This window comes from Neopelma chrysocephalum, unplaced genomic scaffold (genome assembly GCF_003984885.1).
Source record: "Neopelma chrysocephalum unplaced genomic scaffold, ASM398488v2 Primary Assembly neopelma1_147, whole genome shotgun sequence".
In the NCBI taxonomy this organism is placed as follows: Eukaryota; Metazoa; Chordata; class Aves; order Passeriformes; family Pipridae; genus Neopelma; species Neopelma chrysocephalum.
The window spans coordinates 7,244,342-7,316,430 of NW_020897809.1; the positions used below are offsets into that span (position 1 = coordinate 7,244,342).

Below are 72,089 nucleotides of genomic sequence, written 5' to 3' on the forward strand. Positions count from 1 at the left end.
AGTGTGGTTTAAGTTTTGGCTAAGGACTTCTGAGTTCTGTACACAGATCCTATTCCTCCTCCATATGCCCTGGGTGACCTTGAGCAAATTCATCAAATTTTCAAAACATCTTGAATGCCACTGACTTTCAGCAGGACTCCTCAGTTGGGGCACTGGGCTCCTAAATGCAGATGGCTGGTTTGGAAGACTTTACCTTTTATCTCTCTGTGCTTTCACCTCTATCCCTGGACTGTGTAAGTATGCTCTGGGTGCTTTTCCCATTGAATGCCTGTAAGGTGCATAAGGCTTTCCATTAGGACCAGCAAGCTTCACTGTATACACAGAAGTAGGACATACAGAAACCTCAAGTGTTTCATAGCTGGAAACAAAAATAAATATTTCCTCAACCTGCTAGTGGTTTCCAGTGCCTCTGCTTATGAGTGCCCAATCTGAGAAAAGCTAAGGTGACTTGATTTAGGGAGAGTAGATTTTCAGTACTTCTGGTAAAGCTGAATGCCAAAAAAATTGCTACTGGTGAATTAAAATGTAAGCCAAAGCTTTTTACTTGCAAATCTCCAGTTCAATTCTGGCTCAGGCAAGCAGGCACTGGGAGTTGTTCCTGTCTGACAGTTGCATCAGTGGCATCTGGAAAATGAGCTTCTAAGTTTCAGTTTAATTTCTAGTGAATACATTACTAAAAACCCATTCAGTGCATACATCCTGGTACCTACCAACTGCAATTGCCTATGAATCATCAGGGATGCGTTTGTACAAACGATGCTACCACAAAAACAAATGGTAGTGATTGCATCATTCTTGCCTCAGCACAGAAATCAGACACTAAATCATAAAACCCATTTTGTTTCTTGAGGCCAAGAGCACAGAAGGAGAGGAAACAAGCCCAGATTTTGGAATCCAGAGCTAGATAGGTATATCTAGTCTATGAGCTTTTCCTGAAATATTGCTGAGAGATGCTTTGTGGACTGACAGAGACAATGGCCTCAAGGGAAGGCAATGAGAGAAAATTAATTATAATGTCAAAGTTAAACTGGTACAAAAGCAAGTGGAGGCAGAGCCAACTTGAGCCAATGAACCTCTCCATTGTAGAAATTTTGCATCAATTAATAGGACTGTACCCTGATAAAGGTTACCTTGTCACTGCTAACAGTATATGATTTTTCCCCTATACCCATATCTATATCGTTAGTCAGGAATGAACTTTAGTAAAATTATGCTGTCAGAACTTATCACCAGAGTGACCACACACATGGTACAGTAGGTGCAGTGCAAAGATCTGCTTTGATTTTCTCCTCTGAGGTGCCAAACTCGTTTCAAACCTGCATTAGAGCCACTGGCACCAAGACAAGTCACGCAACGCCGCGGTGGAACCATCCTCAGGAGCCTTCATTCAGAACAGGAAGGAGAGGTGCAAAGACAGGCTGGTAAGAGGTGAGATACACAGACTCTGGTCCCAGCTCTGCTAACAGCTTTTGATAAATGTGTCAGGCTGTCTGGGTCATGATTTTTCCAATTGTGCAGTTTCATGTGTGAAAATGCCCACACAACTGGATTCTGAACTTGGCCAAAAATTGCAGTAGTGGAGCACAGTGAGGTGGGGGATCCCTACCAAGCCTACACCTGCAATGGGGTTGCAATTTAGCTAAAAAATTACACCTATACATTTAGAGTCATAAATGGTCACATGCAAGAATGAAACTTGTGCCTTTTATCCCCCTGTGTCTTCATGTCCTTTTCCATCCCCCTCTCCCTACACCACATTTAGAAAATGGACAGGATTTTTAGCTACCTCACCAGATTACCTCTGAAAATGAATTAATGCTTGTAAAGAGCTCTGTGATTCTTGGATGGAAGGCACAGAGATTATAATTAAACTGCTAAACAGTGCAGCTGGATTTACTCAGAGTGCTGCCAACAACTGTTTGCTGTCCTTTCAAGCAGAGCAACACACACACTTCCAACCAAAGGGACAGACATGGTCCACATTTGTGCCCTCAAGGCTGTTTGGGAAAAGAGCAATCAGCAAACTTCATCAGGCTTAGAAGGCTGTTCAGGGAAACAGAAGACTCCTCTGTAATTCTTTGGGGCAATGAGACCACTGAAAGCCACCTCCCATGACCCATCACAACAACATTAGTGGCTACAAATATTGTTGTTTTATTCAGCATAAAGGGCCGAACCAAGTCCTTACTTCTGATCTGTAATGCAAGAGCTCAGTGAGGCCATTTTATCTTGTATGGGACTCTTGATAGGCTGGCTCTGTTCTACCTCCCAGCCACGATTTTTCATGAGGACCCTCTTTCCTGTGGTCTCCTCTAGCAGGCTGTGGGAGACATGCCACTTGCAAGTCTTCAGAATTGCATCCTGTATCAGCCATACAAAATAATTTTGGCTGCTATGGAAAGGTGTAGTCACAAATGTTTGTAGCCCTCATCTACCACCCCCAAATAAGATGAAGACTATGTATGAGGTTAAGTGGCCACCACAGCATGAAGCAAATCATCTTCCTGGTATTCTTTGTACAGTCAGTTACCCAGGATGTTGAGCACATCATTATGACCTGCACTATTTGGATCTATGGAGAAGTAAAGCCTGAAAATACTTTAGTGTGAGCACTTTTACTGGAGGAAAAGGGCATTACAGACCAGCCTGCTACAGTCCAAGGTGAAAAGAGTAACACAAATAGCCACAGTGGCAGTCATGGCATTGGCATGACAAACCTGCTCTGATGCTCACTCCTTCTTCTCTACTCTAGCCAGACTCCTAGGAAGTATTCCCAGCTTCTCCAGGTACTCCTAGAAAGAGGGGAGGACCAGTGTTGTGTGCTCAGCACTTACTAGCACTTAGGCTTTATGGGAGTCAGGGATACAGAAACAATAGGAGCCTCCAAAGGATTCATGCATTGCAGTGGTAATACTGGGTAGAGGAAGTGATATTATCTGGCAGACATGTGTTTATTAACCATTTTATAATCACAATAGATGCAATTACAGTTTGACAAGACACTGCCAATGTGAACAACATCTGGAAGCATATTGGGTTCTTCAGAATGAGTACAGTTTCCTTTCCATTATTTGCTTCTGCTGAGAGTGGCAGTAAACTGTAGTTAATAAAGGAGAGCCAGCTTTTATGGGCTAGGAAGACAGTAAATATATGCAAAATGGTTTGTTGAATCTAGCAGTGGGGTGCCATAAGAGGCTTCATAAAGCAGGGATAGAGTTTAGCATCATTCTTCTAGGGCTGGGAGTGATGCAGAATAAATCTCTCTTGAGTCTACTTACTGACTGCCCCAGTTCAGATGGTGTATACACAGTCAGTGCTTCTTTCTCAGCAGAGTTCTGTTAATCACTGTTAATGCCAGTCATCAGATCACTAATCATTTGAAACAAGAAACTGCAGATATTAAGACAGAGATTCAGAGCAAGATAAATAGCACTGATCTCTCCAGGGGCAGGAACAAGGTCTAATGCTGCCTGGTACAGCATGATGCTGTTTGCCTTCCTAATCTTTATTAGGATAGAAGCTACTCTACCCTGGCACAGAGAAGGAAGCAGGAAGCTTGAGAAACCTTCATGTGGACACATGGATACAGGGATGGATGTGGCCAGACCCTGGCAATGTCCCTCTGCAGCAGAGGGGAAGGGCACAATAAACCCACCTCATGGCTATGCCCTACGAGACTCAAAGGTCTATGTGTTTTGTAGCAGTTTGACTATTGAGATGCAAGTGCCCATAGCCATACTTGGAATCACTTGAGCAGCCTTGATGGGAAGGCAAGATTTCTCAAGACCCACATCACTCTTCTAGCCCAACCTGATTCCTTCTGTTGACTACACAAACCTGAGAGCTGAAGCAACACCATTTTCTCTTGCCGTTAGGGAGGTTATAAGAGTAGGTCCACAGGCAGAAACTGTGGTTCTCCTGATGGCCACTTGTGTCTCAGTTTATCATTTGTGGTCCTGGAAACACATCCTGAGTTGTCTGAAACAATTCATTTTTCAGCTCAGAGCAAAGGCAATGAAAAGGTTATGCCACTGCGGTGCAAATTTTCCTTGTAAATCAGATCCAGAAGTCAAAGCCTGGCAGCTACCTCCTCTGACATAGTTGAGATCCTGAACCAAGGGCATGTGCCTGCAGATGTCAGAGTGTGGATTTACATGGCAGCTTGGGATGTGGGTCGCTGGCTTAATTTGCATGTACTACCAACGTCAGCTTCATTTCATCCGATGATGGCACTCAGTGTCCTTGGCATAAGACATTTCATGACACAGGATCTGCCATTTTAACACAGGCTCACCTCGGAGGTGTTGGAATTGGGTAGAGAGCAGTACAAATGCAGTACCCAGTGACTCTTAAAGGCAGGACTTGACAATATAACAAGCAACAAAACTGGATGTGCAAGGGAGGAGGAGGGGAGGAGGGAGAATAGACTTGTGGCTTGATCTTGCCCGGGGCTGATTTCAACAGACTCCATGGGAAGTCAGGACTATTCCTTACTTAACAGTGGGAGTTCAGGTAATTGTGAGATTGAATCTTACAGGAGACCATGACTCGCCAAAGGGGAAGTCAAATAACATCAAAGGAATTCTTCAGGAATTACTGAGTTAAATTCTCTGGCTCAAACAGGACCTTAGGCTAGAGTAATTACAATTGGTGCATGTAGATCTAAAATCTGCAAATATCACAAGTTATGTCCATTTCTATTTTGTTCTTGCTTGCAAGATTTTACCTTGAAATCCTGATCTGACTGAAGTAAAATGGGGAATAAAGCACGGAGGAGGAGCAGTACCATGTGATCTCTTTAGAAGAAGGCCTCTCTAGAGACCAGGTGTGTTAATACCTTTGGACCAGATGTGTGAGGCCAAAGTCCTGCTTTCCTTCAGTGAATAAATGGAGACAGAGCCAAGCAGGCTGGTGAGATGGCCCATGAAGCCTAGATGTAAACAAGCCTAGAGATACTGCTTGAAGAGATTCTGTCTGGCTAAATTCCTTAGCACAGCTCAGAGATCCAACACAACCACCAGTGGGACTGGTTCCAGATCAGCCTCTGCTGTACACCAGAGTACAGGCCAACATCACAACCATGATCTCACCAGTCATGGAACAACTGCATGTCCCCAGGTCTCCTCACCAGATTACATCCCAAGCAGGCTGTTGTGAAATCCTGCAGCTCCACAAACACTCGTTTTACTAGTGATGAAGGACAAGGTGTGCACACCACCACTCCTCAGGAAAAAACACAACTCAGATCTTGCCTTCAAGACCACTTTTCAGAATGGCTCTGAACTTTTCAAGTCCTATCAGTGCTGAGGAATCTCCACTGTTTTTCTAAAGATCTCTTTGGGCTGTGCTGGTAAATGCTTCATCGGATTGGCAGTGATTCAATGAATTGTTTAATCTTTCTCAATCGATTCGTGGAGAAAAGAATGAGACAGTCCATTTTTTTTTTTAATCTTCTTTTTCTCTAAGCTTCTTTTTAGAGTGAGTTCCTTTCTCTTTTCCCTCTTCCAGTACTCAGATGCACTGACATGGACACGCTCACACTGGACATCAATGCCAGCTTCCACTGGTACAGACCAGGTGCTGTGTCACTGCTGGTGGATAATATCTCTGAACAAAAATATCTGGGAGATGGTGACCCTTTCTAGACCAAAAAAGTGATTTATTTTGGGTAAAGTGCAGGCTGATGAGCTGCTATGTTAACTTTAGGAACTAGAGTTTCTTCATATCTTCCCAAACTGCCTACCAAAAAAAACCCCAAAAAACTTGCAAAGCATTTGCATAATATAAAGGTTGCTTCTCCAGATGGTTAAAGCAGTCTTGACTGTTTCTTTTTTAAATTCCCAACTGTTGCTGTCCATTTCCTAACTCCACACTACAGAACAGCATGTAAACCCCAGCCTCTGTGGAGATAAAGTTTAGCTGTGTGTTGCATTTAGTTTATGCACACTTGCATCATCCTGATGCAGGTAATATCCACAGCTTGTTTGTCTGCAGCTTATTTTGAACATTTTTTCAACTAAATCCTTATGCAGGCAAATAAGAAATTCTGCCTTCATTTCAAAGCAAGCCCTCAAAAGCCTTGCTTAGGAGCCTTATGAAGTGGTCTGACTTCCAGGAGGGGCTGAGGACCTGGTATGTCTGTTGTAATATCAAGGGATGGAAATCACACAATTCTGATGAAGTATGGTTTGTATTAGACCTACAGAGAGGTCACTTCAGCCTGTCAGCACTATGGTGAAGCCAAGCTTGTATTCCAAGACAGTGTGTAAATCTCCCATCTGACAAAATTCAGTAATATTGGATCCAGAGTTTAGGTTTAGCTTTTTTCCAGAATATACACGCAAATGTAACATCAGTAGGTAAACAAAACAGCCTAATGGGAAAATACTCATCATAATTTACCCTTCTAGGGCAGTAAAGAAAGAATTTTCCTTCACTCTGAGGTATTAGCAAATTGGCTTAATGAAACTGCTAATTAAGCTAGTCTTCTTTCTCTGAATCATCAACTACATTGTAATTTCTACGAGACAAAAGGGTCCCACGGTTAATCTGGTAAGGCCAGAGAAAGGATATTGCAAATTATTGTTGTTATTTTATGCCAACCTCTATCCTCCATTCTGTTTGATACCCCATTGTATAGTCTCCCTGATTCCCTCCTGCCTTCCTAAGTTGGACTTATGGCTTTAGAGGGTGGGTCTTGCATTAAAGCTGTTTTCTAAATGGGAAATATATATGATATAAGTAAAATAAGACACCAAAAAACTAGGAACTATTTTTATTAGAAGTACTAGATCATAATTATAGGTGTTATTCCAGTTTACTTCACTATATATGTTCTCATAATAATCTCCCTCTGGTAAAACTAGCAATGATTCCTTAAGTCCCCCTCCTAGAGACATGTAGGATATTTATGATGAATGAGCTTCCAAAAGCTCAGATATTTAATTTGCAGCTACTGCGGGTAGTGATGATTAAGATCCTCTTGTTTTTACAGTGTTTCTTAAATAAAGTGTAAACACGGCCTGCCCAATTCCGTTAAACAGTGAGACACATGGGAATGCTAATGGAATTGCTAAAAAAGATACTGAGACTGGCCAGGCACAGAATAAATACACATGATCACACATATATACCCATCTGCATGTAGCTATGTTTGTGCACGTGAAAATAATGCATGCTCACACAGATAGAGATATATAAGCAGTTATATGTACTCCTTTCATCAGACTGCAAGTAGTCTTAATGTCTAGGGATTTCCACTAAGATACCAGCTTGATTTCCCACCAGGAAACACAGGGAAATTAAAACAACCTGTCTGGTACTTGGTGAATATAGTTCCCTATTCACAATAGATGAATCAAACAGATAGGCCTAATACTTGCAGAGAAGTCACTTGAGAGAAGGAAGAGGAACAGAATAATAGGCAAGAAGAAAGTCCAGTTCACGAACAGCTCCTTCCCACCATAACCCCCCTGAAGGGCCAGCTAGGTTTGCTCCTCCTGTAACTGCACCACACAGAAGTTCACTGAGCCACATGGGTGCTTGAAGGAAGCCTATTGCACTGCAGATTGAAGCAGAAGAAGATTTCACATCTATACCTGGGAATTCAGATGCTCTCCCCATCAGCTACTCCTTCTAGCTCCTTCCCCCAGCTTCCACTCCTCAGGAGAAGCAGCCTATGGGATCCCATAACCGTGCCTATCTGAAATCCCAGAAGTTTATTAAAACCTCTGCTTTTCCTCATTCATTGGCTCATGACTTCTGTTCTCTGTCTGCAAGCTACAGATCACATGAAGATTCCCCAGGCTTTTCACAATGCAATTTTATATTCTATATTTTCTTGACTGTACAATATAGCTGACTTTAGCAGAAATTGCCCCAAAATGTTGCAGACCATGAAATGTGAATTCTCCCTGTGAAGTGACTTTCTATTCAATCTCCTCACTTCTCACCAGATATCAAGGCAATACTTTTATCCTTCTTGTTTTCTGCTTCTCAAGTGCTCTCCAGATGCAGCTGATCTTTTCTTCTAGGCTTCAGTCCACCAGACAAACATATATATATATATTTACACACATCCATACATCTATATACAACTGTAAGAATTAGTAAATAACTAAATAAACAAACAGAAAAACCTGTTACACGCTACAACTGCTTCATGAATTTATAACATATGGTGGCAAAGCACTATAAAAACAGGAAACTATAAAGAGGGTTACACAGCTCCATTCATTTATCATGTTACAATGAGTAATTTGTGCACTAGGCAGGAAAGAGAAAACCCACACAGTTGGAGAGTGCATATGTATTTCTGAGGCTCACACTAGAGAGCCTTTTATAAAACACACACATGATTTGAATTCCAAAGTGAAAGCACTGAGAGGCAATGCATGGGCTAATATTGTTATAATGGTGTATGCAGAGCTTAGGAGGAATGGGCACTGGCTGACCTCCTTTACATTTAAACAGTCAGGGTTTCTGTACAGTTCAGTGTCTGTCCATTTAGAAGCTGAGCTCCAGTCTACAGCTATAAAACTTCTCCTTAGTGCTGTTACAGAAATGGCAAGATAGTGCTTAAAGAAGAAACCATAGCTGGGTTCTCCTTCTGCTGATTTTGATCATGTTTCACTCTTTTTTGCCTCCCTTCACATGTCTGGTGGGGTTTATGTTGAACCACATTCCCAGGTGAGTCCATGTACTCATAGTCCAAGCTCTGTTTCATCCCCAAATCCACATATTATGTACAGACAAACCAAGAACAGTGAAGTTAAGTGCTGTATTTCCCTACAGGGTTTCTGACCAGTGCTGTGTCTCACACAGAGCCCCTAGATTCTCCAGATAGCACAGAGCCCCATAACTCACATTTACCTGTTCCTGATTTGACATTTCGTATTTTTTATTTCCAGATGGCAAAGAGCTTTTATGAAACATATAACACATGCCACATGCTCTGCCCTGGAAATGGACTAGTTTTCCCGTGGGGAAAGTGAATGATGTAGGCTGTGTCCCAGTTGTCATGTCCCAGTGCAAATGGTTAAGATCTTCTTTTTGTCTCAGCAAATGCCCCATGGAAGCTTGAGCTGGGTTTGGGCCCTTGGGTCATTGCTAAGCAGTTTCTCTTTCATCCTTTTCGACACCAGCAGACGCAGCTTGAAACATGTATACAAGATGCCGCTTTACAGCATCCCTTATTCACTGATACCTTGGAGACTCCAGTTCATTGAAAGTAATAAAACCAGATCATCAAAAAGAATTCTTTTGAACAGGCTTTGGGCTCTGCTGTGCTACTTGGTTACGGATATTCATCTTCCTGGAAACTGTGCTGTTTGATACAGCATAGGCATGAAACCATCAGCTGCCTCCCTGGTGCATTAACCCCTCGAGTGTTGAAATCGTGATCCTTGAATAGCAAAATAGTTATCACTTATAATTGCTTGAGGGGAGAAGTAGATTTTATTCTCCCAGATGCACAGAGGCTGCACACTGGGGTCAGAGGGTTCCCCTATCCTCATCCTACTCCAGTGATGCAATGGGCTGTGCACAAAAGGGAAGAGGGAGCAAAAAGAAGCAGCCTCTGGTGGTTACAGCTACAGGCAGGCTGTAAGGTGACTCCTGTATCAAAGGGTGCCATAGCACTTAATCCAAACTGAAAACACAGATGTGCTGAAAACACAGGCATTCTGATGCTTGGGGCTTTAACTTTCGTTAACCTTACATATCTTGTGATCCTATGTATCTTACAGAGCCCTGACGCCAAGGCTTTAACCGAAACCCCTTTGATTTGGCAGGGAAAGAGTTGACACTTGTCAGAGTTGCCAGAGTTCTGGTGCTTTTTGATTGCATACAAACCCTCTCTTCTTTCATCTTTCTCAGCTAGAAAGAAGAGAGGGTAAACACTGGCACCTTGAGCATAGGTGTACAATCTCTGAGTTACATTTCTCCAAATGCAGAAGGAACAAGGATGGTGCAGCTGGGCTAATTCCTCCTGAGCTTTCTGGCATAGTTTTCTTGAGCAACTGGCATAGTTCACTGCAGACTATTTGCATCTGTGTTTGCAGCTCCAGGAGGATCACAGTCTGAACTGCTGCTCTGGCTCCTCTAAGGCTGCTGTGTGCCTCTGCCCTGAGACCTCTTTGTTGTGTTCTAGCTTCACCCTGGGGCAGCAAACCCAGATTGTCTGCAAAATTCCTTCAGTAGCACATATGTTAGGCTTCAAGATTGTCCCTTGAACTGCTCTTGTCAGCTGCTGGGAGGGAACAGCAGAAGAGGCCACGCTATCCATTTACCTCTTTCTTATTTTCTTTTGCCAGGCTCCACCATCCTCCTCCATTACTGGAAAATACCAGGGGTCTGGGTTAGATGGTTATTTGATATGAGCTGGTACAGCCACTCTTGTGCACTATTTCTCACACTGCACTGGTGTAACTCCTGTGCTCAAGATGAGTGAAGAGAGCTTTACCTTCCTAACTCTGTATTTCATACCACTTCCCTTGTGAGCCCTGATGTCAGGAAAACATATGGTGCCTTTTTATCATGGCTTGAAAGAGATGCAAAAAGAGAAGAACAGTTAAATGCCCCCTTTGAGCTTCCCTCTCATCTCCCTGCCTGAACCTGAGCCGTGTCTGCCCTGCTGCTCCCATGGCACTGGAGAGGCTGTCTCAGGCTTCAGATCCAGATCACATACCAGTGGTTGCACTTGCAGCATCCTTCTCCCAGAACAGGCCAGGGACAAGGCTGGAAGGAAAATGGCTGAAGTTTCAGATCAGCTGAGAATAAAACAATGCAGGATCCCCGGGAGGTCATTTTTACACAATCGCTCTGCACTAGAACAGCAAGTGGAGGAGCAAGAGAGTAGAAACTGGCATTGATCACACCTGATTACTTATTAAAGTTTGTAAGGAAAGATGCTGGGGAAGAAAAAGAGCAGGAGCACTTTTTATGACTAGACTAGAAGGGCTTGGGGGAAAAGGGTGGGGAAAATGCATCAAAATGGACTCCTACAATGTTCTCTTATGTTATGGCCCCACATTTTTTCTCTAGATTTCATCACTAGTTCATGTATTCTCAGGCTAAGGTTAAACTGTCACTTGTGAGGCATCTAAGTAGAGCCAGAATGCAGGCAATAATATGTGCACAACAATTACACGAACAAACATTACAAAAAGATGCCTCTTAACTGAAGTGCATGCATGACTTTGTTTCTGCACATCTCTGTACAGACCTTCCTCTGTGCATGTGAACAGGCAGTTCTTCCTCTGTATCTACGCGCATGTGTTTGCACATACACATAAATTTCACATAGGAAGATAAAGATTTTTTTCCATGTGACAGTGTCAGTACAGGAACTGCAGGTATGTGCAGGGATGCATTTATCCATAGGGAGCACATCTCCACCCATGCACATGTCTGAACACAGGCCCCCCAAAAGCACTGGTTTGTATGCAGAGAGCCTAAAGCAAATGTGTCCTCTGCAGAGCAGCTCATGAGCTACTGCGGTGCTAGTTAAGAAAGTAACATCTCTTCATAAAACCTAAAATAAGCCCTACATCAAAAACAGTACAAAACAACTCTAAACCCTCAGGCTACTGCAGGATTATACAGTTGTGAAATACATTATCCAGCCTTTAAAGTCATCTTTGACTATCTGCCTGGGGTCATCCAGACAGCCCAGACTCTCAGCTACATAATGCCAAAGAAAAAGTTGAGCTTGCAGGTGTTCCCAGGAAGGCAATACATTGTGGTCCAAGTCCTTCCTGCAGGGAGAGGCCAATGGGATTATATTTGAATTTCTTGTTTGCCATAATAACGGCTCAACAGAGAATTAGCTCCAACACAAACTGCTATTAGAGGGAGATCTACTATGTTTGGTGGCAGGAAGAGAAAAAACTAAGAGTTACTGGACTCCTGTGAATGAGTCATTGCATCAAAGGCTTGGAAGCAGATAGGCTATTCCTTAGCAATAAAGAATCAAGACACAGTAATTTCCAAAAGCAGTCTTTAGATGGATTTGCAGGTAGAGTTTTCTATTTTATCCACAGCAGGCACACCAGCTTCATCTTCCAGTTGCTGTTTCTGGTTAGCCAGCCAAGCTTCTAATTGGATCTCCTGTTGGACATTATCTCTGAGACACACCGGGGCTGGGAGCAGGGGCCAGGCTGCTGCCTTGCCAATACAGCCAAGCCATCAGCACTGTCCTGCAGTGAGATCCAGGCAGAGAGAGGGCTTTGTGCAAAAATTCAGCCAATGCATCACGTAGTCATCAGTCCACAGTGAGCTTCTTATCCTTCTATCCCAGAGCAACAACTGACCCAGCCAGTCTTGCATGACCCTCCCATATTGGCCAGTCCATGTTGTTTTTACACATGGACAGTCTTGACTGTCCACCCCCAGCCCAACCTCTTTTATACTTCCAAACAAGCCCAGGAGAGTGCTGGGATCTCCAGGGAAAATGAAGCAGTGTGAATTAGCTTGTCAGCAGCTTAACTAAAGGACAAGCCAAACCAGTGCTATCAGCACACCTAAATCCAGCTTCACTTCAACAGACAGTTGGGTACTTTAGGAGCAAGAAAATAAGTGTCCTGGGAAGCTCTGCAACAGTTCTTTTCTTGACATTAGAAATTCTTAGACCAGGATGTCCATAAGTTGTGGGAAAAAAAGGCTTGACATGCTACCATCCAGGGGATATATTTTATGAGAAACCTCAGTTTCAGGGAATGAAGGTATTGAGCTGTCCCCAGCATCCAGTCAGGATCTTCCAGGCAGCAAGAAGAAGTATGAGATGAAAAAAAGATGTTTTTCTATGGACAGCAATAAGTCTAGAGGATTTTTTTACTCATTCCAACGACTTAGATGGCAGATTTTTTCTATTGGTTGCAACGCACATTTGCCCACTCCTTTCCTTGCTTACCAGCTGCTGTAGTGGTGCATTTCGTAATTCCTGCTGGGGAAAATTGGCACAATTTCTATGTGTGTTCTACAGAAGAGCAACAAACACTGAAAGGAGCTCAAAATCAAATTTCCATGAAAGCAAAGGCCACCTCAGGATCAGACAGGTGGCTTCACTCCTGTGTAAATAGCCAGTGCCAGAACGCCTTACCCAGTCAGTCCTGACAGCAGTTTCCCAGCAATCTCTTCATGGCCTGGCATCACTACTAACATGAAGACCAGTTTCCTTAGTGTGGGAACTAAGGAGAGCAACTACTGCTTCTTAAGAAGTGATGAAGTCCCTGGCCATGTACAACATGTCACTGTTGTTCTTTACAGGGCACAGCTGTGAAAGTGCTTGTGCTCAATTTATCCTTCTGTTCCTGGAGATTTACAGGAAAAGAGGTAGTCTGTGCTTACTGAGGAGCAGTGGAGATAGTCCTGTGAGCTGTGTGTTTCTAGAGCTGGAGACACTTGTATTCCCACGACTATGCCTGCGTGTGCAGCTGACCTCTACAGAGTCCCTATTCTTGTGACCTTGGGTTCAGTGAGCCAGCTAATAAGTTTGTGTTAACATAAGCAGAGGCAGTGGGAGTCAGAAAAGACATCAGAAATGAAACCTGAGGAAAGGAATTAGGGGAAAAGAATTCATTAATTTCCTCTTTGCAATGACACATGCTTTCCACTCACTTTTTTAAAATGACATTTTACCTGCTATTAGTTTACTGTGAGTGTCTCTGGCGCTGCTTTCCCTCCCCACAGCCAGTTCCCTCAAGAACAAAATTAAATTTAAGCTACTAAAGTTGGACCTTTCTGAAGTAAAAAGAATCTTTAAAAATGGATTTTTTTAAAGGTCATTTTGAACTTTATCTGAGCACACACGGAAATGCAGGCCATTCAGCTAAATAATGCCACCTGACCACCTCCTGTCACCATTACTAGGATAAGAACATCATTTATGTGATGGAGAGAGAGGAAGGCTTTCTGCTCATTCTTTTTATTCCTCTTCTAATTTTTGGAGGTTTTAATGCAGTTCATTTTTATAGCAAGTTCTCCACTTCCAACTTTCCTTAATAACATGTAGGAAAGGTCATGAATTTAACACTGAAATAGGACATCCTGATTTTGACCCAAAACAAGACAGACTGCACTCTCTGCTCCCATGAGATCAAGCCTCATTCTCTAGGGCTCTATCTGCATGTCCTGCCACATTGGCAGTCTCTTCACAGGATGGTGTCAGAGCAGTCCATCCTTCTCCTTGGTCTTTTTCCCTCTTCCAGAAATCCAGGTTCATGAATTAAATATAATATAACCTATTACTATGTATCTAAGCACTTGCTTAACTTCAAGCACAAGAACAACCTAGTTGACCTCATGAGCCTCTTTTGTGAGTTTGTGCTTCACTTTGAATGGGTATAGTCTCTGGGACCAAAGCCTTGCTCCAGAGGAAGCTCGTGGAAGTACAGTATTTATCACAGCAGTGTCCCCATCTGCCAGAGAAACCCTCACCACTGACTTGAAGCATCTAGAAATAATTAACATTATCTTCAACATTTTCTTGACAGCAAAGGATGGCATGGGGAGATGGCTTTGTACTGCCAGGCTCCAGTCTGAACAAACACAGCCTCTTTTAAACCATGGATTTAATTTCCAGGCATGTCAGATCCACCTCCCTACTGTCAGCCAAAGGTGAGGGGGGTTGCACAGAACTTGCTGTAGGATGAGCCCTGCGGCAATGCTCAGTGCTGTGAAAACACTGCATGTTATTTACTGTATCCAGTTCTCTCCAATCATGACTTAAACAGGGCCATATTTATTGAAGAGACACTTAAAAATGTCCCATGACATGCTTTGTGAGAATGGGGACGTCCCTCAAATGGAATTTCAGCCCTGCACCTCTTGCTGCAATGGCATCCGTGTCCCACTTCACAGCTGCCCGGTCTCTTTGAACAAGCTTCCCTTTAACAATGTTCAAATATTTAATTTGCCAAGTGCTGTGGGAATCCCAAAGGTTTGGAAGAACTATCTATTATAAATGACAAAACATGACATTATTATAGGTAGCCTGCCTACTCGATGTCATCTCTGTTCTATGCTGCTCCTTTAATGAGGCTGTCTTTCAAATCCTGTACGTAATAGAAGAAGATCCTGATGCTAGCATTTCCCAGGTACTCTAAAAATTAAAACAGGCAAGTCCTTAAATATAAAAAAGTCTGCTTTCTAAACCCTAACCCCCTCTTGTTCAGAAGAAGTGCTTTTAATATTCTGTTATTTAGTTGTACAGGCGTTCAGGAGGAGGCTGCTCCCAGACACCCAGTGCAATTCAGTAAGTCTTCCCCTGAAACCTAACCACACAGTGCCCTCTGCTGCAGTTTTCTCTGACATATTAAAAGGAGAAAAAAAGAATGAAACAAAAAAGCCCCTAACCTAGCCATGCTTTACAGCCTATCTCCTGGCTTAAATTGAGATAAGCAGATGGTTTGTTAGTACTTATCAATGGCTGAGTAACATCCAAGGTACTACATAAAACACTTTAGCCAGAGAAAAGTCAAAATAACAAAATGGATTCCATACAAGGGAGAGCAAAAGCAATTGAAAAATCAGGTGGGGAGTGCAGAAGAACTAGCAGCTCCCCACCTTAGCCTGCCTGTCCCTACTCTCCAAGCAGAGCTCCAAACCCAGTTATTTAAGCTAAATAACTAGTTGCTATAGTCTTGTTGCTTTGTTCTTCCCACCACGTCCACCACATCCTCAAAACACTTATAAGAACTATGTGAACAAACCAAGGACATGCAAGATTGGCAAGACCAAAGACCAGGCTACCTGCACAGTCCTGATGCCGGGTAATCCACAGCGGATGGAGCTGGCTGCAAGCAGCACCCCCCCAGAAGAGAAGGATGGGCTGGGGAGAAGTAATTTCTGTCATCCTACCCTTGACTTCAAAAGCAGTGCTAGCAGTTGACATTCCAGGGGACAGGGATCTTTGTGGATTACTGAAGAAGAGGACAAACACAAGGCAGCCTTGGGAAACCTCAAGGCCAACGACAGCACTTCAGCAATTCTTGAGCTACTATCACTTTGGGCTCAGTTAATTAAAATCAATAACTGCATTTGTTTTGATTTGGATTTTAGGCCTTCACTGAATGGTACTAAGGCTTTCTTTCACAGATTCAGTAATTATAAAGTCAATAATTTAAAATTAGCTAGACATACTGTGAATATTGTCTTGGCAATGTAAGCCACAGGGACTCCAGGGAGTACACAGGCATTAGGATTTTAAAGCAGCACCTTGCTAGTGCTGTGGATGAAGAATAAAACCATTTAAGGTGTTCCAAAAGACTATATTCAGACCCAAACCCCAGTATTTGGGAACATTTCCTTCTCGTTTCTGGCTTAACCTGATAGAAAAATAGGGTCCACCTGAAAACTGTATCAAGAGTTGACAATATCAATGAGACGACAATTTCTAAAGAACTGACTTGCCACCAAAGCCTGCAAAAATCAGCTGGCTCTAAAACTACACCATTAAGAAATATTGAGTTTGTTGCACAGTCAGCCTGATATTTGAGATTGTCAGACTCATGTTTCCAAACCATTGTTTGCAACAGAAGCTTAAAAAATGGTAGTTTCTTTCCCAATCACTGTTTTTAGCAAAACACAAAAATTGAGGGACTTGTTTTAAAATCATGATATTTGACAGCAGTCTGGGTTTGTGTCTGAGTTATGCTGCTATTTAGCAAGGCCATGCAATCTATTTAAGCACAAATACAGGTTTATTTGAACCGTCCCTGAAATTTGAGCTTCAGCCTTCTCTAAACTTTTAGAAAATGCCAGTCTGTTAAGTCTTCACCTTTCCCCAATACCTTCTCTTGTGCATTCCTGCATCTGCCTGGGTTCCAGCCAGACCTGGAAGCATCAGATAACCACAAGGAAGATTCCTCCCTGAGATCACCACCCAGGAGCAGGAAATATTGTGAGCTCCTTGGGCGGGCCTGTTTATACTGAAGGAGCCACCCTACTTGGCAGATGTGAAACATTAAATAGATCCAGAAATTCAGCCAACAGCTTATCCTTGTCAGCATCAGCTACTACTTAAAATCAACTAATTCCACTGAAGCAGCGGAAATCCTAAAAGGACGGCTTCTTTTGACACAATCAGTCAGCAACACTACTCTGATCAGCAGAGAGCACAGTATGGGTGAACCAAAAGGCACAAAGGGAAGAGTTCTCAACTCCAAGGATTCAAAGATGTCCAGCCTGCTTGTCCTCAGAATGGAATATAAAACTGAGAGGGAGACTACAAGCTGAGTGGGACTCTGGATGCACAGAAAGATCTCTCTCTGATGCAGCTACCCCAAGGGTGAAAAATTGGGAGAATCCCTGTTCAGCACAGTATTTAATTACCTAAAGGGAAAACCATGTAAATAGACTTTAAGAGACACACTTGATAATAAATCTGTTACAAAAGGCAATGTAGAAATCTGTACTTTTGAATTTATTATCTGACCTCCCTGCTGAGCATTCCCCTGCAGCTGCAGGATAAAATAAATTGGTGTAGCTAAAGAAACTGTAGGAAACATTTGAATATTCTCTGTTCTGAAATATTAACCTGTGATACTTCTGACCATCTTTCTCAAATTGAGAATGGCACAGTCATGGTGGACAGATCAAGACATCAAGAATTTCACTGGAAGAGAGGATTGCAAAGGGGAGTAGACCCTGGCCAAGACCCCTACATTGGAAGTGCAAAAGAGTGGTCTTGCTAAAACTAGCTAGAATAAAAAAAAAAAAGGAACAACCCAACCTTCATTAAAACACTCTCCTGGGAAATGTGCCGCATATGACTACTTAAAGGAACTGGTTTTGCTTAGAAATGCAGCCAAGTTCCCATATTTCTGAAAGATTAAGGACTTTTTTATCCTTTATGTCTGCATTTTTTTTCTTTTCCTTTCTTTTTTCTTTTAAAAAGCCTTCATAAGAAACCTAGCATGGAGAGGTGACTTCAGTGCACGGCAGATGGACACCACACCGTTCATTAAAGCAGACAAATAAAGGGTTCATCCTGTAAAGCAGCTGAGCACCAGCACTTTTTCTGTTAGCTCTAGAAAAGCTTCTGGCTTGCAGCACTTAACACAACTGAACCGTGGAGGCCATTATTCCTAAGGTTTAAATCCAGCCTGAGTCTCTCTCACTTCATTAATGCTTTGTCTGGGCAAAGGAAGACCTGGTTTGCACAAATCCTTGGAACCTGACAGCCTCTTTGCTTTCCTTTGCACTGCAGCACCTGAAGAAGAAGCCCCAGCACTCTCTATACTATTATTTATTGTAAAATACGTGTAACATTATCAATAAACCCTGTGCCTTACACCCATGGGAGGAGACGTTCCCTAAGCCTAAATGCTGGCAATCTAATTATGGTGTGTTGAGAAAATCTCATGCTCACCTGAGAACTTTACAATAACGACACTAATAAAAATTAAAACACTGTTCAAGTGACAATACCCATACATTTTAGACTGAAAGTGTGACAGGTAAGATTTGATGAGACACATTCAGCAGCGTACCAGAGCCAAGTTCTGAAACAGAGGACTATCAACATCATGTCTGCAGAAAAGCAGATATACAGTCATCTCTCACTTGCAGACACAAACTAGCAGATGGTTTGCAAAACCAGGAAAGTGAACTTCAAGCACCCATTCTGTCTTTTACAACTTCACAGACGTGAGTTTTGCATGCAAAAAATGCATGCGTACATCATTAACAGATGCAGGTCCTAACTCTTCCACTTTGATTATTTCATTTTAACTCCCTTGTTTCTGATGCCTTTCAAAAAGGAGCACAACGACTTCTCACTGTTTATTCAAGATCTTGAAGGAAAATTATTCCTGGTGGGTCTTGAGCTCCCCCCATTGACTTCTCACTATCAGCTAACATCCAGGTCTCATTCTAATACTCCACCACTGTCCAGACAAGCTATTCTGGATGGGATATTGAATCTTTACAGCAACGAAGATATGATTGCCCTCTTCTGTGTGTATGCTCGCTGTATTTTAGTTATATCACTGCTAACAGAAGTTATTGCTTTGCCCAGCCCGTCCTGGAGAGTGCTGCCACTCAGCTGAAGAGTTTATTTACCTCTTTCTTTAGGTTTCTCCCTGAGCTCTTCTCCTTCACTCCCTGGCCAAAGTCTCGTGTGACCTGAAAGGCTCTCCCTCTCTGAGAAGTGGAGCCCAGGGTTATTACACACTCTGTATTATGAGCACCATCCACACTCCAACCAGCTGACAGTAATATACTTAATGGTGCCAAAATTTGTGAATGTGCCAGAAGACTTTGTTATCATTTGCCATGAACACTAATCCATGAACTCTGAGCTGCAGGCCATCCACATGTCACCCGAATGACTGGCTAACAAATCAGCCTCCAGCATGGCTCAGGCTCCACTGACTCTCCATTGTCAGTGTTGACAAAAGGCGTAACCATGCTCATGGCTAAGGATTTTGGCTGTCTCCTGGCTTATGACCAATTTCTACGGTAATTCAAGAAGAGCAGGTTGTTATTTTTTTTTCTGAAGAAATAACCAGCATCTCTTTTCTTCCTTTTACCATGAAATACTTGTGGCTTTGGGGAGATCTGGAGCTCCTTCTCCAAAACAAGAAATGCAGTTTGAAAATGCAGTACCTTTATTCCCCTCCTGGTGCAGATAGATTAAGTTCCCAGAAAAATCAGTGAAGGCACTGGAATAAGGTGAGAAAGATTGAGGCCACGGTTTAGGCCTTTTGTCACCTTCTTGATCTTTAAGACATATTCTCTACTCTTTCTTAGCTGTGTTATGCATTCTAGATATACAAAAGAAGCAGCAACCTTAGAGAATACCCTTCATAGATCCTCAATGGAATATAAAAATGGAGATAGGTCATGCTCTTTCTTTTCCTGTCCTGTGACATGAAGACTGTGTCAGGGAACAAAGGGATATGGCTGGAGGGAACTCTCTGATTATCCTTCACTGTTACATTGACTCCCTTCAGCAGCATCAGGGCTCGTGGCTATTTGAATGCACCTGAGGAATGGGAGCAAGCCCAAGTGACAAATTAATTTGATTTTAGGCAAAAGGATGGCTAAAGATTTTCACACTGTTATGCTTAAAACACTTCCCTGGTTCTTTTCTACCAGCCATTTGTTCTTTCCTCCAAATATCTTCTGGCAAAAAACTTCTTTTAGAAATGCTTCCAATATCTGCTTTCTGCATCAACTTATCTTTTGAAGCCTTTTTTTTTATTGAGAGATTGTCTTACTCCATGTTTCTCAGAACAGTGTGTAGCTTTAAAGTATGGGATCAGACCTTTACAATGCCAAGAGCCCTCTAGTCCTGTGTTACAGCTGAGGAAATGTTGCATATTCTATTTTATTCTATTCTATTCTATTCTATTCTATTCTATTCTATTCATAAACCTCCCCTACCCATTTCTACCTCAATGCTTTCCCATAGCACACTATGCTACATCATTAAGAATTATTTTATGTGGCTTGGTTTCTACTAATCCTCAGACTGAGCTGAGTAATGCCTAGGAGAGGACTGTCTTAATGAGAGAGTTTATATTAGAGAAAGCAGACCAAGACCTTTTATGTGGAAGGTGGGGAAGCTTTGTACAGCTGCTGACTGGCCTGCAGCGAGCCACAGTTCAAGCAAGCATGCTTAAACCTTTATTAAACAAGTCTTTCACAGTTCTGTGCTTGAAACAATTTCCTGTTTCTTTCCACATGCCACTTGCCCCTTCCTCAAAATCTCTTCTTGCAAACCACTTCATTTGTAAATGTTTGTAGCATTTCTGCTGTTTCAAGTATTTTGACATAGTCTCCTAGTGAGTGGAATGGTTGCCCAAACAGCTCTAGTCAACCCCTTATATCGATTCCCAGCACACTTGAAGAGTAAGATCCTGAGAGCTGAGTATGATCTGGTATTCTATGGGAGAAAAACACTCACAGAACAGAAGACAGATTCAGGGCCTAGTCTGTCAACAATAATCAGGGCCATTATAAGCTCTTGGGGTGCACAGGCAGGACACTAATGTGGCAGTCCCTTCATCTCTAGAACCAAGCAGTCATTTTCTCTCTTCTTTCTCCAGAGTTCAATCCTTTCCTTTTCTCTCAACCATCTACAGTGACTGAAAACAAAGCTAAGCAATATACTGCCATCACAGTGCTTCCATTATCACCCATCTGGGTTGCAAGTCGATATTATCCCCCCATCCATTCTTCATAGAATCATATATCTACAGAATGGTTTGGGTTGGAAGGGACCCTTAAAGCTCATCTACTCCACCCCCCCTGCAATGAGCAGGAACATCTTTAACTAGATAAGGTTGATCAGAGGCCGAACCAGTCTGAGCTGGAATGTTTCCAGGGATGGGGCATTTACCACTTCTCTGGGCAACCTGTTCCAGTGTTTCACCACCCTCATTGTAAAAAATTTCTTCCTTATATCTAGCCTGAATCTACCCTCCTTTAGTTTAAAACCATTACCCCATTCTTGCTCTAAGGTAACAGTGATGATAATAACCAACAGCAGGGAGCGCACAGAGGGAATATAAACCCTCAAGTGGCATAATTTGCCTTGGATATTTATTCTTCATGGAACTTGGCACATTGCCATCAGTGTTGAGTGTGCCAAAAGAAAAAGATATTTTGAATATTTATTCCTTTCTCTGACCTTTCTGGAGCTGATGGATGTTTATATTGGAGAAAACAGACCAAGCTGAATATGAAAACCTACCAACCTTCAGACAGTGGTACAAACCTTTGAGTTTGTGATATTAATTCCTGTAAGAATACTAGGAGTAGTCATGTTTCTCACACAGAGTCTGAGAAAGAGAGAGAACAATTAACCAAAGCTAGGAACCAAAGAAGCAGTTTTGGCTGGACTATGAACAAAGTACAGTGAGTAGGTCAGGCCCCTACATGTTATGTCAAATCTTAGTAGCTGCAGGTACTGTATCCACTTTCCTACATGCTGATACTGAAATAAAAGGCTGGAAAACTTGAGCTTATTTTTCTTTGTGAGGAGTGTAGAAACACTCTGAGTCTAGAACTCTTTCATGGCCAACATTCAAATAAATGCAATATACAATTTTTCAAGCTCATTGGGCAGTGAACACCATACATACACATGATCAAAAATGAATTAAGCAATTTAATTGTCACCCACCAGGCCCATTTTTATCACTGGTGGCATTACAGCTTTTATATGTGGTTATTTTTAGCATTAGTAAATAGCAGTAGAACTGGTCTGTGGCAGGCGTGGGAGAGCGCACTGGACTTCATTACGTGCTTTGTTCTACTGAACCTTATGAAATCACTTGTCTCTGTGATTTCCTCACCTATGGAAAATAATTCCTGTCACGCAGAAGGTTGCAAGGTTTGATTTAGTACCATGAGTGAAGTTCTTAGATGTTGCACCAGGACAACCCCTTACGATCGCTCACAGAAAGCTGTTGCAGCAATCGGCAAACACGGGGTTGCTCTCCGGGGAGATGACCGAGTTCTTGGGATCTCGGCACCCTGCCCAGCACTCCCCAGCCAAAACCCTGCTGAAGCAGGGCAGTAACCAGACAGGATTCCTCCTGTGCCCCGATATAGGATCTTTCCATTGTTCTGGCCAGGAAACATCCCCTTCCAGCTTTCGGTCCTGACAATTACTAGGATTCTTGGGAAGAGAACAGTCTGCAATAAGCAGTACCAGATGCTTCAGCATCCCCTTCCTTTAACCTCGGAGTGTGTAAGAAAAGGGAACTGCTTTCTATTGACTTGTGTTCTCAAGCCATAATCCATTTTATTTCTTAATACATTTTATTATCTGTCCCCGTTGTCCTCCCTGTGTAATGGACACCCAAGGGGCAGGTGAAGGCAGAGGAGGGAGGCTCCTCCCCCCTTCCAGAAAGTAGCTTTTATCTCCCAGACTTCGCCCTAACTCAGAGGGCACTGAGGGAGGACAAGTCCGAGGGCCCCGGGGCCATCGCCGATTGTTCCAGGCCGGGGCATGGGGCGATCCGGGCAGGACGGTCCGTGAGGGGGGAAAGAACGACACCTGCGCCAGCCCCAGCTCCCGGCTGTCCCTTCCAGCCGCTCCCCGCTGGCACTGTCCCTTCTCCACAGCCCCGGAGATACACTAAGATGCCCAAACCCGTGGCCACCCCGCCCGGCACCGCCCCAGGCCCGGCCCAGCGTTGCCCTCAGGCCGCCGGGGCCGCGCGCCCGCCCCGCTCATGCGCGCTCCCGCCCCCCTCCAGCTGGCTCATTCCATTTATTGCAGGGGGGATGGTGGGTTAAACAGCGCAAGTTTATCGCTCTCTAGAACGCCTTTAGGCGAGTAGTAACGCTTCTCCTTCTGACAAAAAAGTACTTTTATTACTTTGCAATGACTCATAGAGAATGTGGCTGAAATGCAGGGCGGAAAGCCCTTCTAGGCGTGTTGCTGTCCCCCGCTCCCTGTGAGTGGGCCGGCCCGGCTCGTCCCCCCGCCCGGCGCGGAAGGGGCGGGGCGCGGCCGAGGGTCAACGCGGCCGCCGCGGGGAAGGCGCCGGTGCCCGCCCGCCTCAGCCGGCCCCGCCATGGCACCGCCGCCGGGGCAGACCCCACTCCCCGACTGGGACGGGCTGAAGCTCCGCGTGCGGACCCTCATCGCCTCCCACCGCGTCATGATCTTCAGCAAGAGCTACTGCCCGTACTGCAACAAGGTGAGGCGGCGGCGGGAGCGGGCTCGGCGCGGTCCCCCCGCGGGCCCTTCTTCCTTCGGGGGTACATGGGGACACGTCTGCTCCGGGAGCGCCCCGGGCAGGGAAGGGCGCAGGGGAGCGGGGCTGAGCTCAGGCGGTGTGGGGATGGGGTTTGGAGCGTGCAGAGGTAGCGCTGTGCCCGTTCCTCTGGAGCACCACGTGCCAGCCCTTGGAAACCACTTACCAGGCGTGAAACGAGGCAAAGATCCGAACTGGCGTCCTTGGTAGTTCTTTTCCCTTTGCCACGCGGGTAGATGGATGTGTGGAGAGTTCTGATCAGCTTCTGTAGCTGCTGCTCGAAGCTCAGGGTGCTGGATGTGTTCCTTTCTCCCTGGAAGTTTGAGTACCACGTTGGTGTTCAGCTTGGACAAAGCTGCGTCCCAGGGAAGGGTTGTTTTCTGCTCTTTCTAAATTTCAGGGAGAAGGTTGACTGTATAGCAAGTTTAAGTTCTGAATGCTCGCTCTGATGTGTGTTTAAAAAAAAAAAAAGGCACTCTTGGTTAATTGTGATGTTTAGAGAAAAATATGTTTTTAGCCCTGGTTGTGCATCAATATCACAGGGTGGCTGTAACTGCTGAGCCAGAGTAATTAAAAAAAAACCAGGGCCTTCATTAGAATTTAACAATACCAACACACTGGTCATAGACCATACAGAGTGTGGGTGTTTGTAGGCATTGAGATTCTTAGATGTTTACAAACAGCATGTTATGAAATTTTAGTTAAACCCCACACTGCCATATTTCATGTGACCGTGGTGGGAAAACATAATTGGAACTGTGGGATCGAGTCCTGGTGTTCCTCAATGGAACTGACAACCAGGAAAATACTCTGAAGCCTCACTCCCACGTGTAGGTTGGGTTTAGTTCCGGGAGCTCTTGTGGGGGAGGAAATGTTATGACCCTCTTGTAAAAAACTTACATGAGTATATTGTATCTCACTTAAAACTTAATTGAGGTTTTGGGAAAGGAAGCTTCTGTGTATGAGAGGATAGACAAAACAAATGCCTCCTCTCTAACTATGTTTTGGCGGATAGTACAGCATATTAGGCAGCTCAAATCCTTTTAAAATTTACTTAACAATTTACTCACTGGAAGTTTTGGTAAATGAAGTGTTGGAGTCTTGCTCCAGTCTAGTCCAGTTGACAGAAATGTTACCTTCTGTTGTGGAGAAATCCTCTTCTTGAGGACTTCAGTGCTGCCCATTTAGAAATACTTAGTAATTCCTGTCTGTATTGCCCTGTTTGCTTTTACTGACCAAGATTGCAAGTCTTGATGCTCATGGCACTCAGTCCAGTGGTTTTGAGGTCATACAATGGCACAGTAACTTTTTAAGCCTTGGGCCTTTTTCCTTCATCTGTTCCTGGTGTTGCAGTAGGTCTAGACTAAGGCAGTGAGCTTGAGGGGAAAGAAGACTTGATTGTAGTAATTAAATTCCAGATTGTTTTTTCCTGCGTTTGTTCAGACCTTCTCCATTAGGCAGGATTATTTGCTTCAGGGAAGCAGTCAGATATGAGGAATATAATCTTTATTGTCTTGCAAAGGGGAAGAATGATTATTGGGAGTAGGAGGGCCCTCTCTGATGGCCCTTTCTAGGAGGTAGAGTTGAAAGACTGTATGAATTTTTGTGAAGGAACAGGTGACAAATGGGGCTGGGGGAAGAGGAGCTGATTGCTAGGTAGATTTCCTTGGCTTATGTTTCTGTTCATAATAACATATGTAGGTAATATAATGAAGAAAACTTGTAGCAGAGGTATAGATTGCAGACAGAATTAGAAGAAGAAAGTTTGAGAGAAGGAAGCCTCACGAGACATCAAGTGATAAAACAGAAATATCTTCAACACTGTGGGTATTAACAACTCCCACTGAAGAGTTAGAAATTAGCGCAAGGAATGGGAAAACAATGGGTAATGCAGCATTCTTGCTAGCTGATCTAGTCTGTAGAATTAATGAAGTGGATATAATTTAAAAGTGTAGTTACAGCTTGGGTACTTAGCCTGTAATCACATAGTTCTGAGTTCTTAAAGATAGATATGAATAGTGTGCATTGTGTCTGTCTTTTGCTGTGGATGGCTGTTAGCAATGTGCTTTTGGTAGGATTAATTGAAAAACTGAAGATGATTAGCACAAGTGCAGAGAACACTCATGCTCTAAAAAGGGCCTAATTTGGGGGATGGAAAGAATTCTTTATTTCAAATGGAGGTAGCTGTGCTGGAAGAAAATTAAGATTGTTCTTTTCTTCAGAAACAGCACTGCAAATAAATTCTGTAAGTGAATTAAATAGTTGATTGTATTCAGTTTAGCCAGTAACATGACTTGGCAATTGTGCAGTTGTTCTTCTGCAAATGCTATTTATTGTTCAATTGGTTTAACAAGACAGCAGTGGAGAGGGGGTGGTGGTAGAATTACTTTTTTGTCATAACAACCTGGCTGTTCTTTAATTTCTTAGCACCCGGAAAAGATACTGAGCAAGATAGAAATGCATAAAGAAAACATAGGTTTTTCTAGCATGAAAAAATGACAAGTCTGAACACTGTGATATGTTGAAATTTGAGGAGCAACAACTGTGATTGCACAGAAGTTGCTGTTTATTTTAGTTATATTTTATGCTATTACAGATGATGTTCTTAATCCTCGGGGGTTCTGGTCAATTCAGCTGTAGCTATTATGGAATGTTAGCTAATACGTGAAACAGCAGACTTAGGACATACCATAACTACTTTTGTGGTATGAAGCTTGTTTCAAACCTGCTTAGCTACCCTAGTGACAGCATCTCCAGGAACAGTTTTCTAAAGTTAGGCCAATTTCTCAGTTTCACAGAAATTATCTACTGCTAAATAATAATTGGAAGTGTTTCTAGTCTATCACTTTTTGTGAAAACTGGAGTTTAGTAGGTAGGTGAGGCCATTGCATTGGTGAGAAGGGAAGTAAATGGTTGTATGAGTGACCATGCAACCGAGTATCTCATTCCAGACACTTAAAGAAATTACAGTTTTAGGGTTGGGCTGTAGGGAAGAAAGTCGACCAGCAGGCTGCTGGAGTTTCCAGCAGTGTGAGACCAGAATTTCTTGACCTGAGTTTGATTAGTTTTATTGAGCTAAAAGTTTTCAGTGGATTTTTTTTTTCATTAGTTGATCTAATAGCTTCTTTGATTTCCTTTTAATTTTGCCTTGTACAGTGTTGGGTTCTCTGGTTATGTTCCATAGGGAGGTTTACTTTTCATTTCAAAATTGTTTTCTGGAAAAAGCAGTTATTGCTGAGTGCTCCAGTGAGTATTTCTGAGAAATCATTTCCTCTTCACCTTATCTAGATATTACTCATGATTAGTGTATGTTATCTTTCTACTCCTAATCATTTCCTTTTCCAAAATGAAGTAATCTATTATCTCTTGCATGCACTGAAGATTTTGTAACTGCTCATATGTTTGTTACTGTTCTTTCTTTCAGTTTCATTAGCACAAGTATAATCTGTTCATAAGTATAAAGTTCAATAGCTACTTCTAATCAGGATGCTGACTTCTGATTTTTGTTCTCTCTACTACATATCTTCAGTAGAGAATAAAGGTGGTCTAAATGCCTTAAATCTGTCCTTTCTTGAGTGTAATCCTTTCTTGTTATACTAATGTTCTGTCCTGTCCTCCCCCCTGCCAGCTGCTGTTGCAATGTTTTGGTAAAGGTTTTTTTTTAAAAAAAACAACAAACTAATGAAATCTTGCCTGTTACTCTGCTACTTTGCTGCAAACTAGACCAGCAGCCAAGTAGCTAGTTTTGTGACTTCCCTCCAGATTCTTAACTTATCACATCCTAGTAGTAATCTCTTTAAGCTCTGCTTTTTAGATCTTTCATGGCATTCAGCTTGGGCTTAATAATGGCAGATGCAGAGTGGAGGTCTGGAGCAGTTCCACTGCTGTTTTCCTTTCATTCAGCCTGTAGCCATAATCATTCCAGGAAGCAAGCCTGAAGGTAATGGGGAGCTTAGGACCAAAGTTTTTAGATAACCTAGATGGGTAGAGGACTAAGTGTCTCACACACTGGATGTGTGAAGGAGGAGCTCAGTTTGTTGAACCTTAAGAAGGCTGAGGAGGAATTTTAGTTACTGTCCTCAGCTGTCAAGATGACCAGACTCTTCTCAGAGTTGAGGAGTGAAAGGATAAGGACCAATAAACATAAGTTGCAGTGGGAGATACTCCAATGAGATCGAAGTTCTTTACCGTGAGGATGGTCAAACACTGAACCAGCCCAGAGATGTTCTGGTGTCTCTGTCCTTGTGGATGTTCAGAATGAGAGGTCAGTGCTTAAGCAATGGGATCAGCGTTCACATTTTGGCTCTGCTTTGAGCAGGGAGTTGGCACAGATGACCTGCAAAGGTCCCTTACAACATCAATTATTCTACAACTGTAGAACCAATACAATCAATTATACAAGCAGAGCTTATTTTTGTATGTTGTGGTTGATGCATGATATGGTAAGAAGCTCACTATGTGGTTGGTACAGAATATAAAATCTTCCTGTTTGTATAAAGCTGAAACTTCGTCAGAAAGCACTGAAATACTCAGTCTTCAGCATAGTAACAGCATGGATCACAGCAACATTAAAAACATTTTTATTCATCATGTGCTTGACATCTTTAAACTTATTCTAATATTCTTGTGACTCAACATACTCTTAATGAAGCGCTGTCAGTAAATTTGAGGTTCATCAGAAAGCTGGTTGTAAAATGTTCAGACTCCATGCTGGCAAGTGGATCCATCATACAGGCATTTAGTGATTCTTGCTAGAGCTGTTTTCACATCCAAATAATTATGATTAAAGCAGATTTATTTTTTTAACACATAGTCTTACAATATTTATTTGCATGGGCATGTCTGCAAATTATATTTCAAAGGAGTAAATGCTGCTGTATGTAATGCTACATCCTGTGCCGTGAGGGATGGCATAGAATCATAGAATCAGCTGGGTTGGAAGGGACCTTTGAGATCATCAAGTCCAACCCTTGATCCACTACTGCTGTGATTACTAGACCATGGCACTAAGTGCCACATCCAGTCTCATCTTAAAAACCTCCAGGGACAGAGAATCCACCACTTCCCTGGGCAGCCCATTCCAGTGCCTGATTACCCTCTCTGTAAAGAATTTCTTCCTAATATCCAACCTAAACCTCCCCTGGCACAGCTTAAGACCATGCCCTCTTGTCTTGCTGATAGTTGCCTGGGAGATGGCATTGTCCATCTGGAAGACAATTCACAATTTGAATACTGAGAGTTTAATAAATAATGCTACTGTAAAAATCTTGTTTCTAAAAGGCTGCCTGGTTTGAATCTGGTAATGGTACACTCTGTCCATCCAGAACTTAGGTTAGAAAAACACCCAGCTGAGTACACTTGGAAAGTATTAAGATTTTCTGCAGCTTTTTATAATGCCAGATTTTTTTTATTTTCTTGAGAGTGTTTTGTTTTGCATGTCATTCTCTACTACCTTCTTTTGCTTTCTTTTTTTCTGTAATACTACCAAAGAATCTTGCTGCTGCTTTATCTCTTTGTTTTTCCATATGGCAGCCACTTTCATGGCTTTTGGTATGTCAGGGACGCAGGAGTCTGCAGCTAAGGAAACTGTACATAGAAACTTTTCCTTAGGTAATGAAACTTGGAAGGTTAAATAGCCTGGCTTTAAGTGCAAAACATAAAGTAATGCCAAACTTTAGCAAAGCTGCGTAGAGCCCAGCCCTCAGAGCGTCGTAACTGAGACTTAGAGGTTCCCTGTGTATATCCAACAATGAGTTTTACCCTGAGCTGAATGTCAGATGTTGAGAAAGCTTTGCATTGGCCTCGTGTCTGTTTGTGTTGCAGGTGAAGGAACTCTTCCGCTCCATGCGTGTGGAGTACTATGCTTTGGAGCTTGATGTGACTGGTAAGTAGGAGAAAGAAAATCCATCACGTGCTGTTTAATGTAACTAAAAATGGATGACTGTGCATGATTCCTTAGGCTGTCTTGAACTAATCAGAGGATACATAAAAACAATTAAAATACATTTTAATATGTGCAGAGATAGAAGTAATTAGTCTTCAATGTGGATTTTAAAAAAGGATGTGTTTTTAGTAGAACTGAAGGTTTTTTAACTGTAAAAATGAGCAATTGCTAGAGGATGTGAGATCTGATTTCTCTACAAGGAGCTCTGTCTTTTGGGAAAAAAAGCCTGTAGTATTATTTCCTACTTCTGTTTCTGTTGTGGCTTTAGATGAGTTGTTAATGTTTGACTTGGTGTATGGGTGACCTTCACTGGGAGAGTTGCTGAGTCACTGCAAGAAAGGGTAAATTCCAGTACCTTGGCTGCTGCTAGTTTGAGGTGGGGTTTTTTTAAAGTCCAAGCTGCTTTAGTTTTAGGATATGTGCAGTGCTTTATGCATATATGTACAGAGTGCATGTAGATTTTAATGTAGTTTTAGGAACAAGTAGTTTCTTGCACGATTCTTAGTAAACTCTTAGTTGCACTGTTCATAAGCTGTTGAATATGTATTATCAATTTTTTTTCTGTACAAAACTTAAGTTTCCAATTTTTTTTCTAAAGTACAATGCACAACCCTTTTTTATTTTTTTTACCCTGGAATTACTTGTAATTAATAATGTATTTCCCTTGCAATTGCTCAGATTACTGATATGAAATAGATGGGGTCTTGGAATAAAAAGATTTTAGTCAAAGTGATTATTGTAAATGCTCATTTTCACATTTACTGCCAAGAGATCCAAATCGAGCCTGTGTGTAGGTACTAATGATTCAGATGACAAGTCAGGTCAAGCAATGATCATTTTAAAATTGGAAAGTTTAAGACATTGTGGTGGGTAGAAAAAGTCTGAAGGTAGCTTTAAGGTAAGTAAAAAAGCATGTTCATACTTCTCTTCCCCATATTCTCATAATACAGAACTGCTGGGCAAAATTATGTGCATGGATACAGAACCAGACAGCTCTCGTGAAAGAAAAGCTGTCTGTGTGATCTCCTGTGATAGTTGGAAAAGAATTTTTGTGTAGTACCAAGTGTGACACTGTCAGGAAGAGACTGATAAGAATCCAGGAAATACAAGGACTAAACTCTTATTACTTTAACTTCATTCTGTAGAATTATGGCTTGAAACACCAGTATAATCTCTGTGTGTAAGCATACTCCTTTGACAAGTAGTTTCTGAAGACTTGCTTATGTTCAGGAAACCTGCAAATGTGATGTTTATAATAGAATTGTTTTCTTGGCAGGCCTATGGTGTATCACAGTCCAAACCTTTAATACTTCAGATTGTTCTAAAAGCTCTCTTCCTGAAAATTGTTCATAATGTACCCATTCCTTTTATTCTTAGATGATGGGGCCAGTATTCAGCAAGTGTTGGCAGAGTTAACTAATCAGAGGACAGTGCCTAATGTATTTGTCAATGGAACTCACATAGGTGGCTGTGATGCTACGTACCAGGTAACTTAACTTTAAAAATCAGGTAGAAGTAGACAAGACTGAGTGAATTTGCTGTTTGATCATAGTTAAATTTTGTGTGACCTATTAGACTGGGTGTTCTAGCTCGGAGTCACTGTGACTCAGCTGCTGTTTGCTCAAAAATGTGTGTGCTAATTTGATTTTTTTTTTCTCTCTCTCTCAGGCTTATCAGGACGGATCACTGCAGAAACTTCTTGGGGATAGCAAAGATACAGAACCCTATGAATATGACCTCATTATCATTGGTGGTGGCTCAGGTGGACTTGCATGTTCCAAGGTATGTCATGAAAATTTCATTAAAGAACAGGTTGTATGTAAAACTTCTTCAAAAGCTAATCTCTCAATTATATTACTATAAAACAGTGTATATTTTGATGAATATTACTGTTCAACTTGTTAATTGATGAACCAGTAGTGGTGCTCACTCAGGAGATAATGGTCTGTGTGGACCAGTTTCTAGCCAATGTCTATTCAGGTCTTGATCCTATTAATAGGTTTTAGTTTTCTGGCTGAGGGTGGAACCAAATGTTTTTTAAGTACCTCTTCATGTGTAATACACAAGCACTTTAACACTTCCAAACAGTAATATAGAAAACTTAAAGGCTACTCTTGAAGACTTTTAACACTTTAGGATATGGAATCATCAGTCACCTGAAATGAAGTGCTTTCAGCTGTCACTTTTTTTTTTTCATCCATGAACATACCAAGTCAGTCCTGCCCTCCTAAGGGAAAAGGAGACCTAACAGCATAAATATTTTTTTGGGTGAGGTAGAAGAGTATCATAGGCTCGTAAGCCCATCTCTTACCTTTTTCAGGTCGTGGGTTTTAACAGCATAGGATGATGGGGATGCAGCGTTGAACATATAAGCAGACATTCAAAGTTTGGAAGAAAGTAATAGTTTCTGAGGGATTTCAATTTTTGTCTAGTGAAGGAGATAGAAGAGCCATATATGATAGTGAAACTAACTAATAAAGACAGTAAAGAAGCCTTCTGTTAGTGCTGAGTGTATCACGAACATTAATGACTGGACAAGCCTTCTTGGTTGAGTAATGCTGACTGGTCGTTTGTATCTTTTGTAGGAAGCTGCTGCCTTGGGAAAGAAAGTAATGGTATTGGATTATGTTGTTCCAACACCTCTTGGAACCTCATGGGGTAAGCTTCTGTTATCATGTATTTTATGATGCTCCAGTACCAGTGATACATGCTGAGATGTTATATATCATGGATTTGTGTTCTTAGAAATTGAGGCTGAATTCCTGTAATTCTGGTACTCAGATAACAAAAGGAGTTGTTTTCCTGGCATGCCTGCTGCCTTTCTGGATAGTTCTTGCTGTTTTGTGCATTGCTAACTCTGTTCTTTGTCAAATGTTCTAGTTTTGATCACTTTCAAATAGTGTCTGGGTGGTGTGTGTGCACTGGTTCTATTTTGTGGACAACTGCCTTTAGAACAGTGGCTACATGCCTATATATGTCTCACCTTTCCATAATTACAGACACCTGCTGTCTGACCTTATTAGTGATATTGGAAGTTTAGAATGAGTAAGGAACTTCATTGGTGAAATTTTATTTAGTTGAGGAATGAATGTGCTTTTGTAGGTAGTATGTCAAACACATGCATGTTTCAAATTCCTCATAATAGCTGATACTAAACTCTAGGAACTCTGGGCTTTCTGCCTTGCTTACTTGCCAACTTGACCAAAATCTTAAGCACTGTGGAATAAGTAACCTGGATCTGTGTTTAAGATACACTGTACCCATCTTGGTTCAGTGAGTCTGGTCACTTCTTAAGCTGAATCCAAATTTATAAGCTTAGTGTGCTCATTGTATTTTAAAATGTCTCTTACAACAGAAATTTCATGTTACTTGTGTGACTGTAGCAAACTTCACCAACTGATATATGGGTGATCATATAAAGCACATAATAGGAAAAGCATACATGTCCTGTTTTTTGAAACAATAACGTGGTTCTTTCCATCTTAGGACTTGGTGGCACATGTGTAAATGTAGGTTGCATTCCTAAGAAGCTAATGCATCAAGCAGCACTTCTGGGCCAGGCACTCCAAGATTCAAGGAAATATGGGTGGCAGTATGAAGAACAAGGTTAGTAAGAACAGGGAGGACAGCCCAAGACTGTACAGATGAGATGCTGAGCTCAAGACCGTTCTTGTGCTTTGGACTCAATAAATTAGAAGCAGAATTCAGTAGTTTTCTTAGGTGAATCAGAAGGCATCCTCCTTCTTGAGTCATAAAAACCTTTAGGGTTGAAAGTTAATTGTGTTTTGCTCCCTATATTATCTGAAATAAATGAAAGAGCTTCTAGAATGGACTTATTTCAGATAGTAGCAAGTCAAGTAAATATTAGCATAGTAGAACAAGACCTTAATAATTATCCTCATTACTGATAATGATGTTTTCTTAGCATGATATATAGCGAATAAGGGTTTTTTTTAAGGGTTCATTGCACTTTTATTTCTTTAAATATGAAATTATTGTCTTATTTCAGTTAAACACAACTGGGAGATCATGGTAGAAGCAATTCAGAACTACATTGGTTCTTTAAACTGGGGCTATCGAGTGTCCTTGAGAGAAAAGTCTGTGACATACCTCAATTCTTATGGAGAATTCGTTGAACCACACAAAATTAAGGTATGCACTGCATTTAAAAGACTTAATTGGGAGGGAAAACTCATGTTCTAAAACTGCCTTTTAAAAGCCAGCACAGAAAAGGCTTCATCTTAACATTGCCGGCTTAGGTCAGCTGAAGTTAAAAACTCATTTGTGAAATAAGTTATTGATTTAAATAATTATTGTACTTTAGTACATTCCACAGTGTCTGCAAACCTAGTAAGTGTTACATAAGAGTAATGTGGACATCTTTAAACCTGTGTCTTGCAAGAACAGAGTAAGGTGGTCTCAGTCTCTAACTTCATGACTGAGTTCAGCAGCCTGAGTGAGGAGGGGAAAAAAAGAAAAGCTTTAGCTGTATGATTTTGCAACTTGGAAAACCTTCATACTAAAGCATAAAAACTATTGAAATTAAATTCAGATTAAGCACTTGCGTAACAGCACTGCTGGAACCTTATGCTGTATCAGCATACAAATTAAACTGTCAGTTTTGCAAGACAAAGCATGTGCTGGCAATCTTGCTGTAAGTGATCATACTGTACCAAGGTTAACCTAGAAAAGTGCATATTGAAGGCACCTGTAGCGTTCAGTGGGTGTAATTGTCTGTTTTCATTATCAAGGCTGAACTACAAGTGTTTCAGACCTGGAGACCAGCAGTGAAAGATAGCAGTGTGTTCAATGTACCTCATGTACCAACTGTTGTAGTGTCCAGGCATGCAGGTCATCTACTTAAGTGTCCTTAGTCAATAAATGAAGTAGAACAGAAAGACTTCCAGCAGGTGGTTGGACTAGATGACCTCCTGAGGTCTTTTCCAACCTGAATTATCTGTTGACCCAATGGGGGGGAAGTTTCCCTTTCTGTTGGAAAATAACTAAAGAGCAAGAACGAAGGTCAGATTTTGGAAGAGAAAGACCAAGAATCTCTAGAAGTTAAATTAGTTTGAATTCACTTAAGGTTGGATCTTAGGCTCTCTGAAATCATGCAACTAGTTTAATTTTTTAATTTCTACATTAGCCTAAGAACTAATTGATATTATTCTGTCTTTAGCATTGCGTTGGCCTTTTATTGGGGGGGCAGAGAGGGTCTTAGTTTGTTGTGGCTTTTTATAATCTGAAAGTGAAGTTGTTACAAGTAGTTCAATATAAATGAGTAGTTGAAATGGGCGGGATTCAAAAAGTAAGTGATTTTGAGTGCTCTAATGTGAGAAAAGCCTGATAGTCTGTTGTTTAAACCTGTTGTTCTTCAGTGACCTGCGTGGCATCTCTAAATGCATTAGATCTTGTTTCAAACCACTTATTCTTCATTCTTAAACGTAGTTTTTATTTTAAAACCTATGAAAAAGACTGTCTTAACTGCATCTTTATCAACAGGCAACTAATAGAAAAGGACAAGTAACCTATCACACAGCAGAGACTTTTGTCCTGGCAACAGGAGAAAGGCCTAGATATCTGGGTATCCCTGGAGATAAAGAATTCTGTATTACAAGGTGAGATAAAAAGGTACAATAGACTGAACTTTGTCTGCTCTAGTGTCTGCAAAGACAAACAAGCTTGTGTTGGAAGAACCTTGTAACTTACACTTCTTTCCTTTTCAGCGATGACCTTTTCTCCCTGCCTTACTGTCCTGGCAAAACTCTAGTTGTGGGTGCTTCCTATGTGGCTCTGGAGTGTGCAGGATTTCTTGCTGGTCTAGGTCTGGATGTCACGGTGATGGTGCGTTCCATCCTTCTGCGGGGCTTTGACCAAGAGATGGCTGAAAAAGTAGGTGCTCACATGGAAACACACGGCGTGAAGTTCATCAGGAAGTTTGTACCTGTTCAGGCAAGTGCTTTTTTTAGGTTTCCTCTCTCCACACAAGGTTACTTTGAACAGCACATGTAAAATGCAGGTGTTGTCTGGGAAGGCTTTGGCTCTCTGCAGAAATAAATGTTTTATGAGGCTAAGCTGTTTTACTGTTGAGTGATAGATTAGTAGGTCAAGGCTTGAAGTGACAGTGTAAATGATCTCTGCTCTGTGGGTCGTTCTAAGCTTACAATGATTTGCACAGGTTGAACAGCTGGAGCAAGGCATGCCGGGGAGGCTGAAAGTGACGGCAAAGTCTACTGAGGGAGAGGAAATCTTCGAAGGAGAATATAACACTGTAAGCATTTCTGGCTTTGAAATAACTGCATATAGATACATGTGAAAATGTACGAAAATACTTTTATCTTGAACAACTTTTAAAGGGAAATTCTGCTTGAAAAATCTAAATTACTGGCGTAAAAAAATATGTGAAAATTCAATATTCGTCTTCATTTGAACCCTGTCCGCAGAATGGGTGAAAGAAACTTTGTGTCTGGAATTTAGTTCATATGAACAGTTGCTTCTGGTTTTGTTCTGAAAGTACTGTTTTGCTGTTTGTTGCATCTCTGAAACAAGTTGCACATGGGGAAGACTGAACTGTTGGTGGCTTCTGAAAAAAATTTTGAAAAAGCCACTTTGTTCATGTGCTTCAGTTTTTTCAGTAGAAGACCAAAGGAAGTGTTATGTTATGCTTCTCTTGCATAAAGTTATTGTGTTTAATTTGGGGTTTTGTTTTTAGGTTTTGATAGCCATTGGTCGTGACGCATGTACCAGAAATATTGGATTAGAGACAATTGGTGTCAAAATCAATGAGAAGTGAGTATTGCTCAACTCCCTTAAACCACTGAATGCAAGGATTTTTTAACTCTTTAACAATACCTAGTGGTACTGATGGATTTTTTTTTTTTTTTAATGGTCTTACACCTGGCATTTATGTGAACCTTTAAAACCTTTTTTCAAGTGAAAAAAGGCATAAACATATTCAATAAAATGTACTCAGTAGTTAGAATAACACCTTTGTGGCAGAGCTTCTCCCTTCTGTTTTTTTTGCCGAGCTCTGAGGAGGGTTGTGATACTGAATTCTGTTCTCTTCTGTTTGTTTTAAAGGAATGGGAAAGTACCTGTTAATGATGAAGAACAAACCAATGTGCCTTATGTTTATGCTATTGGGGATATCTTGGATGGAAAGCTTGAACTTACCCCAGTTGCCATTCAGGCAGGGAGACTGCTGGCCCGCAGGCTGTATGGGGGTAGTTCCAGAAAGGTAAAGCTATAAGCAGACATCTTCAACTTGTTTCTATGCTTTTTGCCTCAAAATTTGCTTGAGTTGATTTGTCCACTTGTCTGTGGGCTCTGCAAGTGTTTTGTAAAAAAGAAAAAAAGTGCTAATACAACTTTTCTGTTATGGAATGTATAGAACTTATATAGTCTAAATATGATTTTTTATTTTTAGTGTGACTATATCAACGTACCAACGACAGTGTTTACTCCTTTAGAGTATGGCAGCTGTGGGTTTCCTGAAGAAAGAGCCATAGAAGAATATGGAAAGCAAAACTTGGAGGTAAGAGCATTCAAGAATCATTTAACTTGTAGCTTGAGAGTGGTTTTTCTTGGGCCTTGCTGCTTTACTCTCAAGGCACAGTGTTAAAACAAGATTAGAAGGTTAGCAAGATAGGTAGAACTGTTTTGGCAGTGTTTTCGTCTGGCCAATAAGATACTGGATTCACAGAAACCCAGGACTGGACTTAATACCATTTGAATTGCACGTAGCTGTTTGCAGGCAGCTGAGAAGCATTTGACCTCAGGAGGCTATACCTGGGTTGCAAAACTGTTACTTGTTGTCATGAATTAAAGACTTTCTACTGAAGTATACTGAACTCCTGAGGTGAACTGACTGTTTTCTGCTGGTTCTCTATACTTGAATTGGGAATCAGTTTTTTCCTGACCTTATCATATGACTATAGGAGTGTTGGGCATAACTTCCACGTTCTACAGTAATTTCTGGCTTCTGCACTTCCCTGGGGAATTTCATTAAAGCTGCTTGCATGCCTTGTGTTTAACTCTTTAAGTCTTTGAAATCACTTGGCATTATTTAACTCCTGCTGTTAACTGTTCTGCAGAATAGGTTTAAACTCACAGTAACTGGATATTAACTTTACATTCCTCTTTCTAGAAGTACAATCTTAAATGCTGTGTATCTGTTGCTGTTTTCATCAAGTATTTAAACAGGGGTACATGGTTTGAGTCAAGTCTTCTGCTGACTTTTGGAGGATGGCCTCTGTGGACTGGGTGAAACAGAAATTGCTGTCTTGTCTAGTTTATGTAATAAACATCTAGTGGGCTTAATGTCAAACCACCCGTTTATAAAGATACTAAAAATTAGAATTATGTCTGACTGAATTAATTTGTGAAATTCTAATGCACTTTTTCTTGTCATTCTCCCAGGTTTATCACAGTTTGTTCTGGCCACTTGAATGGACAGTACCAGGCAGAGATAACAATACCTGTTATGCAAAGATTATCTGCAATAAACAGGACAATGTAAGTAGTAGGCTGGAATGGATATGCTGAGTGTATTCTTGAAATCTTTTTAGACAGGCCAAAAGACTAAGATCTTTTATTTGGTCTGCCTGAGGCCAGCTCTACCCAGTCTGTTAACATAAGTATTTGTTTTAAAAGGGCTAATCAATTTGGAGGCAGCTGATGGTTTTGTTTAGGGTTTGGGGTTTTTTTTCTTTGTTTAGCAGCTGTTTGAGCAAATGGTGGCTTTATACATTATGAAACTTCACCCTGAATTCTTATTTGATAGATTTGTGAAGAAATTTGCCAGAGTTTTTCTTCCAAGTGAGTTTTGAGTAACTGTGCCACCTACTGTCTTGCTTTAGATTTCTGGACCTTGTGGTTTTTGTCCTTTGAGAAGTGCAGTTTTGCATGTTTCATAGACACTTGAAAAACATGTGGTTGGTCCTTAAAAACTGATGAGATACAGGAATTTTCAGTGATTAGCGGGTTCTTGTTGTGGCAGAAGTGCCAATACTGTCTGATACTTTTTCCCAAAACTGTCTGGGAGAACAGACAAAGAAGGAATGATATGAAACAGCATGGCTTTTGAGCTTTTTTTTTTTTCTAATTAGTCCACCTAACACTTTTTCAAAGACTCCAAAAAGGCTCAAAGTTCTGATTTATTGGAGCCTCATTGGAAATAATCCTAATTAAAATAACGCAATGGAAGGAGGGACTTTATTTAGATTTTATGTGAAAGGTTTTTTTCCTAGGATGCTGAAGGAGAATGTAAGGTAAATAGTGTATTAAAGTCACTCATTTTGAGGAATTTGTATCCTCTCTTGCAAATCATGGCCAGACCTGTGATAGGGTATCTCTGAAGGTGTAGAAACATCCTGGGAAAATGTTTTAAAACGCAGCTTGTATGCCTCTTGATAAACAATTCAGGAAACAAATTGAAACAAACCACACCCATTTTTAACTTGTAGCCTACTGCCATCAGTCTAGATCTGGCTAAAGACAAAGTTCAACCCTATGTTTTCTTTTTTTCTCTTGTTAACTGCTTGGGGAGGGAGGGAACAGCCAGTGAAAGCTCTCCAGCATAAACAGATCCTCTATCTGACCTAATTTCAACATAGATAAATAATATTAAATCTGAATGTACTAAAGATACTGTATATCTATAAAATCATAAAAACAATTGATAAAACTAGAATGTATTTAGTTTTACACAGTATCTTTGATTTAGTGCTGAGTAATCATTTTAAAACTTGTTTCATTGTGCTACACTGGACTGGAAAGAACTGCAGATCTACTTCATTTAAGTAGTTAATTTTTTGTTAAAGGCTCTGCTATTGACCTGCTTCCATAACATACATTTCTAGTGTAGTGGGAGTTACACACTAGAGCTTTTGTTGCACTTTGCCTTGTACTAACTCATGTTTTTCTCTCATGTGTTGTAAAGAATCGTGTGATAGGACTTCATGTTCTTGGGCCTAATGCTGGTGAAGTGACCCAAGGTTTTGCTGCTGCAATAAAATGTGGTCTCACCAAAGAACTGCTTGATGAAACAATTGGTATCCATCCTACTTGTGCAGAGGTAAGGAAGGGGCAAGGCACAACTTGATTTAAAAACTGCTTTTGAAGACCACTTAGATGCAAGGAAAGACTACTACATTGTGTTCTGAGATTTATTTAGTATTTGTTTAGCTCCTAACCATAAGATACTGACATGTGATAGGAAACATGTTAATTGTGCACTACAACCTGTTTTCTGTTTTAATAGTTCAAAGAAATGTAGCATTGTTACTTTACAAGAGGAGACCAATAGCCGTGTGGATGATAATGCAGACAACAGTAAATAAGCAGTTCTTTTGATCTGTTACAGGTGTTCACTACAATGGATATTACAAAGGCCTCGGGACAAGACATCACTCAGAAGGGCTGCTGAGGTTAAACCTGCTGTTTTACATGTTTCCATGTTGTTCACACTTGGTTCTGGGGAAGCTCTGATACATCAACTGCTTTGCAGCAAAGTAAACGTGTGCATCAGTACCACTGTACATGCTGCAGCTGGGAGTGGTGCCTTTGAGAGCCTTCCTCAGTAAGTTGTGTTGCACGTGGAAACAGTAATACAGCAGGAAAATCTTGGACTGTAAATCCTGGCTTTGCTTGGAATTAGCACTGCGGTGCTTTTTTGACGTTCTAGCTCGGAACCTTCTTGTGAGGTGAGCTACGACTGATGGCTCCATGCAAGGTTGGGAGATCCTTCCTCTAGTCACGTGACTGAACTCCTCCTGAAGGAAATTCTTAAATTGCACAAATTAAAGCTGATGCTTCTAGGTTCCAGTGTCTTGTACAAATGCTTGAAGTAGAAGACAAATATATAATTGAATGATTCTTGCCAACAGTTTACAGTTGACAGATTTATCTTTTTGATGAATTTTGTTATACTTAGTTGTATGTTCAGTTGAGGCAAGACGGCACAAATAGAATGCAGTGTTGAGCAGTGCAGTTCAAGCACTAGTCTCCCACCTCAACCAGTCTAAAACATCAAAGTAACATGAGACATTGCTGTTGTTCACATTCATAGTTGTTTGACCTCAGGTGAGGGCATGTCTTTAAAATAAAAATTTGAGTTGTAGGCATCCTGTGTGTCAGGGTTGAAGAGCATAAGCGCAAGACCTTGTCAATTTGCCCAAATCTGGTTTCAGCTCTGTAACTTAAAAACCTTACAGAACCCACTATAAGTCTGTGATCTTAAGTGGAGTACTAAAATCTTTGGGAAGCAGACTCTGCCCCACTAATACAGTCGGTGCCTGCCCACGATGGTAGTAAGCATTGTCTAGAACTGCTCTCTGAATCATGTGTGGCAGCACAGAGCAATGACCTGGTGTGCTTTGTGTAGTGTTGTGTACAGTCAGTACTCTGAAGCTTTCTTCCACCCCGACGTGCTGTTTTGGGGGAATTGTGCTTGAATTTGGCTCTTAGTTTTGTCCAAAGGGATGTTTTGAAAGACTATTCTGAACATTGTATGATAGTAAACAGTTTTTAACTATTTAATCTGTGATGTACCATGGAATTTGAAGTTCAATAAACAATGAATACAACACACTGTGGTGTCTGACCTCCTGGTTTATGTTGCCTGAGATTTTATTGTGCTTCGATTATGTTGTTTATCCCATGCAGTACCAAAACCTCTGTAGAGCTGTGCATGCTGTAATCTTTTAAATGGAGAAACAAGTTGTCTTGTCACACCTGGGGGCTTGCTCAAGATATCCAACATGCTTCTATTTTGTTATACAGAATTCTCTCTTCTCAGACTAAGAGAACAATTTTATACCGCTTCTGTATATTCCAGAAGATCCTAAATACCTACGTTATAGCATTTAACTACAACACAGCTCAGAGATGCTCAGTAGAATCTAGTTAGAGTGTGAGCAACAACTCTTGCTGGTGTTCAAATTTAACAACTCTTGGAGACTTTGGGTTTTGCGGGGGGGGGCCTGTAGTACTGAAAAATACTTTCATTTGACCATGGAGACGCTGAGCTGCTGGTGTTGCTTTGCTGCAGAGCTGTGGGAAGTTACTTGTTCTGGTCTCATATTGGCTAGAGCCACATCTTGCTGTCACTTCTGCAGCAGTGACCCTGAGAGTGGTACTGCCAAAATGTTGTGTGTCTGAAAAGTTTGCCTCAATACATCTGGTGTTATAGTTTGAAGTAAAGTAGGTGCAACAGTAGTGTAAAACTGAGTTGCAGCGGATGAACCAAAGGCTCATCTAAGCTGTTGTAAAAAGTCAGGGGAGGTGAGTGTGGATGAGGGTGGACAGCTGGGAGCAGGTAATATGATGGAGACTTTGTGAAATCTAAATGGCTGAAATGAAACTTAGTAAACAGTGAAGTGTTCAGAAAGCTTTATATCAGGAGAAACTGACCCAGACTGGCAAAGTTTACCTGGTGTGACCCTGCTGGAAGGGAGTGAAGGAGGAAGCCAAGTCGATGAATGATAAGTCCTGAATTTGCTATTAGTAAGCACTAATTGAGTTTTATTTCAAATTCAGATTTGATTTGCAGGTTCATGTTAATTGATCAATAATTACCACTTGCATATCTGTAACAGTGTACTAATTGCAGATGTTCCTTATGTCAAGCTTGCCCAATCTGTCAGCTCTAGGTGATACTTAGAGTGATGGCATTGAGAACTTTGTGCAATTAGTCTTTTAAGCTTTAAACTCTCCAGTTAAAATATACAGTAAGTTGCTAATAGCAAGAGGAAGTGAACATGTCACTTGTGTAAAATAAAATGTTGTATGACAACAAGACAGTTCAAAGCCAAAATTTTAAGCTGGACAGTAGGTGTTGGAGAAGAAGGCACAATCTGAGAAGCAGAACCTATAACAACCAAATAAATACCCTGAGCTTGGGTAGTAAAGATACTCCAGCAGCGGCATTAAAGGCAAAATGGTGTGTTTACATTTCTGTTGTCTTAGATGTTGTTCACCAAATTCTGAAGGGATGTCCTGAAAAATACTCTGGTGTTTATTCATGCTGTAATGCCAGGAACCTTTTATAGGCTTCATCTGAAAATGTTCAGTTGTGACTGAATCTGGTCTCAGCTGTTTTGTCTAGATCACTGATAATTATGGCACTCTATATCTGGACTGAAGCTCTTGAAACAGTGGATAAACAGCAAAGCCGTGTGGGTTTTTTTTAACTTACTGGTGAAATTTATCCATTCCAGGTCCAGGAGTGGTTATGATTATAGTTATTGTAAACATGGAAAACACTTAATCATCAAATTAGTAGATGGCTTTCCACATAGCATGAGTTTTAATTATATTTTGAGCACTGTAATTTGCCTTGAGTAACACAAGCAGCCTGTTGGCCTGTGCAAAAGCTGTGGGGGCAAGTCAGAGACAAAAGGGGAAGCTGAATATTCTGTAATAAGCATTGAAATTCCAGAATTAGACATGAAAGATTTTTCCTGTGTAACTGAACTGTTGGAAGCTTCAGATTCTCACAAATCCCCTCAGAGCTGCTTTGACAAAGTCTTGAAGTGTTTACCTTTTTTCAACACATCTCATAATGGAAGAAAATTGAAAAATAGAAGGGAGTGGTTAGCTCTAAACTGGAGTTCCTACTTGTTTCAATCTTGTGCTTGTCAAGCCTCCCCCAAATATTGGCAAAGGAAAAATTCCTGGATGCACCTTAGAAGCACTGAGAACAGCAGAGGAAGGAAGGATCAAGCGTTTTAACTAAAAATAGTGGATCTAATGAAGCAAACCATGTTTTGGTGAGTTTGCAACATTATATAATTTATCCTCCAGGTTGTAATTCAAGTAAATGAAGAGACAGGTGTAGAACTCCTTTTTAATTGTCAATACACAGTCTGTGTGATGGAATATCTTCACCTCCATTAAGGTGTGTGAGCTCACAATATGGAGCAGAGTTGCATAGTTTCCAATGATGCCCCTAAAAATAGCAACCATCCTTTAAGATAATTTCTTTGCATGGCAAAAACAGGACCTGTGCTGGCTCAGAAGTGTTAGAATGACAAGATGTTTGGGAGGCAGTACTGATTGTCTGCTCGCTAACTGCAAGGCACTATAGAAAATACCATTTGTTTATTTTGCAGAGGCAATGTCACTGGTCTGCTGGCTACTGGTGGTTTCCTTTTGGACCAGCAAACATGACTGTTGTGTTGGTGGGTGCTTTGTGGTGCTTGCTCTGCAAGGGGAGAAACGATCAAATTACCAAAACCAGCTGCGTAAGTGTCTGCAGCAGATGTGTCTGGATAGGGAAGAAAAGAATGACTGTCTTATATAGAGGTTCAAGTAGACATAGCCAAGTTTGGAGGTTTTTTTGAGCTGTAGTCTTTTTTACTAGCTTTTCTTTAAACAATTTGCCACTCTTACAATGCGTACAGTCTGAATGTTGTGGTGAAAATCTAAAAAGTCTGTTTCTGACTTCTACGTAGAAGAAGTCTTAGCAGAGTTTTTGGAAGATTTCATTTGCAATAAACGAGGTTTATAACCATTTAGCAGCTTTGTTTTGTCCACTGAAAGGACAGAAGTGTTGTTTCTTTAGTTAACTTGAATAAAAATTAATTAATGCAGTCTCTTTTTTTTTTTTTTTTATGAAATACAAGAGTTTGGGGGTTCTGTACATACCATGACCTATAAGGAATTCACTTTGCTGAGTTCCCTGCTGATCCATTTGACCTCTCTCTGCTGCTGCTCTGTGCCTGCCAACTGCAGGTACACATAAGTTGTAACTAAGTGGACTGAGAACTGAGGTTTGTGAACTTGTGAGTGTCTTGACAAGAAATTCCCTTTAAGCAGCACTTGCACTGTTGTTGCTGTTAGATTTTAGCAGAGGCTGCTGGTTGTGGGTGCATGCTGGCTTGGTTCACTACCTTCTTGCCTTGTAAAAATGTGACTCTTGGAAACCTGGCACGGACTTTTCCTTACATAATCTTCCCTTGGACGTGCTCTGACTTGGGGCTTGCGTGGTGTGTGGGCGGAGGGCAATTTAGAGCACTGGTGTCTGAGTTGTTGCAGATGGTGATGGAGTGGAAGTCATGGGCTGGCATGGTGCACTGCTAGGGGAAGGAGGAAAGAACAGGAAAGAATTGTTGGGGGTGGGAAGGACTGGTTTCATCTGGGATTTTTCACCTACCTCTCTTTTCCTCCCTCACCTCAAGCAGGAAAAAAAAATCATCATGGAGCCTCTACCACCTTGTGGTTTAAACCCTGTGCTGGGACTGTATAAGCCAGGTTTGTTGTCAGGTGATGTGTCTGCTTCTTCCATCCCAACTTTCCTGGGTGGTGATACCAACAAGCAGATTGGGAAGCAAAGACTTCACTATGCAATATTCCATCCCTTTGCAGCCAGAACTTCCCTCAGCCTGATTCATTCTGTTCCTCTACCCATCTGTCCCCCTTGACAAGATTATTGTCAAATCCCAGTGGGATATGAGACCTTCCTACTCTCTTTCCCCAAAATAAGAGGCCCCATTCTTTCCCTGGAGCAAACACCCTTACAAATTAATTCTCTTCCCCTTCCTCTGGCACTTCCAGGCTTTCAATTACAGTCCTGATCTCCCCATTGCATTTTTATTGCTCTTGAATGTTAATTTTAGTGACCTTTGCCAATCCCCTCCCTCCTCCCACCAGAGGGGCAAGCTTTAGAAGGATTATTCCTCTTGAAGGTGATGAAAGGTACTCCTTGTCTGCCAGATTGGCATCTCCCTAACACTGAAGGTCTCTGCTGGGCCAGGAAGGTGGAGGAAAAAAGCTTGGGAAGCAGGCCAACTGCCTCCCACGTTGGATGAACCATCATTAAACAGCCCCTTCCCTTCAGGCTCCTGTTTGTCTCTAGCTCTTAGTAAAGGAGTTGAGTTTCTAAATTAGGAAGCCGAAGATTCTGCTGTTGAGATGTTCACATTTAATTTAGTTTGCACTCTGCAGGGGCTGAAGTTCACCTCGCTGATCCTGACCTCTATCAGCAGGAAATGCAGACTTTTAAAATGTGTTTGTGCCTTGTACTTGGGTTTGTTATCTGGGCAGTGACAGCAAAGGTTAGAGCTCTGCTTTGTGTTACATCTGTGGTGTGACTGAGTTGGTTACTTAAAGTCTCTGAGGATAAGCTTATATTGCATGAGTGAGAGGATTAGTTGCTGTTTGCACAGCATTTTAAAGTTATAAAATGAGATGTGTTAAGAGCAATGTCACTGACAGGATCTATTTCATGCAGATCTGTTTCTGGCTGATGGCCTGCAGTTGTGTTGGGTCTTGTTGGGGGCCCTGTGAGAAACCGAATTCCTAGACTTCCCTACTCAAATTCTTTTAGCAAGATGAGGTGGGTTAGCCTTGGATGGCATCAGGTACCCACCAAACTGCTCTCTCACTCTGCCTCCTCAGCAGGAGAGGGGAAGAAAGCACAGTGACAAAGCTTAGGGCTGGAGATAAGTACAGAGAGATCATTCATCAGTTACTGTCACAGGCAAAACAGACTCGACTTGGGGAAAAAAGTTTAACTTATTGTTAATCAATATTGGAGTAAGATAGTGAGAGATAAAAACCAAACCCACCTTCTCCCCTAGCTCAACTTCATTCCCAACTCTTCTACCTCCTCACCAGGGGACAGGGAGGTGGGGAATGGAGGGTTGTGGTCGAATCATAACTCTTCATTTCCACCGCTCCTTTCTCATCAACTGCTACAGTGTGGATTTGTTCCAGGGAAAAAGAGTCCTCCACAAACTTCCCCAGTGTGTGTCGTTCCCACAGACACTTAGGTTTACACTTTTGACTTCATCTCCGCTTTATAATATCAAGTACAAGTAGGAAGTTATTGCTTTTGAGATGGAATTTTATGGCTTGGCACTTTTCCTGTGGTCCTGCTGCTGTCCACAAAATATCATGGGTATGGCAGAACTGTTATTTAGCATCACACCATCCACCCATTGCTCCAGTATTCCAAGAGTCTGTACCTGTAATCCAGGTTTAAACTACCTTTGCAATTCATCCTAGTGGCATATGATAGCAAGCACAGGTTGCCCCTAAATACTGCAGAAGATATTTGAGCCCTGAGTTACTTTCTTCCAGCTCAGTAGGAGAGACAGCTGTATTTGTCAGATACTGAGAAAGCAATACATTTCAAAATTCAGAAAATTCTAAAGATAGAATGAATTCCTGAGTAGAGTTTGAGCACATTTTCCTTACGTGGTTGTTTTCTTCTGTTCTTAAAAAAAAAAATTGGTTTCAGCACACTTCTTGTTATCACTAATATTTTAAAGTGATATTTATGTATAACAAAATGCAAGATGAAAAAACACATTTTATCATCTCTAAACCTAACATAAACAAATGGGATTAGCTACTCACACTACATCCCCTTATAAAAATCTGCTATATTTCTTACTTGGTTTTTTTTGTTGATTTGTTTTTTGTTTGGTTTTTCTGGAGTTTTGTTTTTTTTTAAGATTTAATAACTCAAGGAAATGGAAGCAGGGAGGGGAGAGCATAAGGCAAAGAATTGCTCTAAATGCAGCTTTATTCCAAAGCCTTGTGATTTGTATCAGGAAGCAGGCAATACAGTAGGCACTAGAGATGGGCCACATTCATCTCTGACTTTGGCCAACACTGTGGCTTTCTTCCATGTCTTTCATGGCATCACCACTTGCTCTGGTGGGCTATGATATGGAGTGCTCACCTTGCTGCTTTTTCATTGCTTCTGTGCTGTAAGTAGGTGATTAATACCTGTAAGATCAAAACAGTTTTTCCAGCTAGCCCTAAAAATAGTAACATGCATTTAAAAACTTAATGATTTTCCAAGTGAAATATGAAAATGTCAAGGTAATTCTTACACTAAAATGTTGGAGGTTTTTTATTCTTGTGGTTTCCTAAATCATCCTTTTCTAGAATGATGGTACTTTAAATGTATTCATTAATTATTACAACATGAAAGATTGTAACCTTTAATTTGAGGAGTTCTTACCCACCACGAAGGAAACTAAGCAATAGTTTAATGCTCTTCATCTTTGATTTGTGTTATGTTAAAATTAGGATGCCAGTAGCTGAAGCAAAGATAAAATATTGTGTGGAGCCCTTCTTCAGCTTCAGTTGCTTCTTTGCTTTTCTTGTTTTTAGGTGAGATCAAGTAGCCGTTAAGAGTCTTTCCTTCCAAGATCTTTCTCTTCAGAGATTCAGCAGTCAGTGCAGAGAGCAGAATTAGTCTGCATGGAGAGTCCACAGCTTGTATCTGAACAGCAGAAAAATATCCTGAAGGAACATTCACAGCCCTCATACTGAAAGCTTTGTAGAATTAATGTAGAATAAGTAATCGATGCTTCTGATTTATGAAGACCACAGGGCATCCCAGAGAAAAAACAACAACCAGAATGCATAAATTATTCTAACTAATTTCTAAATGCTGGATTGTAACGTAGGGTACCGACTTTTTTGGATATTAGTCTCCCACAAAGCAAGACAGAGGTGTTTACTGTCTTCCCAATTTCCAAGCTATGCCTTGTCAAACTGTTTGCAGGTACTGAAATGAATATTCTGTACAAGACCAAAACACATAAGCAAACTTCTGTCTTACGAGAGCTTTTTTCCATGGCTGCTGTTAAAACAATAATGTCTGGATTAACACATGCCATGGTCCCAAACAGGGACGGGAAAAGGACTGAAAATCTTGGTGGTGTATAGAATTAGCCTCCTCCTAGTGAAAGAATGAGTTTATCTATTTCTTAGTTGTGTTTCTGGGAAGGTTTCTGTAATTTTTCAGGTATACGTTATCTCCCTGAAGATACCACAATGGGAAAACTCCAGTCTCCTGAATTAAAATAAAAGTAGAACAAATTCTTTGTATTTTACTGCTTTGTGAATGAATTGCTATAAAAATGAGACGGGTTTTTTAAAGCAGAGGAAACATAGACTGTTTTCTATAATAAGGAAAACAGTAGGTAAAGTGCTTATATGATCTTCTGTGCTCAGAAAGACCACAAGCTTTTTTGAAATGTGTTTACTTGTGAATTATGATCTTTTGGGTTCTTAGGTGAAAAGGAAATGGTTTTCAACAAGTGAGATATGTAACCTCATCAAAATTAGGATGTACGTTATATGCACCAAGATCACTTGAAGTAAAATTTCTTACAGTTACCCAGGATTGGCAGTGAGGGGAGGAGTGTTTCCTTTTCTGTAATGTGTGCTCTGAAGGTAAGATTAATCCACAGATGGAGGAAAGTCTGTGAATCCTGTATATAGGACTGTAGCATCCAGCATTTAGGCAGCAGGAAAATGAGGAAAATAGCAGCCTTTCTGATTAAAGCCTTGTCTTGGGTTTTGGTTTTTTTTTTAGAACTAGTAATAGCTGTTTAGAGACAAATACTATGAACCACTCTTGCTGCTGTCTGTTCTATTTCTGGTTTTTTCCTAAAGTCTTTGCATATTTGCTTTTGTGCCAAAGAAGAGGCCAATAAACTGAAGAAAGAGAAAGAAACTGGGATTACTTCTGTGGTAAAAAGTGATGTTAACATTAGCTGACTTATCTAATATTTCTCTGTTCTTTAAACTTCAGTCAAACTTAGTTCATCATGATGAAAAAATAATGAAAATGTAAGAGATGAGGTAAAGGATTGTTTTTCTCATCCACAGTCAGATGGCAAAAGAAAGCAGTGAAAGTGCATAAGGGTCATGATGAAATTGTCTGTACCAAGTGACTCACATCCCAAGAGAAATACCTTGGGCTGTTTATGCAGAATTTCCGAGAGCTGAAAATCAGTAAAAGGGCAGGAAACTGTGTTTCCATAAATCTTAAATTTTCTGTGATGTTGTCTGGCTTTCCTAAAATACAGTAGCCAGTTCTCATTTCAGATTAACCAGGGATGGGATAGCACTTTTCTATCCCACAGTGTAGTGATACAGTCTCAAAAAAAATACATTAAACAGACAAATCTCCATCCTGGATCAAAGCTATCCCTTTTTTTTTCTTTTTTTTTTTTGGACATAGAAGTATTCAGGGTAAAAATGTGTTAAAATACAACTGAGTTAGTTTTGTGCCTTTGAAAAGTGGTTGATTCCAAGTATTCAAGGAATTTGAGGACTTGCCTTGGGAAACCCCTGAGATGTTACTATCTGAAGCACAGAATGAGTGTTTCAAATAGTTTTATGGCTTTTGGAGAGTTGTGGGTTGGTCACTTGATAATTAGGGTATTTGATTTTTAATGCCAAGTAATAACTCTCAGGCACTATTTCCACTACAGCTATTTTTCATGTGACATTTTCAGCATGGAGCAGTGCTCCCAGTCCTTTGCTGCAGTTTGAGAAGAATGGATAAATTATTGATGGAAACAGAAGCAAATTCTATTGCCACCATAAAAAGAGTATCAATTAAGGCCTTTTAAACATGTTTTTACGTGTTTCCTTGTAGTTTGCACAGATCTGATCTCACCAACGTTATTTTTAAGTAAAATACAATTTCCACACACAAACATCTGGTGTATGAGCATAGTTTGCTGTCAGCATGTGGAAACTTACTGGGTTTTATTGAATGTCACATCTGCTGTGAAAGCACAGGGAATACACCATTCCAACTTGTTTCTGCCTGTCCCAGTACCATCCTTTTCTGTGCCTAATTGTTATACTCCTGTCTTCTTTCAAGGACCCTGAAATGGAAAGGATATGCACTATGAGTCCATGGATTGCACTCTGTCATCTACCTGATGTTTTGAGGCAACAGTTGACACTATTTTACTGAGTTATCATTTTTTAGATTGATCTGGTTTAATTCTAAATGAAACCAAGGCAGTGTCTGCTGGCATGTGCCAGATGACCACTTCAGCTGTAGTCAGCTTTTCAAGAGGGTCTGGGCAGAGGGACAGGTATTGGAATCAATGATCCCCAGTCCATTTGTCTTTCCCCTAACTTTCAGAAACAAAGTCCCCATGAGTCTATAAATACTTGAAACCAAAATGATGCATGATGTTGACTTCAAATGAATATGGATGTTTCTAGAACTGATCCTTCAGCTCCAGCTGCTAAGCAAGTCCCATTCTTCTCCTCTGTATATTAACATATGACCTTGCAAAAGTGCTGTTTCAAAAGGACGTCCAGGACTCATTTTCTGGGACAATAGCAAGTCACTAAGCTCAGGCAGCGAAAGCACTTTCTCATTCAACAAACTGAACTTGGTGTGCCCTAACTCAGATATGTTTGTATTTTTCAATTATCTTCTCAACTGCTTATAAAAAAGGCGTCATTTTTTTTAGTTGTCTGTGATCTCCCAAGAATCTCTCCCTTAAAATGATGAGGGAAGTATTCATGATAAACTTACTGTTAGGCTGGGCCAGACTTTGCATTTGCTAATAAGCAGGAACATCTGGTTGTTGCCGTCAAAGCCAATGCTAAACACTGGAAAAATGTCACTATATAATTTTGTAATGAACTTTATCAAGAAAAAGGTTCTTGAGAATTTTTAAAGCTTCTTTAGAGGTTTAAAAAGCCCTCTGGTTAAGAGCCAACTTCAGCTTCTAATATTTTTTTCTGTCATCACAAAAACTAATTTTTCCCTTATCCTGTCTGTTTTCTACTAGTGTTTTCAGGAAAACAATTGGTTGGAAGTACTCTTTATCTTCCTTGGGACTTAATCTTGTGTGATCTCATAGTTTTTTATTAAAATCAACAGAATACTGGAGTAAAAAGTGTTGTTTACATGTGTCATGGAAATAATTAGGCTGTCACAAATCTTCTTTTCTACTCAAATATTTCTTTTTTATTTATCTTTGAATCCTTGAATGGAGCAATGTGGTTACATCAGTGGACACAAAGCAGAGATTTTACAGGTATTGAAAGGTGAAACATTTGGTTGAATTTTGAGTTACAGGAGGTGATTCTAGGAGAAAAAGTATTTATATAATGAACTTGTGAGTTTCAGCATTAAAGGAGGATTTTTTGAGGTGCCATGTACTCCCTGTTCAGTAAGAGGTTAAAAACAGCAGCATCAGATTCCCTGTCCAACTCCTACAGTCAGGTTTGGTGCTGATGTTGGGACATGCCCCTTCTGTGTCCTCAGCTGACAAGATAAAGATCATCCTGTCATTATTTCTGCTTATAATTTGCAAATGGTTTTTTATTAGAGTCTGACCCCACCTCAGTGTTTGGTGCTGTGCTGCCAGTAAAGTCCGCTGCCTTTCCAGAAGGATCTTACCATACTTGAGCATTTCTCCTAACACTGTGCTTTTGTGACTTTGGGACCTGTGCTGACAGTGCCCTCTGGCCTGAGAGTTATCTTTCATTTCTCAAACAGAAGGGAAAAATCCTTTATGTAGAAGAAAAATTTATTTTAGGATTTGTTTCCATTTAGAGTCAGCAGAGCAAAACTGTGTTTGGCTAAACAGAGATGATGGAAAAAAATCTAAATGTTTCCTATGACATACACAGACCCTGCAGTCGTGCAATATTAATACAGTATCCTGCTACATGGCAAAGACTCGAGGCTTTGCCTACTCATGGATTCTAGTAGTAATGTTGGTGGGAATAGGCAAGCAATACCAAAACTCCTCTCCATCATTTAATCATTACTACTGCTTTATTTACACAAAAGTTCAGCTTGAAGAGGAGCCTCTTCCATTAAAAGAGCTCTCTATTAATTTGTGACTATTTGTGCTGAAGCTAAAATATGCAATGGATTTTTAATTCAAAGCAGCAACAAAAAAAGGAAGTAGAGACAGCATTATTTGCAGTGTATCTTCTTGCCAGTAAAAAAAAAATGTCCCTTTATGAAGCATATGTAACTCATAAAATCTGAAAATTGCTTTGAAGCATTGGCCTTGTACAGAACTACACTGTGTAATTGGCTTTTTCAAGAAACCTCTGCATCATATGCTTTAAGGTATGTACTAAGTGATTTAATAGGGTATGTCATTTTTAATTACTGTGGAAGAGCATTCATAAGTATAAAAATGCAAGTCATGTCCTCTTGGCATTACCGCTTCTAAAAGCATTTTTATGTAACCTGCAGGAACTAGCACAGTATTTTCTTTATCCTCTAAGTACATGATAGTTTTACGTTTTTGTGATCTGCAGGATGAGTTCAGTACATGATTTGAGGTAAATTAGCTTTAACTGAGCTCTCAGAAAAACTGCTGCCAATTTTTGAGTTTAAATGGTCTAAAATTAGCTCATCCATCTCTACAATATATCACTGTCTTAGAAGCATTCTAGTTCTCTCCACCCTCTTAATACCATCTAACACAGTATAATCTCTACTAACAGGAGGGGAAAAGCCATGTCATTGTGATCATCCCATCTGTACCACAGCTGCATCTGAGACCACTGGCCATCTGTAGAAAATAATTGATTTTTTTCTCTTTTCCTGATATTGAGTTCTCAGCAAATCATTAGAATTTAAAAACGACATAAAACTTCTTTATAGGAGAAGGTGATTTGCTTTGAAAAAGTGTCATGTGCAATTTAACCTGCAGTCTATTGTAATTGATGTTGGATGCCTTTGACAGTTATTTCATGATTTTTCTCTTCTGTGCCTGTGCTTCAGCCCTCCACAGTGAAAAAAAGCTGATGCCTGATAAAGGAGAAGCTGCTGTGCTGTTCTTGTTGCAGCCTCCAAGCATTCGAATGGTTTCATCCAGTCCACAAAATGCAGGTGGAAAAATCCAGCTGAGCAATAGTGCTGGGAGCTGACAGGAGGTTTGTGGATTTAATGGCACTTGCAAAACACTGAAACATCGTATTCCAGACAGGAGCCTCACACGGGTGCGGTTGAGTAAAGCTCTGAAGTTTTGAATGAGTAATAGATTTGTCAAAGAAATGAAATTTCTGGGAAAGGTCCCAACTAACAAAGTAAGTTCTTAATGCTTATGGGTAGAAACATGTCTTCCAACAAGGCTGGAGCTGGCCATCTCCACATACATTTGGTCTTTCATCATCTGCAACACTTCTATCAATATTTGAAAGCTTCTGATACTTTCTAGTGCTTAAAAATGTATAAAGCATATGCTGCTACCCATTGAAGTGTGTCAGTGGGGACCAGCTTTCAGCGCAGAGCGGAACTGTGTGACTTCCCTTGGAAAAAGGAAGGCCTTCAGTGGAGGACTAGTAGAATGGAAGCTCATTAGCACTGAGTTAGGTAATCTTTTTCCTTTAATGAAACTTTAGTTTTGCATTATAATTTTCCCTTGTTATTCATTTCTTCTTTTTCCATGGCTAAGTTTAAAGCTCTCCCTCTGCACCCAGGCAACATGTGATATCTCTGTCTGTGTCCTCTCCAACCAACCACCAACCTGCTGTACAAACACCCCAGTGGAACAATTCACCTCTGCGGGACATCAGACCCTGCACAGCAAGGTCCTGGTTTTGCTTTTGCCCTTTCATATGCACCTTGTTCAAAATGCTGGAGACGGCTCCGCGCGTGCTGGGGGTGTCCGCGCACTCCCGCTGGCCCCCGCGCCGCCCGGAAGCATGTGCGTTCTTGGCACAGGACCCCCCGCGAGCTGTGAGCCTTTTTTGCGCGCTTTGCGGGGGTCCGGCGCGGTTTGTAACCCAGGTACAGCTACAGCAGGAGAAAGGTGAGAGAGAGAGGGGAGCCTTTCCGGCAGGTACTGCACCCCCATGGAAGAGGAGGAGGCAGCTTCAGAGCACACAGAGGTTGGCCGATCCAGGTCTGGGGGGAGGGGGCAGGGAATTGGAAAGGGAGCAGAGGGGAAGTGCTTTGAGCGGATCATGGTTGTTCTCCGACTTGCAGGCGGGAGTGCAGGGCTGTCCCATGTGAAACATCGCAGGTGTGCAACGCGCCTGCCACTTGTGGTGTCACAGTGGGAGAAGAATAATCGTCAGGGTGGAAAGTGGGTTCTTTTAGATTGATGGGGACCCCAGCCAGGCTGGGGTCTTGAAAGGCACCCTAGCCTTGACAGGTATGGGGGCCTGAACGGTTGGTCAGCTGATTTATTTGTTTGTCTATTTACCTATTTACTTTTGGCTCACCTGCGGCTACTGCCCAGGTTCGGCATGTTCTGGATATATTTTCTCTGCTCTGCTACATCCTGAAAGGGTGGGCAGGACTAAGGGCTGCTTCTGGTTGTCCCCTTATGATGGTATTTAGGTAGGTGTTAGTAAAGTAGGAATTGAAGGACTTACCCAAATCGTTCTAACAGGTAAGTAGCCTATGTACCCCCCCCCCATGTGGTTGCGAGCTATGCTGGCGAGGGTTCATGCCCTCGGTAGGGTCGCCCATGCCAGACAGGTCAAAACCATAGGACCAGATTCACTTCATTCTTGGGCAGGATGAGCTCATTAGCCTTCTGGCAGTCATCCTAGGAGAAGGACAACTCTCATACCAAACCCGGGCAGATGGAGCTCGCTTAGCCCTGGAAGGCCATCCATCTAAGAGAAGGTCACTCTAATCAAACCTACGTCCTGAGGACCTCGCTGCCACCGTCCAAGCTTGCTCGGCCCTGGCAGATGAACCTCAGGATTAAAGGGTGGGTTCAGTTCCGCGCATACTGCATCTCACCTAAAAAATCCATTGCGCAGGCTTGAAGGCTTTACCCACATGCAAAAAGTCCTGCAGCGACGGGCGAGGGTCGAAACGGTAGGTGAAAGGTGCACTGGGAGCCGCAGACTCAACCCTGCATGCAGGCGGTTCAGGATATTGGTCATTTGAGACTGACGGAGATGAGAGTCTCTTGGGGCAGCACCCTGAACGACCAAGCAGCCTTTTCAAGGACAGCACTGCTTGCTCCACTCGGAGAGGGGCCTAGAAAAGGTGGCCTAAACAAAGCTCATCTCCACCTTCACCCGGTTGGTTAACCGCAGACCGACGGGCATCTTCTTCCAATGCGGTCGCACAAAGAGCAAAACACAAAGGCACGCACCTGCCTCCAAAGGTGTACCTAAATTAACTCTAGCATGCTGGAACATCAGAACCATGCTCGATTCTGCGGACAGCGGACGTCCTGTGCGTCGCTCTGCCCTAATTGCCCATGAGCTGGCCCGTCTCAACATCGACATAGCTGCTCTCAGTGAAGTTCGCCTTCATGAGGAAGGCAGCCTCAGAGAACACGGTGCCGGTTACACTCTCTTTTGGTCAGGTAAGTCCAGAACCGAAAAACATCTCTCTGGTGTCGGCTTCATGATCAAAAACTCTATTGTCCCTAAACTCGAAAATCTGCCGACAGGTCACTCTGATCGCATTATCTCCCTACGCGTTCCACTAAATAACAACCAACACGTTGTCATCTTCAGCATATATGCCCCAACTCTCCAAGCTGACCCTGCTGAAAAAGATAAATTTTACTCTGACCTGCGCTGCCTTACCCAAAAGGTACCAGCAGATGATAAGATCATTATCCTTGGTGATTTCAACGCCAGAGTAGGCAAAAATTTTGAAGCATGGAAAGGCATATTAGGCAAGCATGGCGTTGGAAACTGCAACGATAATGGTCGACTTCTGCTAGAATTCTGCGCGGAGCAACAGTTTACCATTACCAACACTATCTTTCAGCAGAAAGATAGCCTAAAGACAACCTGGATGCACCCCAGATCTAAGCATTGGCACCTCATTGATTATGTCTTGGTGCGACGGAGAGACGTCCGCGATGTCCTCCATACCCGCGTGATGCCCAGCGCAGAATGTCAAACAGACCATCGGCTTGTGCGCTGTAAACTCAATTTCAATCTCAAATTCAAACCCAAAAAGGGCAGTATCCCAAGGAGAAGACTCCAAGTTAACGATCTCCAATCAGCCACAGTAAGAGAAAGATTCCAGGCAAACCTTCAAACTAAGCTTGATAACCATTCCACAGATTCTGCAGATTCCTCTCCTGAAGCAATTTGGCACCATATTAAAAGCTGCATCCTGCAATCCTCCGAAGAATCCTTAGGGTTCTCCCTCAAGAAGAACAAAGACTGGTTTGATGAAAACAATCATGAAATCCAGGAATTGTTGAGGAAGAAGAGAACCGCCCACCAAGCACACCTTGCACTGCCATCCTGTCCCGCAAGAAAAGTAGCCTTTCGTCTTGCATGCAGCAAACTCCAACAGAAACTCCGTGACATCCAGAACAAGTGGTGGACCGATCTAGCTGCAAAAGCTCAACTTTGTGCAGATACAGGGGACCACAAAGGATTCTATGAGGCCCTCAAAACAGCATACGGGCCTACATACCAAATCCATAGCCCACTACTCAGTGCAGATGGTCAAACGCTTCTGACAGATAAAACCTCCATACTGAATAGATGGTCTGAACACTTTCAGACTCTTTTTAGTACCAACCGTGTAGTCCAAGACTCAGCAATTCAGTCCATCACACAACGACCGGTGAAATACGAATTGGATACTGCCCCCACTTTAGGAGAAACCCTCAAGGCCATACAGCAGGTGAAAATTGGCAAGGCAGCTGGGGTTGATGGAATTCCACCTGAAGTCTGGAAACATGGGGGCCTTGCACTCCATGCTAAATTTCATGAGCTTGTGGTGCGCTGCTGGGAACTAGGTGAACTACCTTCAGACCTTCGTGATGCAGTCATCATCACCTTGTATAAGAAGAAAGGTACTAAATCAGACTGCTCAAATTACCGTGGTATTACTCTGCTCTCCATTGCTGGCAAAATCTTGGCAAGAATACTCCTGAACAGACTAATTCCCGCTATAGCAGAAGAAATTCTACCTGAATCTCAGTGTGGCTTCAGAGCCAACAGGAGCACCACAGACATGATATTTGTTCTCAGACAACTGCAAGAGAAGTGTAGGGAACAGAACAAAGGTCTCTATGTAACCTTTGTCGACCTCACCAAGGCTTTCGATACTGTGAGCAGAAAAGGTCTTTGGCAGATTTTGGAACGTTTAGGTTGTCCCCCCAAGTTCCTTAAAATGATCACCTCACTTCATGAAGATCAGCATGGCCAAGTCAGATATGGCAACACACTTTCTGAGCCCTTTCTAATAAAGAACGGCGTGAAACAAGGCTGCGTTCTCGCTCCTACCTTATTCACAATCTTTTTCAGTATGATGCTCCAAAGGGCCACGGCAGACCTCGAAGATCAGGACGGTATCTACATTCGATATCGTACTGATGGAAGCCTATTCAACCTAAGGCGACTGAAGGCCCACACTAAGACCCTGAACCATCTTGTCCGGGAGCTGCTTTATGCTGATGACGCCGCCCTTGTCGCTCACACAGAAGCAGCCCTGCAGCGTTTAACATCCTGCTTTGCAGATGCTGCTGAGCTCTTTGGGCTGGAAGTCAGCTTAAAGAAGACAGAAGTTCTCCATCAACCTGCACCTCAGGAAGTCCTCCATCATCCCCACATCACCATTGGCCATTCAGAACTCAAATCAGTCCAACAGTTTAATTACTTAGGCAGCCTCATCTCCTCAGATGGTAAGATTGATGGGGAGATAGACAATAGGTTAGCGAAGGCATATAGTGCTTTTGGAAAACTCCATAAAAGAGTATGGCGTAATAAACACTTGAAGAAAGGTACCAAGATCAGTGTCTACAGAGCCATAGTGCTGTCTACTCTTTTATATGGTTCCGAATCATGGGTCATCTACCGCCACCACCTGCGTCTCCTAGAACGCTTCCATCAACGCTGCCTCCGCACAATCCTGAATATCCACTGGTCAGATTATGTGACCAATACATCTGTTCTTGAACAGGCAGCAATCACAAGTATTGAAGCCATGCTACTGAGAACGCAACTGCGCTGGGCAGGGCACGTCTCCAGGATGAAGGACCATCGCCTCCCTAAGATCCTGCTTTATGGTGAACTTGCCTCCGGCTGCCGAGAGGAGCTCCGAAGAAAAGATACAAGGACTCCCTGAAGCAACAACTCAGCCTTGGGCATATTGATCACCATAACTGGTCTACTCTGGCCTCTAACCGGGAGGCCTGGAGACAGTCCATTTATAACGCTGCTGATGCTTTTGAGAAAGCACGCAGGATCACTCTTGAGGAGAAAAGACAACGCAGAAAGAATCGAGCCTTGCAGAATATACCATCTAAGGAGTCTTTCTGCTGTGTCTTTTGCAACCGGACTTGCCTTTCCTGTATTGGCCTTTTTAGCCACCAACGCGCTTGCAAGAATAGTGGGTAGAGCCCTTCCCAAATCTTCGTTCGCGAAGCCTAGCCATGATGATGATGTTCAAAATGCTGCTTGTTCCAACTTCTGCCCTTGGCTGCAGATGAGTCCTGTCCTGTCCCTCTCCTTTACTTTCTTGACAGGGGGAAAATTAGAAATGTAGTTTTCTAGCTCAAACCAGATAAGATGACGGTGTAGGGGTGTGTATATATGAGTGTAGATAAACAGATATACCTGTACTGGTACCTTACAGCTTTCAGTGACTTGTGATTGCAATGTCAATATTGGCCTTCTTCCTTCTGTAGGAAAAAACACCAGAGAAGCCACAGAAAACAAAACAGGAAGAGGCTTCTGAAGCTCATTTAGCAGGTTTTCTTCATTGTAGGTAGGCAAAACTACCCTGAAAATGATCTTGCTTGATCTATGGTAAGCCTGTAAATGCCCCTGCTTCTGATGTTGTTCATATTTACGCCTGCATTGTGAGAAAGAGATTAGAAAATGTTGCTAAGGAGAAAAAAGGGAGAGGTTTGAGCATGTGGCAGAACCAGAGAAAGGATTGCAATTTCCATGCTATTTGGTGATAACCTGTAAAGTATAGATTAGACATGAAAGAAACACTTCATCTTACCCAGACCAGGTAAGTACAAAGACAAAGAGGGTGAATGAGTGCTTCAGTAAGTAAGAATTATTGGTTTTCTGCTACTGCTGCTGCTTGTTTTCTGTGTAAAAGCTTGTTACCTGAACCTGTTTTATAGCAAATTATGTGTTGAGAGTCTCAAATTAACCAAATACTTCAACATCCCTTTTTTATGAACCTCACATTATAGAAGTTGTTATTCTGTAAAAGCTGTGACATGACTATAAGGGAAGCTGTGCTGTTGTAACCTTACATTTCCCTTCCTAATACTATTAAAAATACCCAGGATTTTATGCATTAGTATAAGCTTTCACCCTGTTAATACTGCTTATTCTGCTGGACTAAATACAGAGCTACAAACACTGAATTGTAACCTCACCAACAATGAGGGAAACTGAGAAGAAAGTTTTGATAAAAGAATATGAGTCAGAAAATTCATTTCCATTTTAATGGGATTTTAGTTGCATTCTGAATATGCTTCAAGTTTAAATCCAGCACTTAGAAAGCTCATATTACAAATAGGGTTGTATTTTCAGTGAAAGTATATGCATGTTGTCTCCTGAAGCAACCAGTCTACAGGTAGCATCGTGTATGCAAAGAGGATTGTGTAATTGTTTATTTACATAGGTTGCTGTGGGACTTAAAAGCATCACTCTAAGTGCACGCTCCCTTTGTATTGTAAAGAGAGTTTGGGGTTATGTGAAGGCACATTAGATGAAGAAAACCAAAAAATATCTGTGGGGATACTGTAATCAGAGAGCTGTATTTGCATGAGCTGTACCCACAGGCATCCAGTGGTCTTATCTGCTACAAATAATCTAGCAAACTTATTAGTTTTATTTTTATTTTATCTCAACAGTAAAGTTATAATTTCTCCCACAATGAAGTCATAAGGAAGAAAAAGAGAGAGCTTGAGTTTCACTGAAAAAAACCCAAAACAACAAAAAAAAGCAAAAGCAATACTTATTTTTCATCCCTTGTCTCTCCTAAGTAACAAAGAAAATATCAATTCAGATAATCATTGAATTTTAAAACAGGTAGCATTTCCAAATAGATTCTGTTTTACTGTTTAATTAAATAATTCTAATCTTGCTAAATTGTGTTTGCTGTGTAATATAATAGCGACTCTTAGATACTTTCACTGGCTTTGCAGTGGAGCTGATTACCAAAGGCTATTCTAATGTGTTCCTAGGGAATCACCAAGTGATCCAGACCAACAATTCTATTATCTCCTGTGTATGTCAAACAGGAAAAATATAAAAAAGGAATACATTTAAGATATAAAATGTGGACCAATTTGTTACAACACTCACAGGATGGACCACTGTTTCTGCTGTCTCTTTCTGTCATAATAAGTTCTCATGTCCCTTTCCAACTGCAAAGCTGCTGCATTACTGCTCTCGTTCTGGCCAGGAAAGCATTACTTCTGCTGGTGTGCTCAATGAGTTGCAAAATTTCAGTTAAAGCATCAGCATAACAGTTAATAGGTGTCATTCATCCATAATGCCGAGGATTAGCTTGGATTAGCCCTCCATTGATGTTTGTCACTGGTGACTGGCGCCCTGGACAGCCAGAGTGCAAACAGTTTAAGCAGGCAGGAGGGCTGGGGATGGTGAAGTGACCTGCTCTGGTGCTTGTACCTGCATCCATGCATGGTGTCTCCCCTGTTTTTAGAGTACCAAACATATAGATAAAGATGTGGAGCACTGAGAACTAGACTGTCTTTCACAGACCAATTTTTGTTTCAAAAAGCTGTTATTCTGTTCCTCTGCAAGTATATTCAGGAGTGCTGTGGAGAAGAAGCTAATGTGTTATGGATTATCTGACATGTCTAGCTGCATCCTTCATTCCCAAGGAACCAAAGCCATTCTTTTAATTAACCATCAGAGGTAAAGAAACCTCCACCTCCTTCCCAGGACCCAAGTTGCCAAAGCAAACCAGAGCAGGTTGATCTGCTCTCTCTGGTTGTGATGATTCTGTTCTCGTGGTTCTGGTGCAGATTTGTGGGTGGTGGAATCAGTGTCAAAACTCTTTTTCCACTGATTCAGAGCAGACATTAGAACAATGAATTTGCAAGAAAAAACCCTCATGACTGCATCTCACAGTAATATGTAAAATTATGGAATTATTTCTGTTTTCTATTCTTTTCTACTTCCATTTTCTACTTTGTTGCAGAATACTCATATAGTTATCAGACCAGAACAGAATGGGATAATCAGATGGCTTTTAAGATAAACATTAGGAATCAGGAAGCCTAACTCCATTCTTCTTCTCTTTGCTAGATTTTATAATGTTAGTCTTCTCACTTGTATTTAAAAATCTGAAAAAAAACCCTAACACAATGCAAGTGTGTTGTCTCAGACCCAATACCATATTGAAACCTGCTTAGATGGCTATCCCAAATCTTTTCTGAATGTGGAATTCTTGACCAAGGGATAAAGGCTTTAAACTGAAAGAGAGTAGTTTTAGGTTAGATATTATAAAGAAAATCTTTACTGTGAGAGTGGTGAGGCACTGACACAGATTGCCCAGAGAAGTTGTGGATGTCTCTTCCTTGAAAGCATTCAAGGCCATGCTGGACAGGGGGCTCTGGGCAACCTGATCTAATGGAAGGTGTCCCATGGCAGATGGGCTGGAACTAGATGATCTTTAAGGTTCCTTCCAACTAAAATCATTCTGTGAATCTATGGTGATCTTAATGAAAGATAGGCAGGAGAGGGTGAGTCATATGGAGTCTGATGGCCTATGTGTCCTTCATGAATTTTAGTAGGCTACTATTATTCTGTGGTTAAGATGTTAAAATATAATGTGAATCTAGGGGAAGTTAAGGAGGAAAAAAATAACACAGCTTCTCAAATAGAAGAAATCCATGGTGAAAACTGATAGCTTTGCCTTAGGAGTAAAGTGGCAGAAAGTGAGTGAAAGCAGGTTTAGATTAGCATCTTAGAGGTTGTTTTGTTTTTTGAACTTCTCTAGTAAATTAACGAAGTTTTATTAACATGTGGCTCTGTTATGATGTACAGTTAGTGAGACGTGTGTTTACTTCTCAGTAACTACGATGTCTGCTGGATTTGTTAATAAAAAGTCATGGCTTGTTAAATCTGACCAGTAGAGCTGACAGTGCTTTGGGCACTAAGGGAAAATCCTGCCAGACAAACTCCACACTGTACTCCTGTCACAGCAGTTCTCACTGCAGTTCGTACTCTGCCCTCACTAAGAATTCTGCAACACTTGAAGTCTCAGAGGGTGTGTGAAGGTGCATCAGAGGGCAGTGGAGTTTGGCTCTGCCTCTGAAAGCTGCTTAAGAATTGTATTGATGGAATGTGAGAAATTACAAAATACAGACTGGATTCTCTATGAGTTGCAATGCTGTCCATAAGAAAATGTTACTAAATCATCTGTTTTCACTAAAATGAGTGAGTAGAAGTAGATTGCAAGTACCGATCTATATGATTGCTTGTCATTGCTTTTTAGTAGTGGTTTATTTCAAAACATACTGTGCAAGCCTCTGCCTGTAAATCTAATCTTCAGACACAGCATTGATTTGAATATTTTCTCCCAGAAAATGGTGGGGGAACTGCCTTATGTAGCAATAGGAAAAAAACAATACTCCTTCCTTCTTATACACATGTACTCATATACACAACCCTCATACAGCCAGAGGTGTAATAACACCTATTTAGTTGCCAATGCTAGTGGGAGAGTAGTGGTGGCCCCAGGCAGAGATTAAGGGGCAAGTACACGGAATGACTCATTGTGTTACCTAACGTAGCTTTGTGGGGGCTCTGTGGAGCCCTTCGTAATTGTTATCTGACCCTTCCCTTTGCTGGAGCAGGCATTAAACTCAGAATCAATAAGAGGAAGTTGCACTATGGCTTTGAATGAATAATACAGTAATTTTGCAGCACTGTGTAGCTATTGAAAGCCAGCAGTTTGTTATGATTCAGTGGGTGAACACGCTCTCACGCGCCGTTCTCTCAGGCTTGGTTACGTGCGCAGCTGAAGTTCACAGAAGTTTACTACATCTTCATGATGAGCTGAATGTGGGGAACATTATTATTCTGCTGACTTATACGGTGGCTCTGGATGAATGGGTGTGTCCCTATTGGGATGCTAAAGGTACTGGGAGTCACATTGTGCAACCTGAGGGATCGTTGCATATGAAAAGCTTTTTATAACACTCAATCCAAGAACTCGGAGTGAACAGGGCTGATCTCTCCAGGCAGCTTTCTTGTTCTGAGCTTTATTGCAGTTACAATCTGAGATGTGGAGATGAAGGTATGAGTTATAGTCACAATTATAGACACTCCATTTCCTGGAAAAGTTTATGGAGAGGTAAAATCACAGCATCGTGCACCGCTATGGGTATGCAGGAAAAGAAATGACTACCTAAAAGTTATACTGAAGATTGTGGCAGAGCGTGAAATTACAGCACTGAGGTAGAACTAAGGAGATTTTAACTAGAGCAAGATGAACATTTCGCCACTAAATTAGCAGTCAGGAAGAGATGTGGAATTGTCAAAACTTCAGTGTTTCCTAGGAGCATACCAGCTATGCTGAAATTTGTGTTAGAAAAGATCCCAAAGACCAGGATGATTTTTTTATTATTTTGTCCTGAGAAAGAAACTGTCCCAGTGGTCAAGATTTAATCTAAGAGGCGTAGTGCAAGTTCATGTTTTTGCTTTTTCTCATTCAGTGTGGGTGCTTGAATCTGTGTTTCCCTCATCCCAAACAGTTGGGAATTTTGGCCTTTCACTCTTTCCAGGCACTGGCCTCATCAGCTTTCCTTGTTAAAGGGACATGCAAGTATCTTTGGAGTAATTAGAGTATAAATGGATGAGAATCCTCCCCTTTAAAATTTAAAATCCTTTAAATGAATAAATGAATGAGTTGCATTTTGCTTGCTGCTTGTACGAGGAGGAAAATACTTATGCTTTGATAGTTAAAAACCATCTATAATTAAGAATACATTTAGTCACGCTCAATTTATTAGACTTAGGTGTTCTTACGAGAAGATTGTCTTTTAGATTTTTTCCTCTCTCTGATGTGCTGTTATATATTGTTGTTAACAGTAATAATATGTAACAACACTTCATGTATAGCACGAGAAGAGAGCAGTGTGGAATCAGAAAAACACATTAAGCCAAAAAGCATTTCAAGTATTTTCCCAGCCCTCTGTCATTCTTCTGTGCTTGCTTGTGTGTTGTTGTGTTTTTGTTTGCCTGTTTGGTTTGTTTTTTAAGCACTGATTTTGCCAGGGCTTGTAGTTTGTCTGCTGAGACCATTCCTGCCCTGATACAGCAGCCAGTAGAGTGGGTGGTGATTTTTGTGGGGAAAAATCCCTAACATAATGATAATCACTGAATCCTGCCATTTGTGATTTATCTTGTGTCTCTGGAAATGTACAGACTGTGGCCTTCCCTAATGACTGAAGCACAAGAATCCCTTTTCCCTGAGAAAGCATTCAACTACTTTACCCCAGAACAACCACAAAAAAATACACTTAGATTACGTGATTTCTGCAAAATGGAAAGCTTTTAAGTTGTTAGGCAACCTCATCCTCTAAAACTGACCTGAAGGACTCTTTGGAAGATTTTGCTTCACATCTCCAGCTCACCAGATGATCAGCAGCCCTGATATGAGGGTCTCCAGGTTGACAGCTGCGTGTTTGGATGAAGCAAGCAATGGATGTTCCTGTTTAACCTCTTCTAGGCAGGTTCAAGCTCACTCTAATTGGAACACTGACATGGTGTAAAGGCCTGAGCTGATACCTTGACCCTCTAAGCCCACCTTCTTCACCTGGGTTCAATACCTCAGTCACCAGAGCTCTCTGTGCATTCACAATAGGGTTGAAGGGATGCAGCACTGCAAGATACCCAATATAAAGGTAAAGAAATTGCACCAGCAGCTTTCTGGGGCTCTTACCTGTCTGAAAAAATACGAATTGCAGCAGAAGTAAATGTAGATTCAGGATTCTGGGAATACTACTTTATTAATGTTCCCATCCTCATATGGGCTTGAAAAGCTGAAGTTTTCTGGGCAGCTGCCAAAGGCAGGTAATGAAAGGTTGTTTAGCACTTGGGAAGGGTACAAAGCAAATGCTAAACACCAGATACTTCTGCTGTCCAAGTCATAAGACTGCCTAGAGAACTGACAGTGATAAATGTCCACAATTATGGTATAGAAATACCATCAGGAATTTAGGGTGGAACAAGGCAGAGCCACCCTTGAGTAATTACATGGACTTAGGGAGAGGAGAAAACTTCCTTGAGAGAGAAGTTTTGAAACTGATACATCAGGGAAATGCTGACTGTATAGTAAGAAATACTTTCACATAAGCCTGCAGTGGTTTAAACTTACAAATTCTGATTTGGAAAGTGTACTGGATCATTCACAGAGCTGCTGAATCTGAGGGCCCAATGTGGTGCTTCTGAGTGGAAACTAACATCTGACTAAACATCTCACTGATGTTTTTGCTCTCTTTAGTACTTTCCTTAAGTCACTTAAGCATCTGCAAGAAATTTAGTGGTGCATGAGATGAGGAAAGGTTCAATATGTATGAATAGGTCCAACTGCATTTCCAAGATGATTTTCTCCATGCACAATAGCACCAAGTTGGTTAACAGCAAGTACATTACACTCATTTGTTTTATTTGTCCTCCTTATTGTTTTATTAGCAATTCCAGGATAATGTGTTTCAAACTACGTTTACTCTCATTTTGCTGGATTAGTTATAGAGCCACTGTAACAACCATCTGAGGACACTGAAACACTTGAGGTCTGATCTCCATTTGCACCTGGTGAGTGGATGTACAATGTATGTTCAAAAACTGTACACACTGTAGTTAGAATATAGCAATGTCTGAACAGAAGGCATCCCTTATTTTCATGAGTTTACTCAATTACCTTGGCACAGAATTAAATTGCTTTCTGTGTGGAAAAAATGTTTCTGCTTGTTTATTCTTTGTTTTCTGAATACTATTGAAGTCTTATCATTTATATAAATGTGGATTTTTTCCTCAAAGAGCCTTGAAATGCTTAAGTTTAATGCAGGATGAGACACAGGGCAATGAGTTAGGAGATTATTCCTGGGGAGAGGGAAGAACTTTTCTGGTCTGTGACAACACAAATTAGGGTATTTTGTAAGAAAGCAGAAAAGCTAGAGGAGGTGGGCAATGTTTAAAAAGAGATGTGAATGAAAAAGTCACAATGAGAACAGATCGGGAGGAGCAAGGTGATACATGAGGCCACAGAAACAAGGAGCAGGAGCTGAATTTGAAATGGTAGAAAGAAAATCAGACACACAGACACATCTCCCCCTTGACAGGACAGTAAATGGGACACTGGCAGGTTGGTGCAGCAGAGCAGCTCTAAATGGTCATATGCAGGATTACACTGGAGAAGAAGAGACCAAAGCATGGGCTGTTGCTGAGGGTGGATAAGCACAGGACCTGCAGAGCAAAAGACAGAACTTGTGCTCAAATGGTCATATTCATGTTAGCAATTCAGTTAGTTATCTCTTATGAAGTCACTTCAGAGCCACCTGTAAGTCCTTTGAATATGATTGACAATTACTGTGACTATTTGCTTTTCCTTCTTGGGGATTGTGAAACTTTAATCAAAATTACTTCAATATAATAAGTTTGCAAAAGCTGAATTCTTAATGTTTTTTTTTTCCCAACACTTTTACAGTCTGATCAATCTTTAACAATGAGAGTCAGATGAAAAAAAACCCAATCTTCTACTCAGACAATGCAATTTCATCAGAAATGGATCATCTTAAGCGAATACATTGATTTAGATTAAATTTGATGAGAAAATATCAAAATGAATAATAGTACCTTATTTCTTTCTGGCAATGTTGAAATATTTTATATTGGCATTTTATTCCTTTAATTTCAACTTCTATGATATTTACATTATTTTGATATTCCTATACTATTGCATATAAGAGTTTCAGTGATTCAAACTCAGTATGTTTATTTGCACTGAAAATAAATGTCAAAATGTTGGAATTTCCCATGGGATTAGAATTCCACTTTCTATTTACAATAAAATGTGTAAAGAAATACAGTACTCCAGAGTAAGTCTGACCTTAGTACTTCTCAGCTCTGGAATGCCAGACAATCTAATATATGGATCAGAATTGTGTAATAAGATTTCTGAATGATTTATGCCAATCACATTTTCATTATTTTCTCACCAATACTGGCAGTGGTAATTCCTTGTACATTAATGCATCTTTTCCATCCAGCTAGATACAACATACAGGAAATAAACTACCAAGAGTCTCCCTGGAGCACAGCTCCCAGCTTTAAGAATTGTTCAGATATTTCATCGGGGTTTTTTGCTGAATTAGGTCCGATGCTGATCAATGCATGATTTCAATCTCTAGTGTTATCATTGATACTTATTTTAGAAAATGTTCTGCAGTGTTGATGAGTTTCAATCCATGCGGAGATAATGGCAACTGGCCTCTTGTGCTGTCATATAAAATTGACCTGAAAGGGATCAATGAGATGGTGAGACTTTCTTTAAAACACCAGAATGACTCTTAAAAATATTAGAAGGTTGTTTGTTTGTTTGTTTTAATTAACCAAGCAACCAATCTTCATGTAAAGCAAGATGGCTTCAGCTTGTGCTGAGGAAGTAATTAAGACATTAGCTGAAAGTCAACCTATACAAATGGTGTGCTTAAGGTAAGGGAAACTGAATACATTCTAAGTTTGTTCATCTGAAATTAGCCCATATAAAAAATTATTGATTTAATACTTTCCTGAAAGAATTATAAGGTGTATTCGCTCTTTCATCAGCTTGTCTATTAGAGAGGAACTTACATAAACCCTATGCAGATCCACCTCTGAAACTTCATGTATAGGTAAACTTCTTTTTTAAAAAGTTTGAATTTAGCTGTCTTAATTCAGGCCAGATTACCCTATCCTAAAGATGTAGGATTTGATCTCTTAATAAACTATCTTCTCTCAAAACACTGACAAAGATCTAAGATAATAGCATTGAATTTTCGGCTGCATTATTAACCCCATTGGAATCTCCTGTGCACCTGTTCTGCTACTTATGGGATATACTTGGAAATTCAGTGCAATAAACGTAAGCAGACCTATATAAAGGAGAGATGGTAAACAGAGCTTCCCTAATATGCAGTATTATACTACCTAAACCTAAAGCAACACACAGAGTAAATTATTTTGTTATCAACAGAATCTGCTGGTGATCCAAAAAAACAGGCTTTTTATATTTAGTTTCTCAAATGCAAACTTAAAATGCATTTGCTGATGCCTGCTGAAAATTCCAGAGCACCTTGCACATCCTACTCCACCAGAAATACTGCATGAAACCTGTTTGTAGCAGCCCTGGGGGGCAAATGCTGATTAAAGCCTCTGAAGTTCTGTCAGAAACAATGCAAAATATCAGCTTTTTTTTTTTTTTCTGTCATCTAACAATTAGTCCTACCTAAAAACCCTAGATGTAGCTGGTTTTCTCTAATCAGAGTATTGTTACCCTGTTTTGGTCTGCAGGCTTTGTGGCTTCCCTTCCAGGAAAGAACTATTGGTCTGGAAAAAATGGCCTTTTCTAGGCACAGATTTTGTGCTTTACTTTCTATTTATTTCAAATATGACAACCCAGAAAATTATTCCACTGACCAGGGACACCACAGGAATTCCTTTACTTTGAACAACTCCATCACCCTCTCTCCTCCTTGCTTCTTTCCTGCTGAATATCTGCTGGGACAAGCTGGTTCATGGTCATGGCTGGGTAAGAGGGGTCCATTCTGCTTTAGAGGATGGCAGTTTTGTGAAAACCTGCTCCTGAAAAATGTATTTACTGGATTAAAAACATGTTGCCTTAGATTTTATGCTGACAGACTGATCTCATAGTAACAACACTGCAGGAAAGCAGGTTAGTAAAGATATTGTGTTGTCAGCTTTTAATGTCATACTTAGTATTTTTTTTATTTATTTTTTGAAGTAGAATATGGTAATATATGGCACTATCTGTCAGAGGTAATATTTGAAAATACTTTCAAGAAATCAAAAAAAGCACCATCTGTCAAAAAACAACCCGTCTCTAAATTCAGGTGGTGCACTTTGCTTTATGTGGAGCACAGTTTTGTAGCCTACACAAGCACATTTCCTTGTCTCTGGTTGTTTGCCAAGCCAAACCATCCATTATGTGCCCTGTCACTTGTACAGACAATCCGTGTTTGAACTGGAGTTTCTAGATACCCCGTTGGGTTCTGTAAACAAAGCCCTAGCCAATTCTTTCCATGTAGTTTTCTTTGTCAAGGAGAGTTTAAACCCCATCCTCTGCTGGCATGTTTCCCTCCTAATTGCAGCAAAGTAGTGCTGCCGATGTCGTCCTGAAGTGGCTGATAGTGGCAGTGTTTTTAATGACAAGCTCAGTGCAAGGCACAGAAGAAAAGCCCCTGCTCTCTGGAACCTGCTGTAGGAACAGATAAATATATGTTAAATACATAATTAGTGAGGCAGATCTTGCAGAGGAATCACTTGTGGCCTTTACAGAAAGGATCTGTCTTCTAGGGCTGATTGAATAAAAGGCAAAGGGGTGGGGTCTGCACCTAATGAAGGCAAAACCAGAAGCGAAGGATGGACTGGCAAGCACAAAGAGGGAAACAGATGAATTCTGAGGAATTCTGAGGCAGACCATATGGATAAAGGAAATAAAAGATACCTAGATACAAGCAGGGAAGAGGTATAAGGGTCTGGGGTTTAGGTCTCGGAGGACGATGTGGGTATGATTGGTGCTGGGCAGGGACCGAAGCAGGGAATTGAAACTTTGGGAGGGGGTTTGCTGAGGAAGCTGTCCTTTGACTGCTTGATTTTTGACAAATATTCTAGTCACAAATTTTTGAAGGAAAATTAAGTATTTAAAAAAAAATTGTGGTGGAGGAAAAGAAAACAAAGGGAGTCTGTGCTAAGGGCACTGTGAATATGTCACAAGGATGATTCCAATGTCCTGAGAGTGCATTGAGATAGAGAATGTCAATGACAGGATAAATGCTTTATTTTTCTCATGCAAGCTGTCAGAAATAATTACACTTAATTTATAGCTTTCATTTGAAGATATATTCAGTGGTTCTCAAAAGACACTCCTATGTCCAAAAGCACATTCCAAAAGCTCCTATCCCCTTCAGTAGAAATAATTGTTCTCTTTTGTAATTTATAAAAACATGTTTGGTCTCCTCTCATATCTGCCTTGGGTACACAAGTTCAGCAAATGCAGACATTCCCATGCTGTTTGTTCCAGGAAGGTGAGTTATGATTGTAACACCGGGAATAAGAGTCTGACGTTGACAAGATTTTTCTGCAAGTCACCATGAGGTAACGGGAAGTGTCTGTTTTAATGATCTTCACTGTTTAAATTTTTATTGTATTCATCTGGATTTTTTTTTATAGTCTTTGATTAAAGTTCAGAGGAAAGATGAATTTAAAAGTCTTCAGGTTTGTTAGATCTGCTACAGCTTGCCATTCACCCTGCCAAAATTTTCCACTGTGTGCTTCTTATAGTTCTGCACGGTCTAAATTTAATTGACTGCAGATGAGAAGCATTATTATGGATGTGTCATTGCAGCTACTCTTCGTATGTTTCACTAGCTGGAATGAGCAGTCACTGGGTTTGTTTCTGACCTAATTCATAATGATGTAAAGCAGCAGTGATTTCACAGAGGAGGAAACAGATTTAGCTGGTGAAAAGGCAGAATTGGGCTCAGTGCTGCTCCAGTAGTGCTCATTCACAGGTGAGTGGAAGAGTAACGTCCATTGTTAAAACACTAGATTTCAATTTTGTAGGAAGAGAGGTACAGTATATAAGCTGTTCAGCTGATATAACAACATAATTCATCATTTTATTTCACTGACTCTATTAAGACAATATGAATAATCTGGGCTTTCCAGCCTAACCTCCTTATGAATTGTTTTACTGAATTGTCTCTCCAGAAGCAAAGCTATAAAGATCAAAAAGTGGACAGAGATGTATCTATCATGCCAAGTTATGAGAACTGGTAATGTTATTCTGATGTATTGAAACATTATCATTCCAGTAGTCTCGTTTTAGTAAGTTCATGCAAACAAATTTATATGTGTATGTCTGTGTTTGTCTGTGCCTTGATTTATCAAGTGTTTGTTTATTAAATCCCCCTTACTGATAACAGACAATTACCACTCTAGGTAATTGATTTAAAACATGGGGGTCTCAGACCATTGCCAGCTGATGCTGTGCCAAGAGTTATAGTACAAATTAACACAGACCAGAATTTTACGTGCCTTGTACTTGCTCCATGCAATCAATATGTGAAGTAAGATTGTGGCATCCACCAGGATTGTTAACAGGATCTTGTCTGGAATACAAATGTCCAGTAAATTGCTGGCAGCATCTGGGTTTTTTTCTGCATTTAATTAATAGCTGACTTTGGGAGAACATGAAGGCACTATGATCTTAGTGGGAACACCCAGGGAGAAGTTGAGACTGTGATCCTGCCTCTGCTAAAATTGATTGTCATATGGTGGATTTGGTCTCTCTCTCATCTGGGGCAACCTCAAAAATTCCTGGGAGTCTTCCTGCAAAATGCAAATATGATACTGAAATGGGGAGTCTTGTGTACATAGCCATTAGCAGTGTTTTTAGGCATGTAAGATATGAAGAGAGAGAAGGTAAGATGGACTGAGACACCTTAAAA

The 72,089-nt window shown here is 41.1% G+C and overlaps 1 protein-coding gene across 1 annotated transcript; it reads left to right on the top strand.

The window, feature by feature from the left end:
* Positions 1 to 23,478: 23,478 nt before the first annotated feature.
* TXNRD3 (thioredoxin reductase 3) lies at positions 23,479 to 41,250 on the top strand. The gene is made up of 16 exons (XM_027700646.1): positions 23,479 to 23,660; positions 29,541 to 29,601; positions 31,039 to 31,148; positions 31,330 to 31,443; positions 32,247 to 32,319; positions 33,148 to 33,267; positions 33,671 to 33,813; positions 35,164 to 35,279; positions 35,388 to 35,613; positions 35,840 to 35,932; positions 36,374 to 36,450; positions 36,742 to 36,898; positions 37,088 to 37,195; positions 38,080 to 38,175; positions 39,602 to 39,736; positions 40,025 to 41,250. The coding sequence occupies exons 1-16, from the start codon at positions 23,535 to 23,537 to the stop codon at positions 40,085 to 40,087; spliced, it is 1,818 nt and encodes a 605-aa protein (XP_027556447.1). The 5' UTR covers positions 23,479 to 23,534; the 3' UTR covers positions 40,088 to 41,250.
* Positions 41,251 to 72,089: the final 30,839 nt, after the last annotated feature.

What these genes read in the sequence shown, in the direction of transcription:
- TXNRD3 (XM_027700646.1), top strand. Translation starts at nt 23,535, where the DNA reads ATGGCACCGCCGCCGGGGCAGACCCCACTCCCCGACTGGGACGGGCTG. An exon ending in GGTGTCAAAATCAATGAGAA is followed by an intron (nt 36,451 to 36,741) that starts GTGAGTATTGCT and finishes TTTGTTTTAAAG; the next exon opens with GAATGGGAAAGTACCTGTTA. An exon ending in ATGGGGGTAGTTCCAGAAAG is followed by an intron (nt 36,899 to 37,087) that starts GTAAAGCTATAA and finishes TTTTATTTTTAG; the next exon opens with TGTGACTATATCAACGTACC.